General features: G+C 50.2%; 2 protein-coding genes across 6 annotated transcripts in view; both read left to right on the forward strand.

Annotated features, from left to right (window-relative positions):
• Window positions 1-3,155: 3,155 nt before the first annotated feature.
• SEZ6 (seizure related 6 homolog) lies at window positions 3,156-38,022 on the forward strand. Of its 4 annotated transcripts, none has more exons than XM_039355186.1 (16): window positions 3,156-3,796; window positions 6,500-6,636; window positions 13,608-13,800; window positions 19,478-19,663; window positions 19,761-19,929; window positions 21,193-21,359; window positions 21,887-22,081; window positions 23,319-23,457; window positions 24,290-24,486; window positions 25,900-26,094; window positions 29,035-29,226; window positions 30,123-30,320; window positions 32,131-32,169; window positions 32,439-32,547; window positions 32,668-32,770; window positions 37,477-38,022. In XM_039355186.1, exons 1-16 carry the CDS (start codon window positions 3,280-3,282, stop codon window positions 37,513-37,515), a joined length of 2,775 nt encoding a protein of 924 aa, XP_039211120.1. In that variant the 5' UTR covers window positions 3,156-3,279; the 3' UTR covers window positions 37,516-38,022. The 4 variants fall into 4 exon arrangements, with proteins under 4 accessions (XP_039211120.1, XP_039211121.1, XP_039211118.1 ...); XM_039355187.1 differs by having other exon boundaries at window positions 37,493-38,022; XM_039355184.1 differs by having other exon boundaries at window positions 3,157-3,796; window positions 32,439-32,559.
• Window positions 38,023-50,112: 12,090 nt separating this feature from the next.
• PHF12 (PHD finger protein 12) overlaps window positions 50,113-70,064 on the forward strand; it is a 66,073-nt gene continuing 46,121 nt past the window's right edge. Inside the window, exons 1-2 of one of the 2 annotated variants that reach the window (XM_039355188.1) lie at window positions 50,113-50,516; window positions 50,634-51,016. In XM_039355188.1, the coding sequence (XP_039211122.1) occupies window positions 50,451-50,516; window positions 50,634-51,016 (449 nt within the window). In that variant the 5' untranslated portion in view covers window positions 50,113-50,450. The remainder of the gene's footprint in view (window positions 50,517-50,633; window positions 51,017-70,064) is intronic. The other variant, XM_039355190.1, reaches the window with a different exon arrangement.

Below are 70,064 nucleotides of genomic sequence, written 5' to 3' on the forward strand. Positions count from 1 at the left end.
TCAAGGTGTGGGGGGGGGAAGTGTGAAGACTTGAATTTCAAAGGATAATTCACCTTTCAGATAGGGCTCTTCCAACTTGGCCCTTTGATGACTGGTGGACTTCAACTCCCAGAATTCCTGAGCCATCATGGGGGAACTATGGCCCCTTCATGACTGGTGGACTTCAACTCCCAGAATTCCTCAGCCAGCATGGGGGAATTATGGCCCCTTCATGACTTGAAGTCTCCAAGTCATCAAAGGGCCAAGAAAAATGGTCACAACTTTTCAGTGCCCTTGTAACTCCGAACGGTCACTAAACAAATGGCCATAAATTGAGGATTACCTGTGCAGGTTATTGATACAAATTAGTCTTAAAAGAAAATAAACATCTCAAGCATTTTCCTTTCTAGGCCAAGATGGGCAAGGTTTGAGGAAAGAATAGCAGAATAAGAGATTCGGAAGGGACCTTAAAGGTCATCCAGTCCAACCCCCTGCTCAGGCAGGAGACCCTACTCACCATTTCAGACAAGTGGCTGTCCGGTCTCTTCTTAAAAGCCTCCAGGGATGAAGCACCCACAATTCCCACTGATTGATTAATTAATTAACAGCATAACAGAGCTGGAAGGGGCCTTGGAGGTCATCTAGTCCAACCCCCTGCTCAGGCAGGAGATCCTACCTAGACCATTTCAGACATGTGGCTGTCCAGTTTCTTCTTAAAAGCCTCCAGGGATGAAGCACCCAAAACTCCCATTGATTAATTAGTTAACAGCATAACAGAGCTGGAAGGGGCCTTGGAGGTCATCTAGTCCAACCCCCTGCTCAGGCAGGAGATCCTACCTAGACCATTTCAGACATGTGGCCGTCCAGTTTCTTCTTAAAAGCCTCCAGGGATGAAGCACCCAAAACTCCCATTGATTAATTAATTAACAGCATAACAGAGCTGGAAGGGGCCTTGGAGGTGATCTAGTCCAACCCCCTGCTCAGGCAGGAGATCCTAGACCATTTCAGGCAAGTGGCCGTCCAGTCTCTTCTTAAAAGCCTCCAGGGATGAAGCACCCACAACTCCCACCGATTGATTAATTCATTAACAGCATAACCGACCTGAAGGGGCCTTGGAGGTCATCTAGTCCAACCCCCCTGTTCAGGAAGGAGATTTGGAAGTGGCGCGGGGGGGGGGGAGGGAATCTAAAAAGGGAGAATTAACGAGCTGAGCCAGCCCCGAGTGCGGGACAGCCCACTAATCTCCCTATTAAAACCTTAAGAGGAATCCTGGCGCCTTTCTGTATAAACTCATTAACTTTTATGGCGTAATAAATGGATCCTATTAAAGCATAATTCGCTCCATGCTGGGGGCGAGTTAACCTCTTGAAGCCTCCTCGGCAGCTGCCTGTCATCTTGCCCCCCCCCCGCTTGCGGGCACGGCACGTGAGAAAGCTTCCCCCCCCCAGCCGCCCTCGCCTCCCCCGCCCGGCATGGGTGGGGGACTTCTCTGGCCAGCTGCCTACAGTGCAGCCTCCCTCCCAGCTGGAGACCGGCGCTGCTTAGGGAGGACACCCCGGGATCATCTAGTCCAGCCCCGTGCCTGCTCCGTCCCAGCTGGGGGACCGGCGCTGCTTAGGGAGGACACCCCGAGATCATCTAGTCCAGCCCCGTGCCTGCTCCGTCCCAGCTGGGGGACCGGCGCTGCTTAGGGAGGACACCCCGAGATCAGCTAGTCCAGCCCCGTGCCTGCTCCGTCCCAGCTGGGGGACCGGCGCTGCTTAGGGAGGACACCCCGAGATCAGCTAGTCCAGCCCCGTGCCTGCTCCGTCCCAGCTGGGGGACCGGCGCTGCTTAGGGAGGACACCCCGAGATCATCTAGTGTGCTCCGTCCCAGCTGGGGACCGGCGCTGCTTAGCGAGGACACCCGAGATCATCTAGTCCAGCCACGTGCCTGCAATGAATAGAATAGAATAGAATAATATTAGAATAGAATAGAATAGAATAGAATAGAATAGAATAGAATAGAATAGAATAGAATAGAATAGAATAGAAGCTGGAAGGGACCTTGGAGGTCTTCTAGTCCAGCCCCCCCCAGCCCGCCCCCGCTCAAGCTGGAGAACCGTCCTATAATCAGACAAGTGACTGTCCAGTGATTGTCCGGGGTCCTGCCTCTTTCCACACACACACACAAAATGGGGCCATGGGGGTGCAGAAAAGCAAGGCCAGCCCCCCCCCGTGCCCACCTGCAGCAGAGCTCCACCAGAGAAGGAGGCCAGCCCCCCAGGGAGGCATTTTGGATGGCTCATTACCGGCTAATGAAAGCAGTTTAGCATTTAGCTTAACGTCTCTAAATGGTGCACGACTTAGTTGCAGATAATGTGAATTGAAGAAACGGGGGTGGGGGGGGCTGTTGTAAAACCGCTTGGCTGCAGTAGCACGTGGTAGAACATGTTTTCGGCCTGGCCTTTAAGAGGAGGCTTTGGGGCATGTGCAGAGATCATTTCTGGGGTGGCTTTTTGGAAAGAAGAGATGCTATCTTGCAAACCTTAACACCGTTTTTTCAATCCTGGCCATTTTAAGCAGGGTGGACTTCCAGAATTCTCCAGCCTGCATGCTTTAAGAGGGGAGGACTTCCACTCCCAGAATCCCCCAGGCGGCTTGTTGAAGCCCACTTCTCTTAAAGCGTTCTGGCTGGGGAATTCTGGGAAGCAGAACCACAAAGGGCCCTTTCATTCCTTCGGCTGCTTACTTTTTCAATTCATTAATTCACTTTCTACACCGCCCATCTTCACAGTCCCAGAAATCCTGTGCACCTCTAGGGCAGGGGTCTTCCAACTTGGCCCTTTGAGGACTGGTGGACTTCAACTCCCAGAATTCCTCAGCCAGGATGCTTTAAGACAGGGGTCTTCTAACTTGGCCCTTTGAGGACTTGTGGACTTCAACTCCCAGAATTCCTCAGCCAGGATGCTTTAAGACAAGGGTCTTCCGACTTGTGGACTTCAACACCCAGAATTCCTCAGCCAGGATGCTTTAAGGCGGGTCTTGCAACTTGGCCCTTTGGTGACTTGTGGACTTCAACTCCCAGAATTCCTCAGCCGGCAACACCGACTGAGGAATTCTGGGAGTTGAAGTCCACAAGTCATCAAAGTGCCGTTTGAAGACTCCTGCTTGTGGACTTATTCCCAGAATTCCTCAGCCAGTGTTCCTGGCTGAGGAATTCTGGGAGTTGACGTCCACAAGTCCTAAAAGGGCCAAGTTGGAAGACCCCTTGCTCTAGGGGCGACGGAACCCTGCTCGCGGCCCCAGAGGCTGGACTGGATGGCCTCTGGGAGGCCCCCTTCGCCTTCCCCGGCTCCGCTCACCGCCCTCTCCGTCTCCTCTTTTCCCTCCTCTGCAGGCTTCTCCCACGAGGACTTCCAGGCGGCCGGCAGCTCCGAGGCCGAACGGACGGCGCCCCCCACCCGCGACCTGCCGGCGCGCGAAGCCCCCTTCTCCACCACGGCGCCCACCCTGAAGCTGCTCAACCACCACCCGTTGCTGGAGGGCTTTTTCCCTGAGGAGCCCCCGCCCAGGGAGGGCTCGCAGCCCGCGCCCCTCCTCGCCTGGGCGCCCCCCCGCCGCCCGCCCGCCCCGGGGCCCGCCGCGACCCCCACTCCGACGGCGGCGTCTCCAACCTCGGAGCCCGCGGGCGCCGTTAACCCTCGTGACCGGCAGGCGGCGCACATCTCCCCCGGCTCCTCGGGGGTCGCGGGGGTCGCGCTCTCCAGCCCCAGGGACCGCTCCCCGGGGGCCACGTCGCGCAGGGGGCCTGAGACCACCGCTGCACCTGTGGCAGGTAAGGGAGCGGAAAGGGGGCATCCCGGAGATCCAGCGTGCGGGTGTGGAGATTCAGCAGCCATGACTCAGGTTATGGGGGGGGGGGTTTGCGGGAGCCCCCAGCCCCAGGAGGCTGCAAGGAATCTGGGTCTGCTCAAGAGGCAGGGGGTAAAAAGAGGAGGGTCCAGGTAGGCAGAGGGGGGGACTGGCAGATCTGTAGACAAAGTTCCCAAGTTCAGCTGGTGCAAAGGAATCCCGCATTGGGCGGGGGGGGGGGCTGCAGGATTGGGGAAGAATATTTCAGTATTTGAGGGGCTGCCCCAAAGAAGAGGGGGTTCCACCTATTCTCCAAAGCCCCCTGAAGGCCAGGACAAGAAGCAATGGATGGAAACCAATCCAGGAGAGAAGCAACCTGGAATTAAGGAAAAACTTCCTAACAGGGAGGACAGTTAACCAGTGGAACAGCTGGCCACCAGAAGCTGAAAGCACTGGAGGTTTTTAAGAACAGTCACTTGTCTGAAGCGGTCTAGACTGGGCAGGGATAGGCAACCTTGGCTCTTTTATGACTCGTGGACTTCAACTCCCAGAATTCCTGAGCCAGCATGGGGGAACTATGGCCCCTTCATGACTTGTGGACTTCAACTCCCAGAATTCCTGAGCCAGCATGGGGGAACTATGGCCCCCTTTATAACTTGTGGACTTCAACTCCCAGAATTCCTGAGCCAGCATGGGGGAACTATGGCCCATTCATGACTCGTGGACTTCAACTCCCAGAATTCCTGAGCCATCATGAGGGAAACTTTGGCCCCTTCATGACTGGTGGACTTCAACTCCCAGAATTCCTGAGCAGCATGGGATAAACTATGGCTCCCTTCATGACTTCTGGACTTCAACTCCCAGAATTCCTGAGCCAGCATGGGGGAACTATGGCCCCCTTCATGACTCTGGACTTCAACTCCCAGAATTCCTGAGCCAGCATAGCTCAGCATGGAAACCTCTCCCTTTCCCCTCAGCACGGCTGGCTCAGGAATTCTGGGAGTTGGTCCACATAAAAGAGCCAAGGTTGCCCACCCCTGGTCTAGGGTCTCCTGCTTGAGCAGGGGGTTGGGCTAGATGACCTCCAAGGAGCTCTTCCGATTGAAAAAAAGTTCCTGTTTCTTATTCCTGAGCAGTGAAAGATCTGGAACGGGGGCGTCCATCTTTAAGGGGTGCTGGCTGGGGAATCCTGGGAGTTGAAGTCCACAGGTCTTCCAAGTTGCCAAGGTTGGATACCCCTGCAATTTTCCCTCGGAGCAAATCCTCCTTCTAGCAGAGGGCAGAGGCCCCCTCCCCTCTTATTCCTGGAGGGTCTGCTGCTCTGAGCCCCCTCTAAAAGGGAGGCCTCCCCCCGCACCAGCCCTTGAGGGGATGTTCCGAGGGGGGGTCAATATTTTTCATTTGAGGCAGTAAAGCTGCTCAGATGGAAAATCCAATTTTGGATCCTTGGCGACATCCCCGTGGCTCTCTCTCGGTTCCACATGGAGACTCCGTCTACCGAAGAACAGTGTGCAGGCGAGGGGGAGGAAGGGGGGGGGACAAACCTGGGCCTCGGCTGCAGGGGGGAGGAAGGAAGGGAGCAGGGGGCATAGCCCCTCCCGCTCTCCACAAGTTGAGAGCGACCAATGGATGGAATAGTTTGTTTCCAGGAGATGTGGGTGCTCCACTTCAAAAACAGACTGGACAGCCATTTGATCTGAATAGTATAAAGACTCCTTCCTTGAGCAGGGGGGTGGAGTAGATGACCTCTGAGGTCCTTTCTTATCCTGTGATTCCATGATTTAGGAAGGGAGAGGAAAGGGGGGGAAGGAAGGAAGGGAGGGGGGGAGGGAGGGAGGGAACAAGAGAAGAAGGTGAAGGGAAGGATAAAGGGAGGGAGGGAGGGAGGGAGGGAGGGAGGGAGGAAGGAAGGAAGGAAGGAAGGAAGGAAGGAAAGGCGGGAAGGAGGGAGGGAGGGAAGGAAAGAAGAGGAAGGGAACAAGAGAAGAAGGGGAAGAGGAAGGATGGAGAGAAGAAGGAAGGAAGGAAAAAAAGAAAGAAAAAAAGAAAGAAAGAAAGAGAAATATGAAAGGGAGGGAAGGAGGGGGGAGGGGGAGGGAGGAAATAAGAGATTAACAGAGAGACAAGGAGACAGAGAAAGAGGGAGAGAGAAAGAAATGGAGGGAAAGAAGGAAGAGAGAGAGAGACAGAAAGAAAGAGAAAGAAAGAAAAGAAAGAAAAACAAAGAGGGAAAGAAACAAAGAAAGAAAGAAAGAAAGAGAAAGAAAGAAAGAAAGAAAGAAAGAAAGAAAGAAAGAAAGAAAGAAAGAAAGAAAAACATGGGTAGAAGCTCCTTAGAGGGAAATCCAACATGGAATTGAGGAGGAATTTCCCGACAGTGAGAACCGTCAATGGAATAGTTTGCCTGCTGGAGTTGTGGAGGCTCCATGCTCTTGGCCTTCCTTTGTCTGCGATGGCGTAAGGACTCTATGCTTTAGCCAGGGGGCTGGACTAGAAGACCTCCAAGGTCCCTTCCAGCTCTGTTCTGATTGATTGATTGATTGAAAAGCTTGATTTTCCTATGCAGCAAGGTCGATCTACGTAACATCTGTCTTAGAAGACTTCGGAGGTCCTTCCGACTCGGTTATTCCGTGAAGCTTCTAAGGGCCTCTTCCTCCCTCCCACCCTCTTGACTCCCCCCGCCCAGGGCCCTGCTGCTGGAACCTGACCGGACCTCGGGGCGCCCTGGCATCTCCGCTGCCCAGCAACACCCCCTACGAGAACGGCTGGCTGGAGTGCGCCTACACCATCTCGGTCTATCCTGGTTACGGCGTGGAGATCCGGGTGAGTGACCCCCAGCGGGAGGAAGGGCTGTGTGCCCAGCTGGCTTTGGGAGGGTGGAGCTGGCCCCCCTTGGCTCAACCTTCAGAAGGGGTCTGGGGTCGGTGGGGGGCTCCCCAGCTTTGGAGGGCTCCGGGGGGGGGGGCAGGGGCAAACTCCAGACTGGGCAAGAGCCAATCAGAGAGCACCGAGTGGGGGGGCCTTTATTAGCAACCCCCTTTGCAGGTAATCCTCGACTTTCAATCATTCCTTTGGCCACTGTTCAAATTTAGAGGAAGTCCTTGGCTTACGCCCACAACCGAGATGAGAATCTCTGTCGCTAAGCAAGGCGCCAGGTTAAATGTGCCCACTCTGACAACCACTTTTGCTACAGTTGTTCAGCAAATCCTTCCGATTGTGAAGTGAACCTAGCCCAGTGCTTATCAAGCTGAGCCACTTTAAGACAGTGGACCTCAACTCCCAGAATTCCCCAGGCAACTGGTAGCGCATGGTCAAAAGTGGAGGTGTCCAACCTTGGCTACTTTAAGACTGTGGACCTCAACTCCCAGAATTCCCCAGGCAGCCATGCCGGCTGGGGAATTCTGGGAGTTGCAGTCCACACGTCTTTACGTATCCAAGGAGGAGAAAGACTGCTCTAACCATTAGTGCAGCCTCCCCTTCCTCACATTCCAAGTCCCAGCAGTCACTACAGCCACTTCCAGGTATGTGAGGCTGTGATTGGTTGCTGTGGGTGTAAAGGGGGAGTTTCCCTTTTTTCCCGCCTTTTTTTCTTCTGAGAGCTCTGCATACTGTTAAGATTTACCTCACGATGTTCCTGCGTTCCTGACTATCTTGTCTGCCATGAATGTAGATGTGAAATATATTTATTTATATAAAACTACAAGTTTGTGTCAGTGTCTCTGACTTCATTTGGACACCTGGCTGCACCATTCCCTGACCAACTCCCAGAATTCCCAGCCAATCGGCATAGGGCAGGGGTCTTCCAACTTGGCCCTTTGATGACTTGTGGACTTCAACTCCCAGAATTCCTGGCTGGGGAATTCTGGGAGTTGCAATCCACACGTCTTAAGGTATCCAAGGAGGAGAAAGACTGCTCTAACCATTAGCGCCGCCTCCCCTTCCTCACATTCCAAGCTTGCAGATGCCCACCGCAAGGCCGGGCCCATCCGCACCCACCCGTGGGCACCGTGTTGGAGAAGGCCAGATGTTCCTTTCAGGATGTGGCCGTGCGCCTGGCATGCACTAACAAATTTGTGGTTGGCTGACAACCACCGTTGCCTTTGTTCGCCGCACGTGCCGGGAATGGCGGGCGGCAGCTTCGCAGCTCAAGGCTGTTTACGTTCCTAATGACAAGCAATGATGTGTCATTATGCCAGCGTGCAAATACACACAGAGCGAAGAAGAGGCTGAGTTTTTCTGCTCCGGAAGCTGGTGTGGGGAGGGCATCGGCGGCAGCAAAGCTGAAGGGCAAACAAACCGAGATGGGGGCAGTCAAGCCGTGCCCCTCGATACGGGTTATGGCTCCCGTTTTGCTTATTGGACGATCCCCCTTGCAAAATGTGCAGTTTGTCTGCCCTTTCTTGGGGAGAAGCTTGCTCTCTTGAGCGTTAGGATCCAGTGGTGAAAGCACGAGAAACTAGGAGACAGTGAGTTCCAGTCCCATCTTAAATAGGAAAGCTAGCTGGTTGACTCTGGACACATCACCAGGAGATGGTGAATTCTAGTTCTGCCTTAGGAATCAAAGCCGGCTGGGTGACTTTGGCCCAATCACCAGGAGATTGTGAGTTCTAGTCCTGCCTTAGGCATGAAGACCAGCTGGGTGACTTTGGCCCAATCACCAGGAGACTGGGAGTTCTAGTCCGGCCTTAGGCATGAAAGCCATCTGGGTGACTTTGGCCCAATCACCAGGAAACTGGGAGTTCTAGTCTTGCCTTAGGCATGAAACTAGCTGGGTGACTTTGGCCCAATTACCAGGAGACTGGGAGTTCTAGTCCTGCCTTAAGCATGAAAACCAGCTGGGTGACTTTGGCCCAATCACCAGAAGATTGTGAGTTCTAGTCCTGCCTTAGGCATGAAACTAGCTGGGTGACTTTGGCCCAATCACCAGGAGATTGTGAGTTCTAGTTCTGCCTTAGGCATGAAGGCCAGCTGGGTGACTTTGGGCCAATCACCAGGAGACTGGGAGTTCTAGTCCCGCCTTAGGCATGAAACTAGCTGGGTGACTTTGGCCCAATCACCAGGAGATTGTGAGTTCTAGTCCGGCCTTAGGCGTGAAAGCCAGCTAGGTGACTTTGAGCCAGTTCCTTTCCTTCACTCCAACCTACCTCATGGGGTTGTTGTTGTTGTTGTTGTGGGGAAAATCGGCGGAGGAAGGAGTTTGAACTACCTCGGTCTCCTTGAGTGATTTATAAAAAATAATCAAGCCAGGAGAAAAATGAAATAAATAAGAATAAGTACCCCAGAGAAAACAGGCAGGCTTCTGCCACGGAGATGGTAAAGCGGCAGAAGTCAAGGCGGAGGAAGACGCAGAGCCACGGGGAATGCCAGCCACGGAACGTGAGCCACGGAAAGGAGGACCTTCCTTGCTGGATTTAGACATTTTTAAGGGGTTTTCTTTTTTTTAATAGGGGCAAAATTCGAGGGTTTGGGGCTGTTCCATCGCTCAGCAGCTGAACCAGAGGCCCTTAGCGGGCGGGCGGGGGGGGGTGCTGGAGTGAGAAACAACTGGGGTGGGGGGGCGGCAGGGATGCTGGGCGCTCCGTTGCAAAGGGATGTCTTCCCAGCATCTGAATGAGAAGCTACAAAGGCAGCTTTCCAAGACGCAGCCAGGCGTGCCAGCCCCGGCAACGCAGCGAAGCAAATGTCAAATCGATTGCGATGGCATTTGGCCGACATTTCAACAATACCTGCTCCCCCTCCCAGCTGGGCTCCTGGGGCATCATTAGCTCGCCTGGAGCCGAGGAGCCCTGGGACACCCCCCCCCCCTTCCAAAGCTGCACGCCTTGCCTCTGGCCAGGGGCACCGAGGACAAAGAGGAAGGGTGTAAAATACGAGGAAACAGTCGGTGGAGGGGGGTGGGTGGAAGGAGTCCCTGGCTGAGATTTCTCGGAGTGTGTGTCCAGGGGTTTGTCAGAGGCCGAAGCAGTTAGCGGGGGGGGGGGGAGGAAGGAAGGAAGGAAGGAGAAAAAGGGACAAAGAGGAGAGGGAGTGAGAGAGGGAAGGAAGGAAGGAAATAAGGGGAGAAGGGGACAAAGAGGAGAAGGAAGGAAGGAAGGAAGGAAGGAAGGAAGGAAGGAAGGAAGGAAGGAAGGAAGGAAGAAAGAATGGAAGGAAGGAAAGGAAGGAAGGGGACAAAGGGAGGGAGGGAGAGAGGAGGGAAGGAAGGAAATAAGGGGAGAAGGGGACAAAGAGGAGAAGGAAGGAAGGAAGGAAGGAAGGAAGGAAGGAAAGGAAGGAAGGAAGGAAGGAAGGAAGGAAGGAAGGAAGGAAGGAAGGGGACAAAGGGAGGGAGGGAGAGAGGAGGGAAGGAAAGAAGGAAGGGGAGAAGGGGACAAAGGAGAAGGAAGGAAGGAGAGAAAGGATTAAAGAGGGAGGAAAGGAAGGAAGGACAAAGGAGGGGGAGGGAGGGAGAGAGGGAAGGAAGGAAGGGGAGAAGGGGACAAAAAGAAGGAAGGAGGATCAAAGAGGGAGGGAAGGAAGGAAGGAGAGGGACAAAGGAGAGGGAGGGAGGGAGAGAAAGGATCAAGGAGGGAAGGAAGGAGAGAAAGGGACAAAGGAGAGGGAGGGAAGGAAGGAAGAAAAGATGAGAGGGAAGGAAGGGAGAAAAAGGAACAAAGGAGAGGGAAGGGAGGGAGGGAGGAAGAAAAGAATGAGAGGGACAAAGGAGAAGGGAGGAAGGAAGGAAGAGAAAGGGACAAAGGAGAGGGAGGGAGAAGGAAGGAAGGGGAGAAGGGGACAGAGGAGAGGGAAGGAAGGAGAGAAAGGATCAAAGAGAGAGGGAAGGAAGGAGAGAAAGGGACAAAGGAGAGAGGGAAGGAAGGAAGGAAGAGAAGGACAAGGAAGAGGGAGGGAAGGAAGCATGAGAAAAAGGACAAAGGAGAGGGAAGGAAAGGAAAGGAAGGAGGGAGAAACGAGAGGGACAAAGGGAAGGAAGGAAGGAAGGAGAGAAGGGGACAAAAGGGAGACAGGAGAGGGAGGGAGGAAAGGGAGGAAGGAAGAGAAGGGGACAAAGAGGAGAGGGAGGGAGGAAAGGAGGAAGGAAGGAAAGGAGGAAGGAAGGAAGGAGAGAGGGACAGAGAGGAGAGGGAAGGAAGGAAGGAGAGAAAGGGACAAAGGAGAGGAAAGGAAGGAGGGAAGAGCTCCTCAGAGGGAGATCCTAGCTGGAATTTATAAGAAATTTCCTGACAGTTGAGATTACCGTAATTGTTCTCAATCAAGGGAACAGCTTCTCTCCAGACGTTCTGGGTGCTCCATCGCTGGAGGATTTCCAGAAGAGACTGGACAGCCCCTTGTCTGGAGTGGTATAAGGTCTCCTGCTGGAGCAGGGGGTTGGACTAGAAGACCTCCAAGGTCCCTTCCAGCTCTGTCGATCTATTATCCTCTCTCTTCGCTCTCCCTTGCCACCTGTCTGCCGGTTTCTCTCCCTCCCCCCCCCCAGATCTCTGGCACCTTTGATGTAATTAGGGAAAGAGGTTTGCTGCTTTGGCCGTTTATCACCAAGCCGTGCCATTTAATTACCGTAATTAATATACAATCGCTGGATTAATGAGAGACAGTCGGAGAGGCTCCTTGATCAAGATCAACTGAGCGGGAGGAATAAGGGCTTGGCTGGAGCCCAGGAGGAGGCGGAGAGGCGGCTCGGAGCTGCCTGGCAAGGCCTGCCAAGGACCCTCCCTCACAAAGCTGCACCCTTTGCTCAGACCAAAGACTTGTGTTGTGTTGCAAAGCTCTGCTGGCCCAGGGTGGGACATGCCAAGGCTCCCATTGATCACTTCTAAGTCATCTTTCGTCTGGATTGTTCTACGCTGATTCTACTCCAACTTAACAAAGTATGTTCTGTTCTATTCATTCTGAATTCTCTTCTCTTCTACTCTATTCTCCTCTCCTCTCCTCTTCTATTCTATATTCTCTTCTCTTCTATATTCTCTTCTCTTCTATATTCTCTTCTATATTCTTTTCTCTTCTCTTCTACTCTGTTCTATATTCTCTTCTCTTCTATGCTATTCTATATTCTCCTCTTCTCTTCTACTCTATTCTACATTCTCTTCTCCTCTTCTCTTCTCTTCTATTCTATTCTATATTCTCTTTTCTCTTCTATTCTATATCTCTTCTATTCTATATTCTCTTCTATATTCTCTTCTCTTCTACTCTGTTCTATATTCTCTTCTCTTCTATGCTATTCTATATTCTCCTCTCTTCTACTCTATTCTATATTCTATTCTATATTCTCTTCTCTTCTATATTCTCTTCTATTTATTCTGTTTTCTCTTCTATATTTTCTTCTATTCTATATTCTCTTCTCTTCTACTCTATTCTATATTCTCTTCTCTTCTACTCTATTCTATATTCTCTTCTCTTCTACATTCTCTTCTATTCTACTCTATTCTATATTGTCTTCTCTTCTATTCTGTATTCTCTTCTCTTCCATTCTCTTCTCTTCTCTTCTCTTCCATTCTATTCTATTCTATTCTATTCTATTCTATTCTATTCTATTCTATTCTATTGGAAGGGACCAACAGAGGCTTTCTAGTCCAGCCCCCTGCTCAAGCAGGAAACCTTATACCATTTCAGACAACTGGCTGTCCTGTCTCTTAATAAAAACCTCCAATGTTGGAGCACCCACACTTTCTGGGGGCCAGCTGTTCCACCGGTTAATTATTCCCACTCTCAGGAAATTCCTCCTTAGTTCCAGGTTGCTTCTATCCTTGATGGGTTTCCATTTGTTGCTTCTTGTCATTTTGGAGAATAGCTTGACTCCCTCTTCTTTGGGGCAGCCCCTCAGATACTGGAATACTGCTATCATGTCACCCCTCGTCCCTCTCTTCCTTAGACATTCCCCATTGGAATGTCTGGAAGGGAAGGGAAGAGAATGTAGAATAGAATAGAATAGAATAGAATAGAATAGAATAGAATAGAATAGAATAGAATAGAATAGAATAGAATAGAATAAGGAATAGAAAAGAATAGAATAGAATAGAATAGAATAGAATAGAATAGAATAGAATAGAAAATAGAATAGAATAGAATAGAATAAGGAATAGAATAGAATAGAATAGAATAGAATAGAATAGAATAGAATAGAAAATAGAATAGAATAGAATAGAATAGAGAATAGAATAGAATAGAATAGAATAAAATAGAATAAGGAATAGAATAGAATGGAATAGAATAGAATAGAATAGAAAATAGAATAGAATAGAATAGAATAGAATAGAATAGAATAGAATAAGGAATAGAATAGAATAAAATAGAATAGAATAGAATAGAATAGAATAGAATAGAATAGAATAGAATAGAATAAGGAATAGAATAAGGAATAGAATAGAATAGAATAGAATAGAATAGAATAGAATAGAATAGAATAGAATACTTTATTTGGCCAAGTGTGGTTAGACACACAAGGAATGTCTCTTTGGTGCAAAAGCTCTTAGTGTACATGTAAAACAGCAGAGTAATAATAATCATAATAATGATACTCAGAAGGTGGTGGGACAGATGAGAAGGATAATAACAATATAGCCCTACCATAAAGGCTGCCTTACTATTTTTACCTCTCGGTTGCTCTCCTCTACACTCTTTCTAGATCTGGATTGGTCGTAAGTCGAGGACTAACTGTACAGAATTCTTTCAAGGACAGAAGTAGGGAATTGGTGTTCCTGATGGGACCTGCCCTGTCCCGCTGTCTGCCCCCCTTTGCCAGTCCCCAAGTTGGAGTGGGTGCCCCATGACGCTTCTCTCTTCCCCCCCCCCCGCAGGTGCAGAACATCAGCCTTGCGGAAGGCGAGACAATCACCGTGGAGACCCTCGGCAGCCTGGAGCCCCTTCCCTTGGCCAATGAGTCCTTCCTGATGCGTGGTCAGGTGGTCCGTGGCCCCACCAATCAGGTGCTGGTCCGGTTCCAGAGCCCCTCCCCTGCCAACCCGGGGACCTTCCATTTCCACTTTGAAGGTAAGTGTCCCGCAGGGATGACGTTGAAGGACACTGGGGAGATGGAGGGCTTTTGGACAGAACTCAGGAAGGGTTGACCTTCAATCAGAACTCAGCTGGAAGGGACCTTGGAGGTCTTCCAGTCCAGCCCTCTGCTCAAACAGGAGACTCTGCACCACCCCAGACAGGTAGCTGCCAATCTCTTCTTCAAAATCTCCAGTGATGGAGCAGCCACAACGTCTGGAGGCAAGGTGTTCCACTGTATTCTGACTCTGATATAAAAACGCTTTCTTTTAAATCCAGTCAGATAGATAACTCAAAAGAAAAGATCTTATAATAAACAAAAAATATATTTATTAGAAAGATTATTTGCATTCACGCTGCGGCTGATACTCCTGGAAAATACATCCTTTGTCCATTTCTTTAGACCATTTCTTTAGGTAAAAGTATGATGCTCTTCCATGCCATCTTTATAACGGCTCAGGCTTGTGTGACCTTCCACCGCCCATGCTTCTTACAGACAAAGAGATTCCCATGTGGTTTGTGTCCAGGAAGTCTCCCAATGACCTTTTTGACTCCTCCCACTGACCCCTCAACATACCTAGCATTTAACCCAGTAACTGCCAGACACTCCAACACACTGATACCTGCTCTCTAGTTAGGGCTACACCCACGTGTCACCTATCCTCCGTGAGCTGCACTGGCTTCCTGTGGGTCTCCGGATGCAATTCAAGGTGTTGGTTATCACCTTTAAAGCCCTTCATAGCATAGGACCAGGTTACTTACAGGACCGCATACTGCCACATAGTTCCCAGAGACCGGTGAGGTCCCACAGATTGGGCCCCCTTCAGGTTCCGTCGGCCAGACGATGTCGGCCGGCGGGCCCTCGGGGACGGGCCTTTTCTGTGGTGGCTCCGACCTGGTGGAATCAACTTCCCCCCGAGATTCGAACTACTCCCACCTTGCCGGCCTTTAAGAAAGCCATTAAAACTCTCCTGTTCCAGCAGGCCTGGGGTTGATGTCCCGGGGAGGCTGGGATACAACTGGACACGCTGTATGAATGCACTTATTTTATTGTTTTATCGTTATATTTATTGTTTTAATTTTGTACGCCGCCCTGAGTCCCTAGGGATTGGGCGGCATATAAATTTTATTAATAAAATAAATAAATAAATAAATATACATTCCAGAATACACTGGTTCATTGTCCTCACTGTTGGGAAGTTTCTCCTTAATTCCAGGTTGCTTCTCTCCTTGATTAGTTTCTTGTCCTGCCTTCAGGGGCTTTGGAGAATAGTTTGACCCCCCCTCTTTTTGGGGGCAGCCCCTCAAATGCTGGAATACTGCTGTCATGTCACCCCTAGTCCTTCTTTTCTTTAGATTGTTGTTGTTGTTAGTTGCGAAGTCGTGTCCGACCCATCGCGACCCCACGGACAACGTTCCTCCAGGCCTTCCTGTCCTCTACCATCTTCTGGAGTCCATTTAAGCTCACGCCTCCTGCTTCAGTGACTCCCATCTAGCCATCTCATTCTCTGTCGTCCCGTTCTTCTATTGCCCTCAATCTTTCTTTAGACTGGCTGTACCCAATTCCTGCCACCGTTCTTCATAGGTTTTTGTCTCCAGGCCTTTGATCATCTTAGTTGCTCTTCTTTGCATTTTTTTCCCCAGAGTCTCAACATCTTTTTTACATGGTGGCGAGCAAAACTGGACTCAGTATTCCAAGTGTGGCCTTACCAAAGTCTTGTAGAGTGGTATTAACACTTCACGTGATTCTGATTCTATGCAGTCCTAGGCTGCATGAACAGAGGGATAGAATCAAGATCACGGGAAGAGTTAATACCACTTTACAAGGCCTTGATAAGGCGACACTTGGAACACGGCATCCATTTTTGGTCACCACGATGTAAGAAAAGATGTTGAGACTCTAGAAAGAGTACAGAGAAGAGCAACAAAGAGGATTAGGGGACTGGAGGCTAAAGCATAGAAGGAATACAGGGCGTCCTCAACGCACAGCTATTCATTTAGTGACCATTTGAAGTTACAACGGCACTGAAAAAGCAACCTACGACCGCGTTCAGAATTCAGACGCAAGGCACCTGACTCGTACTTACGACGATTGCAGTGTTCCAGGGTTCCTCTTTTGGGACCGTCTGACAAGCGAAGTCAGTGAGCAAGTCAGATTCACTTAACAACCGTGTGACTGGCTCAACAAGGGCAGAGATTCCCTAAGCAGCTGTGTGGCGAGGACAGTCGTAAAACGGGGCAAAATCCATCTCACGATTGTCTGGTTTAGCAACAGAAAGTTAGGACTCCGTTGTGGATGTAAGTCAAGGGCCACCGGTGGGGTCAGAGAAGGGCAGCCAAGCACATGCTTCAATGCACCGGCAGGGCCCCCAATGCTCCGTTGCCATGTGCACACACACCCCTCCCTACAACAGCAGCTATTGGGGTGCCACGATGCCAGGATTTTCCCTTGCAGCTGTAGAGCAATTAGCTAATTGGAAGCTTGCTAATCGCTGCAGGAGCTAATCGCTGACACTGCCAGGTTAAAGCGGGCACCTCTGAAGAAGCAACGTCTAATGAGGAGGTAATTGGCCCCAACAATTAACACAATTTGCACAGAGCGGGGGCGGGAAGCGGGGAGGACAGCTGTCACCGTACCTGCCTACACATAGCGTTTGCCGGAGCTTCCCTGCCATCCCATCATCCCAGGTACAGAGGCTTCCTGGTTCGCCCTGCTTGCAAAGAGAGCGGTCGAGTTCACACAATCCTAATCCTCGTGTTGGACAAGCGTGTTCGTCAAGGCCAGGATCCCCATCCTGGTGTCTTACCAGATAGGATGCATTAGAAACCCCATCCTCCCCAGCCAGCAGGGTAGATCAGTGGTCGCCTACCTATTAATACCACTTTACAAGGCCTTGGTAAGGCCACGTTGGAATGCTGCATCCAGTTTTGGTCACCACAATGTAAAAAAGATGCTGAGACTCTAGAAAGAGTACAGAGAAGAGCAACAAAGATGATTAGGGGACTGGAGGCTAAAACATATAAGGAACGGTTGCTGGAATTGGGAATGTCTAGTCTAACGAAGAGAAGGGCGAGGAGGCACATGATAGCAGTGTTCCAGTATCTCAGGGGCTGCCCCAAAGAAGAGGGAGTCAAGCTATTCCCCAAAGCGCCTGAAGGCAGGACAAGAAGCAATGGGTGGAAACCAATCAAGGAGAGAAGCAACCTGGAACTAAGGAGAAACTTCCTGACAGTGAGAACAATTAACCAGTGGAACCACCTGCCTCCAGAAACTGTGAATGCTCCAACATTGGAAGTTTTTAAGAAGAGACTGGACAGCCATTTGTCTGAAATGGTATAGCGTTTCCTGCCTGAGCAGGGGGTTGGACCAGATGACCTCCAAGATCCCTTCCAACTTTATTATTATTATTATTATTATTATTTCTAGTTTGGCGGCCTGGTAGAGGGGGAGAGAGGGGAGGGTTCCATGCCAGTGGCAGGCACATGCGCATGCACAGCTCCATTTGCACAAGAAGCAGGCGTAACACACGCTGTTCACACAAAACGGAACGGCGTGCAAGTTTAGCTGCACACGTGCACCGTGTGCCCTTGCCCACTGCTTGCATGGCTTGGTTTCTTGCTGCAGTTGTAAAGTGAATCACCGCAGAGGTTAAGGTAGTAGCACGGTCATTAAGTGGATCTGGATTCCCCCCTTGACTTTGCTCATCAGGTCGTAAAAGGGGATCATGTGAGCCCAGCATATTGTGACTGTCATAAAGACGAGCCAGTTGATAAACAACTGTACTGCGACCGTCATAAAGATGAGTCAGCTGTCAAATGTCTGTATTACGACCGTCATAAATACGAGTCAGCTGCCAAATGTCTGTACGACTGTCATAAATATGAGTCAGCTGCCAAATGTCTGTACTACGACCGTCATAAATACGAGTCAGCTGCCAAGCATCTGTACTGCGACCATCATAAATACAAGGCAGCTGATAAACATCTGTACTGCACCTGTCATAAATACGAGTCAGCTGTCAAATGTCTGTAGTACGACCGTCATAAATACGAGTCAGCTGCCAAATGTCTGTACTACAACTGTCATAAATATGAGTCAGTTGCCAAAGGTCTGTACTACGACCGTCATAAATATGAGTCAGTTGCCAAAGGTCTGTACTACGACCGTCATAAATATGAGTCAGCTGCCAAGCATCTGTACTGCGATCATCATAAATACGAGCAATCTGATAAACATCTGTACTGCACCCGTCATAAATACGAGCCAGCTGCCAAGCGTCTGAATTTTGATCACGTGACCGCAGTGATGTGCAATGGTGATAAGTGTGAAAAACGGTCAAAAGTGCCTTTTTTCACTGCTGTTGTAACTTCGAAGGTCACTAAATGAACTGACACCACCAGCTTCTGGGGGGGGGGATATTTTTGTCTGAAAAAAGAGTCTCCCACCATCACCGGCAAGCCGGGCCAATGGAAAGGCAGGATCAGAGGGGCTCCTGTGGTTGTTAAGGCAACAAGCCCCTGCAAATGGCACCGGGAGAATGGCAAAAATTGTATCATCTGGGATTATAGCTTCAAATGGGAAAATTGCAGGAAGTCCGAGGCGGCAGGCAGCAGATAAATCTCTCGACAGGCAGCAACTGCAAAGGGAAAGCCTCCTTGTGGAGTTACAGGTAGTCCTCGACGTGTGACCGCTCAAAGTTACAGTGGCCCTGGAAAAACTAACTTGGAACCACTTTCCACACAATCATTCCAGCCTCCCCGTGTCGCGTGAACCAAATTTGGAAGTTTGGGCAAACTGGCTCGCATTTACAACGGTGGCCGTGTCCTAGGGTCACGTGGTCCCCCTTTTGCGACCTGGCAGGCAAATTCACTGTCTTTAAGAAGAGACTGGACGGCCATTTGTCTGAAATGGTCTAGGGTTTCCTGCCTGAGCAGGGGGTTGGACCAGATGACCTCCAAGGTCCCTTCCAACTTTACTACTACTATTATTGTTGTTGTTGTTGTTGTTGTTGTTGTTGTTGTTGTTATTATTATTATTATTATTATTATTATTATTATTATTATTATTATCTCCCGCCCTGCCTGCCCGCAGGGCCACTGACCACCTCCAGGGCCCACTGCAGATCACCCAGGCAGCCCAGCAATGCTATGGCGGTCACGCTGTCTGCCCACACCTTGCAGCATCAGCTGTGCACAATGGAGTGTGAGGGCAGAGTCTTGTCTACGCTGCCTGGCTGCCATGTCCTTGGCTGCACTGCTCTGCGTGGGCCACGTTCAGGGGCGATTCTCCTCCAGGGGGGCTGCTGGGGAGGAGGAGGTCGCGGGGGAGGCGAGGCTGGGGCAACGGCACGTGTGCCCACGGAGAGAGCTCCGAGTGCCGCCTCTGGCACCTGTGTCACAGGTTTGCCACCGCTGCACTAAGGGAACTGACACTAAAGGGAAACAACACTAATCTTAAGTCAGTGGCCCGCAACCTTTTGAGCACCAGGGACCAGTTCCGTGGAGAGAGGACCGGAGGGGACATGGTTTTATGTGTTGCCTGCATCTCACGTATGGGGCTTTGCTTGTTTGTGCGGCCTGGTTTCTGACATGCTGTGGGCCGGTGCTGGTCCTTGACCCAGGTGTCGGGGACCCCTACAGTAAGCCACTGTCTGTATCTCTCTTCTGTGTCCAGCGTACATGCTGAGCTGTGCCTTCCCTGCGCGGCCGGCGTACGGCGACGTCTCTGTCAGCAGCACTCATCCGGGAGGCCAAGCGTGCTTCTCCTGCGTTGTGGGGTACCAGTTGGTGGGGAAGCCCTGCCTGTCATGCCTCAATGCCACCCACCCCTTCTGGAGCCGCCAGGAGCCCACCTGCGTCGGTAAGTCAGCCAGGGGTCCAGTAACAGAGCAGGGAAGGGGGCGCCACGCCGGATGTGGACCCCAACTGGCATTGCCCGTTCGGTGCTCTTCTTGCAGCGGCGTGTGGAGGGGTGATCCAGAACGCCACCACTGGGCGCGTCGTGTCGCCAGGATTCCCGGCCAACTACAGCAATAACCTCACCTGCCACTGGGTGTTGGAGGCGCCACCTGGGCAGCGGCTGCACCTGCATTTCGAAAAGGTTTCCTTAGCAGAGGATGACGACAGGTGGGTCCTCAGAGGGTGGAAGGGCAAGGATGGGGGAGCGAGGTCTTTTGTTGAGGCTGGTGAGGTTCCCCCCCCAAAAAAGAGTGTTTTGCTGGTATCTTGATTGCTTCCTCACCACAGCCCTTTGAGGGGAAAGAGAGTGCACCTTGCTAGCTGGGGAATTCTGGGAGTGGAGGTCCACCCCTCTTAAAGCAGGCTGGCTGAGGAATTCTGGGAATGGAAGCCCACCCCTCTTAAAGCATCCTGGCTGGGGGATTCTGGGAGTGGAAGTCCACTCCTCTTAAAGCAGGCTGGCTGGGGGATTCTGGGAGTGGAAACCCACCCCTCTTAAAGCAGGCTGGCTGGGGGATTCTGGGAGTGGAAGTCCACCCCTCTTAAAGCAGGATGGCTGGGGGATTCTGGGAGTGGAAGTCCACCCCTCTTAAAGCAGGAGGGCTGGGGGATTCTGGGAGTGGAAGTCCACCCCTCTTAAAGCAGGATGGGCGGGGAATTCTGGGAGCTGAACATCCATCTGAAATCTGCCAAGGTCAAGAAACCTTTTTCTAGAGGAATGGCATATCCAGTCTACAACATGGGGGTTCAACGGTCAAGACCCTCCGACAGGGCTCCTCTTTTGCCCCCTGCTGTACCCCCCCCCAGAAACAACTTTCATCCTACTCAGATTAATCCTCCCAGCACCTGATTGGGATGTCCAGAGAGGGGTGGGTAAAATAACCCGGATTTTACCCACTGCCATATACAGAGAGCCCTTGACTTACGTTTGACTTAAGCTTGTGATCGTTGGAAGTTACAAAAGCACTAAGAAAATAATAACTTACCACCTTTTCACACACTTACGACCGTTGCAGCACCCCCGTGGTCACGTGATTAACATTTGGATGCAACATCCCAGATTCAAACGATCCCTTTTTGTGACCGTCTGACTAGCCAGGTCAATGCGGAATCCAGTTTCACTTAACGACCGTGTGACGAACTTAACCACCGCAGCAATTCACTTAGTAACGGTGGCAAAAAAGATCGTAAAATTTGGGGGGAGTCACCTAAATGTCTTGCTTAGCAACGGAAATGTTGGTTTCAATTGCAGTCGTAAGTCGAGGTGTACCTTTGATCAAACTCTGCCCTGTTTTTACCGTACTGCAGCACCCGTCAAGCGAAGGGCAATCCCACGACTGGGGGGGTCCCCGTTTTGGACCCCCCCCCGTTCCCCCAAATCCTGGAGTTCTCGGGACTCCCAGAAATGAGATCTGCCCCTCTTTGTTGCAGGCTTATAATCCGTAATGGCAACAACATTGAGGCGCCTCCGGTGTACGACTCGTACGAGGTCGAGTATCTGCCTATCGAGGGGCTGGTCAGCACCAGCCGTGGTTTCTTCATCGAGTTTTCCACAGATAGTGGTGGTGTGGCCGCCGGCGTGGCCCTGCGCTATGAGGGTGAGTGGCCCAGAAGAGCTGGGGTCCCCCCCAAGGCCTTGCCAACCTGTTGCAGGGGGTTCGACTAGAACAGGGGTAGGCAACCTTGGCTGTTTTATGATTTGTGGACTTCAACTCCCAGAATTCCTGAGCCAGCCATGCTGAGGGGAAAGGGTGAGGTTTACATGCTGAGACATGCTGCCTCAGGAATTCTGGGAGTTGAAGTCTACCAGTCATGAAGGGGGCCATAGTTCCCCCATGCTGGCTCAGGAATTCTGGGAGTTGAAGTCCGCCAGTCATGAAGGGGGCCATAGTTCCCCCATGCTGGCTCAGGAATTCTGGGAGTTGAAGTCCACCAGTCATAAAAGAGCCAAGGTTGCCTAACCCTGGACTAGAAGACCTCCACGGTCCCGTCCAACTCTGTTAAACCTGTTGCCCTTCCCCGCTTCCACTGTGCTGGCTGAGGCTGATGGGAACTGTAGTCCGGGGGCCAGTCCTGCTAAAGGAAGCAGACCAAGGCCTTCTCCGCCCATTTCTGCCCTTTGCAGCCTTCCGGCCCGGCCACTGCTACGAGCCCTTCGTCAAGTACGGGAACTTCACCTCCAGCAACGGCAGCTACAAAGTGGGCACCACGGTGGAGTTTGCCTGCGAGCCCGGCTACACCCTGGAGCAAGGCTCGGTCATCATTGAGTGCGTGGACCCCGCCAACCCGCAATGGAACGAGACGGAGCCGGCCTGCCGAGGTGAGGGAGGGGGAGGGGCAGGGCTGGAGGAAGGCCCACCATTCTGGTTTGTCAGGTGCCAAAGACCCGCTGATCCGTTGCTACTCACGCCTAGGCAGGGGAGACTTCCCAACTCGTGGTCAGCACCTGCTTGGAGTTAGGAAGTGTCAGTGGAATTCAAGGATGGCTGGACTTACTTAGTTCACTTATGGCTACGCAGAGATTCTAGGCTAATGCCTCTTTTGACTCTGCCACTCCTTCTCCTACACGGCTTTCCTTCTCAATTTTTTCACTTTCACATTTTTCCTGCCTCCCTGCCTCCCTCCCATTCCTATCTTAACAAAGGGGAAGGAAAGAAGGAAGGAAAGAGGGATAGAGGGAGGGAGGAGGGTAGGAAGGAAGGGAGGGAGAGGAGAGAGGGAAGGAAGGAGGAAGGGAGGGAAGCAGGGAGGGAGTAAAGAAGGAAGGAGGGAGAGAGGGAGAAAGGTAGGAAGGGAGGGAGGGAGGGAGGGAGAGGAGTGAGAAGAGAGGGAAGGAAGGAGGGAGGGAGGGAGGGAGGGAGGGAAGGAGGGAAGGAAGGAGGGAGGAGGGAGGAAAGAAGGAAGGAAGGAGGGAGGGAGGAGGGTAGCAAGGAAGGGAGGGAGGAGAGGAAGGAGGGAAGGTGGGAAGGAGGGAGGGAGGAAAGGGTGGGAAGAAGGAAGGAAGGAGGGAGGGAGAAAGGGAGGAGGGTAGGAAGGAAGGGAGGGAGGGAGGAGAGAGGAAAGGAAGGAGGGAGGGAAGGAAGGAAGGAGGGAGAGAGGGAGGGAGGAGCGTAGGAAGGGAGGGAGAGAGAGGAGGGAGGAGAGAGGGAAGGAAGGGAAGGAAGGAGGGAGGAAGGAAAGAAGGAAGGAAGGAGGGAGAGAGGGAGGGAGGAGGGTAGGAAGGAAAGAAGGAGGGAGGGAAGGAAGGAGGGAGGGAGGAAAGAAGGAAGGAGGGAGAGAGGGAGGGAGGAGGGTAGGAAGGAAGGGAGGGAGGGAGAGAGGGATGGAAGGAGGGAGGGAGGAAAGGAAGGAAGGAAGGAAGGAAGAAAGAAAGAGAAAGAAGGAAAGGGAGGGAGGAAGGAAGGAAGGAAGGAAGGAAGGAAGGAAGGAAGGAAGGAAGGAAGGAAGGAAGGAAGGAAGGAAGGAAGGAAGGAAAGAAGGGATCGAAAAAACCAGCACTGACAAGGCTGGTAACCCAACCCAGGTGTGTGACTTGTTTCTCCCCTGTGTCCCAACAGCTGTGTGCAGTGGGGAGATCACAGATGCATCCGGAGTGGTTTTATCCCCCAACTGGCCCGAGCCGTATGGAAAAGGGCAGGACTGCATCTGGGGGGTCCACGTGGAGGAGGACAAGCGCATCATGCTGGACATACGTGTGTGAGTGGATGGCTTCTCCCTCCCCCTCTTTCGCACCCGGACCGGGCTCTCATTAAGGCGGGCAAACCAAGAGCAGGGCAGCCCAGGGCCCTCCCACACCTCAATCCTCGATTTACGACGACAACTGAGTCCAGAATTCCTCTTGCTAAGCAAGGCGGTTGTTAAGCGAGTTGCGCCTCATTTTACGACCCTATTGGCCCCGGTTGCTAAGCAAATCACTGCCGTTGTTAAGTGAATCACATCGAATAGAATAGAATAGAATAGAATTACAGAGTTGAAAAGGAGCTTGGAGGTCATCTAGTCCAACCCCCTGCTCAGGTAGGAAACACTATACCATTTCAGAGAAAGGGCTGTCCAGTTTCTTCTTAAAAACTTCCCCTGTTGGAGCAACCTCAATTTCTGGAAACAAGCTGTTCCACAGATGAATTGTTCTCATTGTCAGGAAAATATAATAATAATAGTAATAGTAATAATAATAATAATATAAAAATAAAAATAATAATAATAAAGTTGGAAGGGATCTTGAAGGTCATCTAGTCCAACCCCCTGCTCAGGCAGGAAATCCTATACCATTTCAGACAAAGGGCTGTCCAGTCTCTTTTTCAAAACTTCCAGTGTTGGAGCCTTCACAGCTTCTGGAGGCAAGGAGTTCCACTGGTTAATTGCTGGGAAAAATAGAGAATAAAATCCAACTGACAACCCAATTATCGGCGTTCCCGTGCCCGCGGTTTCCTTCTGCGCAGCTGTGAATTTGGCAGAGGGCTCCCTTGTTGACGCAGCCCCCTTTCTACCCCCTCCCCCACAAATCCCTCCCCCCCGCTTGTCCTGAAAGGTTGCGTTTGGGCAAAGGGGACACGCTGACCTTCTACGACGGGGATGACCTGACGGCCCGCATCCTGGGCCAGTATTCCGGCTCCCACCGGCCCTTCCAGCTCTTCACCTCCATGGCCGACGTCACCATCCAGTTCCAGTCGGATCCGGGAAGCAGCGCCGTCGGTTACCGGCAGGGTTTCATCGTCCATTTTGCCGGTAAGCGGAGCAGCTGCCTTCTCTTCAGACACATCCCTCCCCCTCGCCAAAAGGCCTTCTCGGCTGAGCTTCCGACATTTGGGGGGGGGTTGCGATTGCAGATCGTCCTCGATTGAGCCCCCCAAATTTCTGTCACCAAGCGAGACAGTCGTAGAGTGAGTTTCTACCCCATTTTACGACTTCTCTGGCCTCCGTTGGTAAGAGAGCCCCTGCGGTTGTGAAGTGAGTCACACGGTCGCTAAGCGAAGCTGGCTTCCCCCCATTGACTTGGCTTGCCGGAAGGTCACGTGACACTGTCCCCGGGACACGGCAACTGTCATAAGTACATGCCAGTTGCCAAGTGTCCGCATTCCGATCATGTGATCACGGGGAGGCTGCAATGGTGGCTAAGCGTGAAAAGAGATCCTAAGTTATTTTTTTCAGGGCTGCTGTAAATTCGGACAGTCACTAAACAAATGGTCGTAAGTTGAGGATTACCTTTACTGCTCCTGATGCTGGAGGCAATACCTAGCCATTCGTTTACACCTGGGGTGGGGAACTATGGCCCCTTGATGACTGGTGGACTTCAACTCCCAGAATTCCTGAGCCAGCCACAAGTTGAAATCCACAAATCTATTCTATTCTATTCTATTCTATTCTATTCTATTCTATTCTATTCTATTCTATTCTATTCTATTCCATCCCATAATTCTATACTATTCTATTTTCTATTGTATTCTATTCTATTTTTTATATTCTATTCTATTCTTTTTTCTATTCTTTTTTCTGTTCTATTTTCTATTCTATTCTTTTTTCTATTCTATTTTCTTTTCTATTCTATTCTATTCCATCCCATAATTCTATACTATTCTATTTTCTATTGTATTCTATTCTATTTTTTATATTCTATTCTATTCTTTTTTCTGTTCTATTCTATTTTCTATTCTATTCTTTTTTCTATTCTATTCTATTCTATTCCATCCCATAATTCTATTCTATTCTATTCTATTCTATTCTATTCTATTCTATTCTATTCTATTCCATCCCATAATTCTATTCCATTCTATTTTCTATTCTATTCTATTCTATTTCTATTCTATTCTATTTCTATTCCATCCCATAATTCTATTCTATTCTATTCTATTCTATTCTATTCTATTCTATTCTATTCTTTTTTTCTATTCTATTCTATTGTATTCTTTTTTCTATTCTGTTCTGTTCTATTCTATTCATTCTGGATTCTGTTCTCTTCTATTCTATTTTTATATTTCTGCGGAGATACGGTTTGTGCAACCAAGAGGAACTGACCGCCTCCCCCTACTTGCAGACTTCCCACTGGGCTGGGTGTGGGTTAAAAGAGGCTCTCCTCCCCCACCCCCCAACCAGCTTCCAAGGCATCCCTTGCCAGCCGCCTTCTCTCTTCTTCCTTGGCAGAGGTTCCACGCAATGACACTTGCCCGGAGCTGCCGGAAATTCCCAACGGCTGGAAGACCACCTCGCACCCAGAGCTGATCCACGGGGCTGTGGTTACCTACCACTGCTACCCTGGCTATGAGCTGGTGGGCACGGAGCTCCTGATGTGCCACTGGGACCTGGTGTGGAGCGGGGACTTGCCCTCCTGCCAGAAAGGTGAGGGGGTGGGGGGGTGGGGAGGAAGATCTGGGGCCGGGAGGGGTGGAGGAGGAGGAGGAGGGGAGGAGGAGGAGGAAGAGGAGGAGGAGGAGGAAAAATAATCTATGGGGTCTTCGGTGCTCTCTGAGCTTGGATGTTTTCTTGCAGACGTTTCATGACCCAACTAGAGAATGTTATCAGTGCTAGAAGGGAGTGGGGTTTATGGAGAGGAGGAGGAGGAGGAGGAGGAGGAGGAGGAGGAGGAGGAGGAGGAGGAGAACTGTGGAGTCCCTGATGCTTCACTGAACTTGGTTATTTACTTGCAGACGTTTCATTATCCCACTAGGGAACATCATCCGTGCGTTCGGGTGGGGGTTTTGTTCCCTGTTTATATAAGTAACTTGCTCTGCCAATGTGTGTGTGTGTGTGTGTTCTTTCCTCAATAGGGTTTTAATTTATTTTAAGAGGGTTTGCTGTCCACAGTCTCTTGCTGAGATGGGCAGCGTACAAATAAAAAAAAAATGCAAACACGGGAAGGAGCTTCGATCCCATGTTGGTGGCCCCCACCTTCTTGACCCCCCCCCCGCCTTCTGGATGCCCCCATTGACGGCGGCTCCTTCTGGGTCCCCACTCCATGCCCCTGCCTGGGGGAATTGTGATGGCCCTTGTTTGTGTGTGCTGTGTGTATTTGTGTGTGTGTGTGTGTGTGAGAGAGAGAGGGGGGGGGAGAGAAAGAGAGGAAGAGAGAAAGAAAGAGAGAGAAAAAGAGAGAAAGAGAGGGAGGGAGAAATAGAGAGAGGGAGAGAGAAAGGGAGAGAGAGAAAGAAAGAAAGGGAGAGAGAGAGAGAAAGAGAGAAGGGGAGGGAGAGAGAGAGGGAGGGAGAGAGAAAGAGGGAGAGAGAGAGAGAAAGAGAAAGAGAGGGAGAGAGAGAGAAAGAGAGGGAGGGAGGGAGAGAGAGAGAAAAAAAGAGAGGGAGGGAGAGAGAAAAAGAGAGATAGGGATGGAGGGAGAGAGAGAGAAAGAGAGAGGGGGGAGTGAGAGAGAGAAAAAAGAGAGAGAGAGAGAGAGAGGGAGGGAGGGAGGGAGGGAGATGGGGAATACATGGCTGATGGTTTTCGCTCCTCCTCTCTTTAGTATCCTAAACTACGAAATGGGCAAAATAAGAGTTTAAAATCCTCTGGATTTTTTTGGGGGGGGGGGTGGAGGGAACATATCATGAGTACCCCAGGAAAAAAGCTCCCACGTTTTAAAACAGCCATAAGGGATGCTGAGTCAACCTTTAGATGTTGATTGACAGCTGCTTTCCAGGAATTTAGCGCAAGGGTGTCCAACCTGGGCTGCTTTCAGACTTGTGGACTTCAACTCCCAGAATTCCCCAGCCAGCCATGGCTGGCTGGGGAATTCTGGGAGTTGAAGTCCACAAGTCTGAAAGCAGCCCAGGATTGGACAGCCCTGATTTAGAAGGCTTCCCCAGAAGCTAAACCTGGCTTAGATCCTCCCTGCAAAGAAGGAAGAGGGAGGACCCCAACGGCAGAAGGGTTTTGGGGAGGGGGTGGGACCCCAATAGTCAGGGCATCCAAGTGGGGTGGTCACATTTCCTAAAAGCTGCTCTATTGTGGTGGTAAGAACCACTTCCGGCTTTATGCTGGGTGCATCAAGAGCTCCCCCAGCTGGTCGACGAGAGGATCGCGGCCCAAAATATTACAAAACCCATTTTATGACCGCTGGGAGTTACGTCCAGGATGGTCAGGCTCTGTAACTATTGTAACCTGAGGACTATCTGTACACCTTCCTTTTTTTCCCCTGTCTCTTTCAGTGCAACAGTTCATTTAGTGACCGTTCCGAGGTATAACGGCACTGCAAAAAGTGACTTAGGACCCTTTTTCGGACTTACGACCGTTGCAGTCATGTGACTGTGGCCCAAAATTCAGAAACTTGGCCACTGACTCAGATTTACGACAGTCGCAATGTCCCGGGGTCGGGGGATCCCCTTTTCCAACCTCCTGACAAGCAAAATCAGTGGGGGGAAGCTAGATTCATTTAACGACCGTGTGACTAACCTGCAGCAATTCACTTAACAACAGTGCTAAGAAAGGTCGTAAAATGGGGCAAGTTGAGAACTGCCTGCATTTATGACAGTTGCAGAGTCCCAGGGACAGGTAGTAGTAGTAGTAGCAGCAGTAGTAGTAGTAATAATAACAGCAACAACAATAGCAACAAAACAATAATAACAATAACAACAACAACAACAAAACAATAACTATAACAACAACAAAACAACAACAACAGAGGGAGGCTCAGCCAATTTCACTGTATGCATGTTATACTTTGATAATAAAGGGTTTATTATTATTATTAACAACAACAACAACAATAATAATAATAATAATGTTGGAAGGGGCCTTGGAGGTCATCTAGCCCAACCCCCCCCCACTCAGGCTGGAAAGATCCGCTTAACAACCGTGTTCCTCACTTAACAACTGCAGCGATTCACTTAACAGTGGTAAGAAAGGTCGTAAAATGGGACAAAGCTCACTGAACGACTGTCTCGCTTAGCAACAGAAGTGTTTGGCTCAATTTTTGTGGTCGTACGTCGAGGACTACCTGTATGCGTGTGTGTGTGTTTGTGCGCGTGTGTGTGTATGTATGTGTATAATTCCACGCCCTGTTGATTATTGTCGTAACTGGAGGACTACTTGTAAAAGATGGGGTGTGGGTGCTTATGTAGCCCTGTCCAGGCCCTGCGCAAACAGCTGCTGAGTGTAGACCCCCCCTCCCCAAAATAGACACAGGCTGCCCACTCCGCCCGGGGGTCTCCCTCTGCTTTGCCTGTCGGTTCTTCCTTTGTCACACAAAAGCAGATCCCCTGTCCCAGGGACATGGCGACCGTCGTAACTAGGAGTCGGTTGCCAAGGATCCGGAATTTTGAGCACCCTCGTTGTCTTTATCTCTCACAGTGACGGCGTGTCCGGACCCCGGAGATGTGGAGCACAGCCGACGCGTGGTGTCCACCAGCAAGTTTCCAGTGGGCTCCACCATCCAGTTCCTCTGCGACGGGGGCTTCGTCCTGGCTGGTGCTGCAGAGATCGCCTGCCACGACCGGCCGGCTGGGGGTCCGAAGTGGAGTGACCGTCTGCCCAAATGCATCCGTAAGGCTTCCACCTAGACACAGGGGTAGGCGACCTGGGCCCCTTCATGACTGGTGGACTTCAACTCCCAGAATTCCTCAGCCAGCATGGGGGAACTGTGGCCCCCTTCATGACTCACGGACTTCAACTCCCAGAATTCCTGAGGCAGCATGGGGGAACTATGGCCACCTTCATGACTCAACGGACTTCAACTCCCAGAATTCCTGAGCCAGCATGGGGGAACTATGGCCACCTTCATGACTCAACGGACTTCAACTCCCAGAATTCCTGAGCCAGCATGGGGGAACTATGGCCCCTTCGTGTCTCGTGGACTTCAACTCCCAGAATTCCTGAGCCAGCATGGGGGAACTATGGCCCCTTCGTGTCTCATGGACTTCAACTCCCAGAATTCCTGAGGCAGCATGGGGGAACAATGGCCCCCTTCATGACTTGCGGACTTCAACTCCCAGAATTCCTGAGCCAACATGGGGGAGCTATGGCCCCTTCATGTCTCGTGGACTTCAACTCCCAGAATTCTTGAGCAACATGGGGGAACTATGGCCCCCTTCATGACTTGAAATCCACAAGTCATGAAAGGGCCAAGTTGGAAGACCCCTGTCTTAAAACATCCTGGCTGAGGAATTCTGGGAGTTGAAGTCCACTAGTCATCAAAGGGCCACGCTTGAAGACCCCTGACTTAACGACTTTAAGATGTGTGGACTTCAACTCCCAGCATTCCTCAGCCAGCACAGGAATTCTGGGAGTTGAAGTCCACCCATCTCCAAGTTGCAAGGAGGAGAAACGTTGTTTTAAAGGCTCCCCTGTTCCTCAAGGGGCAGACTAGAAATCTAAACACCAACGGGCAGAACCGGACTGGCAAGGAAAGGAGTTCGAATCCTGTCCTTCTCTTCTTCCAGCCGAGGTCTACGAACCCTGCCGCAACCCGGGCGGACCTGAACACAGCACTCAGCATCCCGAAAAGCGGCTCTACCAAACCGGGGCCAGCCTGCGCTTCACCTGTGCCGCCGGCTACCTGCTGCTGGGCAACGCCGTCGTCCGATGCCTACCTGGGCACCCCTCTCACTGGAGTGGCCCTCCCCCGCTTTGCAAAACTGGTCAGTTTCCGGGGTGGCGGGGGGGGGGCAAGGATGAGGGTCAGCCGCCAGCTCCGGCATCCTTTGCACGAAGTAGGCAGATCCCACTTACTAGAGGTAGTCCCCAACTTAGGATGGTTCATTTAGTGACCGTTCATAGTTACAGCGCACCGGGAAAAAGTGACTTATGACCGTTTTTCACACTTAACGACCGTTGCAGCATTCCCCAGGGTCACGGGATCAAAATTCAGATACTTAGCAACCGACTCGTATTGATGACGGTTGCAGCGTCCCGGGGGGGGGAGTCACGTGATTCAGCTTTTGCAACCTTCCGACCAGCAAAGTCAACGGGGGAAGCTGGATTCACTTAACGAGCATGTGACTCGCTTAACGACTGCCTGATTCGCTTACCAGAAAAATGGTAAAACGGAGCGAAACTCGCTGAACGAATGTTTCACTTAGCGACATCAGTATTGGGCTCCACTGTGGTGGTAACTCGAGGGCTATCTGTATTTTTTAATTGATTTAATTTTATTTCATTTTATTTGTTTAATTTTATTTATTTAGTGATAGATAGATAGATAGATAGATGGATGGATAGATGGATGGATGGATGGATGGATGGATGGATGATAGATAGATAGACAGACAGATAGACATAGACATAGACATAGACATAGACATAGACATAGACCAGAGGTAGGCAACCATGGCTCTTTTATGACTCATGGATTTCAACTCCCAGAATTCCTGAGCCAGCCATGCTGAGGGGAAAGGGAGAGGTTGAGCCATGCTGGCTCAGGAATTCTAGGAGTTGAAGTCCACGAGTCATAAAGAGCCAAGGTTGCTTGCCCCTGACATAGATAGATAGATAGATAGATAGATAGATAGATAGATAGATAGATAGATAGATAGATAGATAGATAGATAGATAGACAGACAGACAGACAGACAGACATAGACATAGACATAGACATAGACATAGACAGACAGATATAGATAGACAGACAGACAGACAGACAGACAGACAGACAGTCATAGACAGACAGATAGATATAGATATATATAGACCAGTGGTTCTCAACCTTTCTAATGCCGCGACCCCATAATACAGTTCCCCATGTTGTGGTGACCCCCAACCACTTATACATCACCGGGTGCCAGGGGCGTGGCCAAAGAAAAGGGGAAAAAAATGGCGGACAGCCTTGTTTGGCGACCCCCGTGAAATGGTCGTTCGACCCCAAATAGGGTCCCGACCCACAGGTGGAGAACCACTGATACAGAGAGAGAGAGAGAGAGATAGACAGAAAGACAGACAGACAGACATAGACAGACACACAGACAGACAGACAGATAGATATAGATATAGATATATAGAGAGATAGAGAGATAGATATATAGAGAGACAGACAGACAGACAGACAGACATAGACAGACAGACAGACAGATAGATATAGATATATAGAGAGATAGATATATAGAGAGACAGACAGACAGAGAGAGACAGACAGACAGACAGACAGACATAGACAGACAGACAGACAGACAGACAGATAGATATAGATATAGAGAGAGATAGATATATAGAGAGACAGACAGACAGTCATAGACAGACAGGCAGATATATATATATATAGAGAGAGAGAGAGACAAACAGACAGACAGGCAGACAGACAGACAGATAGCAACGCTGGTTGGGGAATTCTGGGAGTTGAAGTCCGCCCATCTTAAAGGGGCTGCGGTTGACAAATATTCTGGGATCTGAGAATCACTCTGGGAATTGCCAGCTCGCTAGGCCCCTCCGTAATGCCGCCCTCTGCTTCTCTTCCAGCCTCCAGCAATGAGTTTCATGCCAACCCGAAACTGGATGGTAAGACTGGAAGGGGGGATCCTAAAGACGGCCTTTGCCCGCCCTGCTGCTGCTTTCTTCCGCTGGGGGGGGGGAGCGTGCAGGATGGCGAAGTGCAATCAGACTCTGCCGGTGTTTGTTGACATCCAGCTGGCTGCCCCTGCCTTGCTTTTTCTGACGTGCCCCAGAGGTCAACAACCCCTTTAGGGCTGAGCTTTTGGGGTCTCGCTCTCCTCCCCTCCCTCTGCTGCCTTGCCCCCCAAAACTCACCCTCCCGCTTCTTCCTGCAGCTGTGGCCAAGGTGATGCCAGCCAGGGACCCCTGGCAAGGGTCTAGCGTGGCCTTTGCCATCTTCCTACCGGTGGCTGTCGTTGGGTTGCTTCTGGGCACCGTCTACCTGTACGTTTCCAGGTGAGCGGCGGTGGCTGGGTGGGAGAGCTGACCGGAAGGGGGGGGTACACAGCCCCCCCTCTCACGTGTCTTGACCCCAGTCTCCTTCCTTCCTCGCTGGCTGCCCAGGCATCAGGGGAAGTCATCGCTGCCGGCACCCCTGTCAACGTCACAATCCTACGACCACATCCGAGGCGGTGCGGCTTTTGACAACCCCACGTATGACACTCGAGTAAGTGGGTGCCCCTCCCTTCCCCAGCTGTGCTAGAGAGGGAAGCAAGAGGGCCAATGGAGTGGGGTAGAGGGTCTTATATTAATAATAATAATAATAATAATAATAATAATAATAATAATAATAATAATGAAAGTCATAGAAAATGATAAAATTAAACTGCTCTGGGACTTCACAATTCAAACAGACAAGCACCTGCAACATAACACCCCAGACTTAACAATTGTCGATAAGAAAGACAAAAAAGTCTGGATAGTGGACGTGGCAGTGCCTGGAGACAGCAGAATAGACGAGAAAGAACTGGAGAAGATAACAAAATACAAAGACCTACAAATAGAAATAGAAAGACTGTGGCAAAAGCAAGCAAGAGTAGTACCCATAGTCATAGGCGCCTTGGGTGCAATCCCAAAACAACTGGAGCACCACTTGAACACCATTGGCATTGACAAATTCGCCATGAGTCAATTGCAAAAGGCGGCTTTACTAGGAACTGCTTCCATCCTGCGACGATATCTGTAATACCATCAAACATCCACATCTGCCTATCCCAGGTCCTCGGTAAGGACTCAATAGGTAGACAAAATGCCAAATCCAGTCTGATTATCTGGCTGACTGTGCGATGATCCAAAATAATAATAATAATAATATAGCCAAGATATTGTAATGGAGTTTGGCTTGGACAAATGTGCCACACTTACTATCAAACAAGGAAAAATAGTGAAAACTGAAGGAATCAAGATGCCCCATGAAAATAACATTAAGAGTCTGGATGAGGAAGAGTACTACAAATACTTGGGTATCCTTCAAGCTGACAACATCAAGCACACTGAAGTCAAGAAAAAGATTAGAGGTGAATACATCAAGAGAGTGAAGAAGATCTTAAATTCCAAACTCAATGGAGGAAATACCATAAAGGCAATCAACACCTGGGCAATCCCAGTCATTAGGTACACAGCTGGAATAGTGGACTGGACTCAAGCAGAACTAAAAGCAATGGATAGGCAGACCAGAAAAATAATGACAATGAATCATGCCCTTCATCCACGCAGTGACATTGATAGACTTTATCTACCAAGGCAAATAGGTGGGCGTGGAATGCTACAAGTACATCAGATGGTTGAAGAAGAAAAAATGGCTTTGGAAGAATATCTGAAGAACAATGATGAAGATGCACTGAAATTAGTATATCAGGAAGGCTTACTAACTACTGGAGAGACCAAACTGGCCTACAAGAAAGACCAAATGAAGAACAGAATAGAGGCATGGGAACACAAAGCACTACATGGCCAATACGTGAAAAAAATAGCTGGGAAAGCAGATAATAATAAAACCTGGCAATGGCTAAGAGCAGGAAAATTGAAGAAAGAGACCGAGGGACTAATTCTGGCTGCACAAGACCAAACCTTAAGGACAAATGCATACAAAGTCAAAATTGAGAAGACAGCAACAGACAGTAAGTGCCGCCTATGCAAAGAAGCTGAAGAAACAGTGGACCACTTGGTAAGCTGTTGCAAGAAGATTGCACAGACTGACTACAAGCAGCGGCATGACAAAGTAGCAACAATGGTGCATTGGAAGATCTGCAAAAAATATCATTTGCCTGTAAGCAAAAACTGGTGGGATCATAAAATAGAGAAAGTCATAGAAAATGATAAAATTAAACTGCTTTGGGACTTCAGAATTCAAACAGACAAGCACCTGTAACATAACACCCCAGACTTAACAATTGTCGATAAGAAAGACAAAAAAGTCTGGATAGTGGACGTGGCAGTGCCTGGAGACAACAGAATAGACGAGAAAGAACTGGAGAAGATAACAAAATACAAAGACCTACAAATAGAAATAGAAAGACTGTGGCAAAAGCAAGCAAGGGTAGTACCAATAGTCATAGGCTCCTTGGGTACAATCCCAAAACAACTGGAGCACCACTTGAATACCATTGGCATTGACAAATTCGCTATTAGTCAATTGCAAAAGGCGGCCTTACTAGGAACTGCTTCCATCCTGCGACGATATCTGTAATACCATCAAACATCCACATCTGCCTATCCCGGGTCCTGGGTAAGGACTCGATAGGTAGACAAAATGCCAAATCCAGTCTGAATATCTGGCTGACTGTGCGATGATCCATAATAATAATAATAATAATAATAATAATAGTAATAGTAAAGTTGGAAGGGACCTTGGAGGTCATCTAGTCCAACCCCCTGCTCAAGCAGGAAACCCTACACCATTTCGGACAAATGGCTGTCCAGTCTCTTCTTAAAAACTTCCAGTGTTGGAGCATTCACCGCTTCTGGAGGCAGGTTGTTCCACTGGATAATTATTCTCACTGTCAGGAAGTTTCTCCTTAGTTCTAGGTTGCTTCTCTCCTTGATTAGTTGTACTATATATATGGTATATAGTATATATGGTATATATGGTATGAGATTGGACAGCCATTTGTCTGAAATGGTATATGGCTTCCTGCCTGAGCAGGGGGTTGGACTAGAAGACCTCCAAGGTCCCTTCCAATTCTATTCTATTCTATTCTGTTCTGTTCTGTTCTGTTCTGTTCTGTTCTATTCTATTCTATTCATTTTCTATTCTATTCTATTTGGTTCTGTTTTGTTCTGTTCTGTTCTATTCCTATTTTTATTTCTATTTCTATTTCTATTGGTCTAGGGTCTCCTGCTTGAGCAGGGGGTTGGACTAGAAGACCTCCAAGGTCCCTTCAAGCTCTATTCTGATTGATTGGGGAGCCGGGGAGCTAAAGCTCACCTCCTCAGACTGGTGTCCTCGGATTACAGCATCCATCAGTCCCAGCTGCCAGGCTCAACATTATCAATATTCCCCTTTTCCTCTGAAATGTTTCTTTCCGAAGGGGGTTGCGTTCACATTCTTAGTGGATCGTAATTGTTTGGCATCCTACCTCATGCAGGGACCATTTAGACCAGGGGTAGGCAACCTTGGCACTTTTATGACTCGTGGACCTCAACTCCCAGAACTCCTGAGCCAGCCGTGCTGAGGGGAAAGGGAGAGGTTTCCAAGCTGAGCCATGCTGGCTCAGGAATTCTGGGAGTTGAAGTCCACCAGTCATGAAGGGAGCCATAGTTCCCCCATGCTGGCTCAGGAATTCTGGGAGTTGAAGTCCACGAGTCATGAAGGGAGCCATAGTTCCCCCATGCTGGCTCAGGAATTCTGGGAGTTGAAGTCCACCAGTCATGAAGGGGCCAAAGTTTCCCTCATGCTGGCTCAGGAATTCTGGGAGTTGAAGTCCACCAGTCATAAAAGAGCCAAGGTTGCCTAGCCCTAACCTAGAAGGATCATGAAGGGCTTGCATTCAAAACCTCCATCTTTGGGATAGCAAGAGAAGAGGAATAGAATAGAATAGAATAGAATAGAATAGAATAGAATAGAATAGAATTGGAAGGGACCTTGGAGGTCTTCTAGTCCAGCCGCCTGCTCAAGCAGGAGAACCTATCCTATTTCAGACAAGTGACTGTCTAGCCTCTTCTTAAAAATCTCCAGTGGAGCACCCACGATTTCTGGTGTTCCAAGCTGTTCCACTGGCTGATTGCCCTCAGTGTCAGCAAGTGGATCCTTGCATCTTTAGTGAAGAGAAGGACGAGGGGGGACATGAGAGCAGCCTTCCAGTATCTCAGGGGCTGCCCCAAAGAAGAGGGAGTCAAGCTATTCTCCAAAGCGCCTGAAGCAGGACAAGAAGCAACGGATGGAAACTGACCAAGGAGAGAAGCAACCTAGAACTAAGGAGAAACTTCCTGACAGTGAGGACAATTAATCAGTGGAACTCCTTGCCTCCAGAAGCGGTGAATGCTCCAACACTGGAAGTTTTTAAGAAGAGACTGGATAGCCATTTGTCTGAAATGGTGGTAGGGTTTCAGGGGGTTGGACTAGATGACCTCCAAGGTCCCTTCCAACTTTACTACTACTACTACTACTACTACTACTACTACTACTACTACTACTACTATGGATCATCGCACAGTCAGCCAGATGTTCAGACTGGATTTGGCATTTTGTCTACCTATCGAGTCCTTACCCAGGACCTGGGATAGGCAGATGTGGATGTTTGATGGTATTACAGATATCGTCGCAGGATGGAAGCAGTTCCTAGTAAGGCCGCCTTTTGCAATTGATTAATAGTGAATTTGTCAATGCCAATGATGGTGTTCAAGTGGTGCTCTAGTTGTTTTGGGATTGCACCCAAGGCGCCTATGACTAATGGTACTACTACTGCTGCTGCTGCTGCTACTACTACTACTACTACTACTACTACTACTACTATTATTATTATTATTATTATCTGTAGACAAAATGAGTCACCTAATGAGCCCAGAGACAGCCCATCTAGTGGGACCCTCTGCTCTGCTGGGTGAGGAATTCTGGGAGATGGAGCCCACCCCTCTTTCAAGAGGATCAGATTGAGAAAGCTGCTCTGAGGTTAACGGAAGGGATCTGGTGCCCAGTAACGTGTAGATGCATTTGCTCCTAAAAGATTCTCCTGCAAACTGAAGGGGGGGGATCTAGGGGGGCCTTCAGCCTTTGGCATGCCCCTGCCCCCTTCAGAGACCGCAGGGAGCCTCTGAAGGCCACCCCAAGCTGGGAGACCCCCTACTCTGCTTTGGGGGAAGGGGCTGCCTTGCTTCCTTATTTCCCTGGGGGGGGGGCTGAAGGGCCAACCCCAAGGGCCCAACCCTCTGCAGACTTTTCTCTCTGCAGGAGATGCCGGCGGCAGCGTATGAGGTCTCCATCTAGGGCAGAGCCCACCCTCAAGGGGGGAGCCGGAGGGGCAGGCCTGACCCCCCCTGGATCACAGAGGCTCCCCACTCCTCCCCCCCCCAACACAGGACCTGTAAATACCTCCCAGCCAGACCTTCCAAGGAGAAAGACCACGCCGGGGGGGGGGGAGATGAGCTGCTGGTGGATGGTGCCTCCCCTTCCAGGACGCCCACCCCACACCCTCAGGACCCCACGGCCGCTGCAACATCAGCCCCCCCCCCAGTGCAGAATTTGCCTTCCTTCGGGAGAACTGCAGAAAGATTTCTCTTTTTTTCAAAACGAACGCCGACGACCCTTTCTCAGGCTCTGGAGTCCACCTTGCGCTGTTTCTCCAGGGAGAGATGCAGGATGCTATTTGAGCGAAGCCCTGAGGCTGTTCCCTAGTTGGGTCAGGAGACGTCTGCAAGAAAACAACGAAGCTCAAAGAGCAGCCGGGACCCCACAGTCGTCGTCTCCTCCTCCTCCTCCTCCTCCTCCTCCTCCTCCTCCTCCTCCTCCTCCTCCTCCTCCCCACTCAGCAAATCTATCTTCATTTTAGCACTGATGATGTTACGTAGTTGGGTCATGAAACATCTGCAAGAAAACAACCAAGCTCAGAGACGACCAAGGACTCCACAGTCGTTCTCCTCCTCTTCCTCCTCCTCCTCCTCCTCCTCCTCCTCCTCCCTCTCCACAAGCCCCCCTCCCTTCTAGAACTGATGATGTTACCTAGTTGGGTCATGAGACGTCTGCAAGAAAACAGCCCAGCTCAAAGAGCACCCAGGACCCCACAGTCCTCCCCCTCCTCCCTTTCTAGTACTGATGATGTTACCTAGTTGGGTAGAGAAACGTCTGCAGGAAAATCACCAAGCCTCAGAGAGCACCAGGGGCCCCGCAGTCCTCCTCTCTCCTTCTCCACTCCACAATCTCCCCTCCCTTCTAGAACTGACGATGTTACCTAGCTGGGTCATGAGACGTCTGCAAGGAAAGCGCCCAGCTCAGAGAGCACCAAGGACCCCACAGTCATTGTCCTTCTCCTTTCCACAAAACCCACTCCCTTCCAGCACTGCTGATGTTATCTAGTGGGGTCATGAAACGTCTGCAAGAAAACCACCCAGCTCAGAGCCCCAAGCACCCTACAATCCTCCTCCTCCTCCACGCCACAATCTCCCCTCCCTTCTAGTACTGATGTTGTTACCTGATTGGGTCATGAAACGTCTGCAGGAAAACCGCAGAGAGCATCAAGGACCCCACAGTCTTCTTCTTCCTCCTCCTCCTCCCCCTCCTCTCCACAAATCCTCCTCCCTTCTAGCCCTGATGATGTTCCCTAGTTGGGTCATGAAACGTCTGCAGGAAAACCGCCCAGCTCAGAGAGCACCAAGGACCCCACAGTCCCTTCCTCCTCCTCCTCCTCCTCCTCCTCCTCCTCCTCCTCCTCCTCCTCCTCCTCCTACTACTACCTACTACTACTCCTACTACTACTACTACTACTACTCCCTTCTAGCCCTGATGGTGTTCCCTAGATGGGTCATGAAACTACAAGAAAAACCAACCCAGCTCAGAGAGCACCAAGGACCCACAGTCCCTTTCTCCTCCTCCTCCTCTTCCTCCTAGCCCTGATGATGTTCCCTAGTTGGGTCATGAAACGTCTGCAGGAAAACCGCCCAGCTCAGAGAGCACCAAGGACACCCCCCCCCCAGTTCAACCTTGAGCTACAAAGATTCTCCTTTATCCGTTCTGATCCAAGCAACTAAACAGGCTGGGACCTGCTTCAGGCACGGAAAGGGGGATCGTGGGGAAATCCCAACTTGGACTGAGTTAATAAACGGATAGGAAAAGTCCCCAGGAAAACCCCGGCGGGGGGGGGCTGAGAAATTCAGGAAAATTCCCCAGCGATGACAAGAGGCAAACGGAGAAACGGGGGGCCTTGAAGCCAGCAAGAATCCACCGCCCCCCCCGTTGGGGTAGCCCCCCATCCCTCTGTGGGGAAACACACCCCAAAAGGAGACATTGCTTAACATCAATGTCCAGGAGACTCCAAGGACGCCTGCCTTGGGCAGGGGGTTGGACTAGATGACCTCTGACCTCCCTTCGAGGAAGCTGGGGATCCATTTCAGTTGGAGCAAACTGGGATGGGGCTGGGGGGGAGGGGGGAAACCCGGTGGGAGAGGAAGAAGAGGGGAGGGGGCCGTCTCTCCCTCGTACGGGCGGCCTTCTGCCTCTTTGAAATTTTGGGTGGGTATCCGTTGAGTGGCGGTCGCTGTTCGGGTTCGAACTGCCTTCGGTCTGTTTTGGAGATTTTGTACACACAACGGCAGGGGCTTCATTTGAAGGGGGGGGGGAACTGTGCTGCTGATTTGGGGATACTGGGATCGGGAAAGGGGGGGGGGAATTCCCTGGGAGCTACAACCAAAGGTCTGGGTAGCCCCCACGTAGCTTATAGGAGGCAAAGACCCACTCGGAAACCTGGAGGTAGAACAGCAGGGTGCAGAGGTGGTCCCTGGGGGTCCTGAGCCACTGGATCCTTGGGAAACTGAAGCCAGCATTTGAAGAACGCAGCGGCGGATGGCGGGGGTCCCGTTTGGAAAAGGGGAGCTGTGGGGGGGGGGGGCTGCTGGCTTCCATTGAAGCACGAAAGAGGAAAGTATAGCTCCCCGTTGTAACTCAACCTCAACTCTCCTTGCTCCAAAGTTCTTCTTAAGGCCTGGAGCAAAGAGTGGAGGGTCCCAGAAGCGAGAACCAGCGCTGGCGTTAGGCGCCCTCCCCCCCCCCCGAGTCTGGGGACAGATGCAACCCGTCGTGAAAAAGACCATCTCCCTTCCTGGAGGCTGTTCAATCCTGGAGATAGCAAGAACGCTTAGACTTATATACCGCTTCATGGTGCTTTACAGCCCTCTCTAAGAAGTTTTACAGAGTCAGCATTTTGCCCCCAACAATCTGGGTCCTCTTTTTACCGACCTCAGAAGGACGGAAGGCTGAGTCAACCTGGAGCCGGTCAGGATTGAACTGCTGGCAGTGGGCAGAGTCAGCCTGCAATGCTAACCATTCTAATCATTATGCCACCACGGTAGGAAAGAAAGAAAGAGAGGAAAGGAGGGAGGGAGGGAGCAAAGAAAGAAAGAAAAAGAAAAAAAGGGAAAAGGGAGGAAGGAAGGAGAAAAGAGAAGGAAGGAAGGCAGGAAGGGAGGGAGAGAAGGAAGGGAGGGAGAGAAGGAGGGAAGGGAAAAGGGAGGGAAGGAAGGAAAGAGAAAAGGGAGGGAGAGAAGGGGGAAGGGAAAAGGGAGGGAAGGATGGAAGGAGAAAAGGGAGGGAGAGAAGGAAGGAAAGAGAAAAGGGAGAGAAGGGGGGAAGGGAAAAGGGAGGGAAGGAAGGAAGGAGAAAAGGGAGGGAGAGGGGAGGAAGGAAGGAGAAAAGGGAGGGAAGGAGGGAAGGGGAAAGGAGGGAGAGAAGGAAGGAAGGGGAAAAGGGAGGGAAGGAAAGCAGGGAGAGAAGGAAGGAAGGGGAAAAGGGAAGGAAGGAAGGAGAAAAGGGAGGGAGAGAAGGAGGGGAGGAAGGAAGGAGAAAAGAGAGAAGGAGGGAAGGAGAAAAGGGAGGGAAGGAAGGAAGGAGAAAAGGGAGAGGGAGAAGGAAGGAAGGGGAAAAGGGAGGGAAGGAAGGAAGGAGAAAAGGGAGAGGGAGAAGGAAGGAAGGGGAAAAGGGAGGGAAGGAAGGCATGGAGAGAAGGAAGGAAGGGGAAAAGGGAAGGAAGGAAGGAGAAAAGAGGGAGAGAAGGAAGGAGAAAATGGAGGGAGAGAAGGAGGGAAGGGGAAAAGGGAGGGAAGGAAGGAAGGAGAAAAGGGAGAGGGAGAAGGAAGGAAGGGGAAAAGGGAGGGAAGGAAGGAAGGAGAAAAGAGGGAGAGAAGGAAGGAGAAAAGGGAGGGAGAGAAGGAGGGAAGGGGAAAAGGGAGGGAAGGGAGGGGGAGAAGAGAAGGACTACTTGTAGGTATCTATCGATGTGGGGGTTCCTGGGGGGGGGACACCTGAGAGCGGTCAGCATCATAGCGGCTACTAAGTGGTTCTCCCAGGTTTAACGTAAAGGCAGCTTTCTCACCGTGAGCATCTGGGCAGCCCACTAAAGATCTTGAGGAGGGGCTCCAGGTCTCCCCACAAATTGGGAGGAAAGCTGTTCTCCCCCAATCCTGTGGGGTGGAAGCTTCAGCATGGGGGGGGACCCAGAAAAAGGCCCTGGAATAGGAGTAGAGTGGAGTGGAGTGAAGTGAAATGGAATGCAACAGAGAATAGAATAGAATAGAATAGAATAGAATAGAATAGAATAGAATAGAATAGAATAGAGTATAGAGTAGAATAGAATAGGAGTAGAATAGAGTAGAATAGAATTAAATTAAGAATAGAATAGAATAAGGAATGGAATAGAACAGAAAATAAAAGAAAACAAAAGAAAAAATGAATAGAATAGAATAGAATAGGAATGGAAGAGAAGAATAAGGAATATAGAATTATGGGATAGAAGAGAATTATGGTATGGAAGAGAAGAATAAGGAATAGAATAGAAGAGTGGAATGGAATAGAATAGAATAGAATTAAAATAAGAATAGAATAAGGAATGGAATAGAACAGAACAGAAAATAAAACAGAAAAGAAAAAATGAATAGAATAGGATAGGAATGGAAGAGAAAAAAAGGAATAGAATAGAATTATGGGATGGAATAGAATTATGGGATGGAAGAGAAGAATAAGGAATAGAATAGAATTAAATTATAGGATAGGATAGAATGGAAAGGAATGGAATAGAATGGAATAGAATAGAAAAGAAAATATGGAATGGAATAGAGATGGAAGGGACCTTGGAGGTCTTCTAGTCCAGCCCCCTGCTCAAGCAGGAGAACCTATTCCATCTCAGACAAGTGACTGTCCAGTCGCTTCTTTAAAACCTCCAGTGATGGAGCGCCCACGATTTCTGGTGGCAAGTAGTTCCACTGGTTGATTGTCCTCCCTTTTAGGAAGTTTCTCCATAATTCCAGGTTGCTTCTCTCCTTGATCAGTTTCCAACCATTGTTTCTTGTCCTGCCCTCAGCTGCTTTGGAGAAGTAGCTTGATTCCCTCTTCTTTGGGGCAGCCTCTGAGATATTGGAAGACTGCTAGAAGTTGAGCAGATTGAAGGTGATAACCAGCATTTTGGTGGCTTCCACATTGCGTTCAGAGGCAGCCCTATCTTGAGCACACCGCAGTAGTCTAGCCACATGGGGAGGAGGGCCTGGGTCACGGCCAACAGGGCCTCCAGGTGAGGTAGGCCCACCCTTGGTGGCATCGGATAAAACCAGCCTCCGCTCCCAGCAAGATGTTCTCCAGGAGAAATGTGACCCAGGCAGTCCTCTACTTACGACCGCAACCGTGCCCAATGTTTGTGTTGATAAGTGAGATGGTTGTTATTGTCTCCCTTTTGCCCCGTTTTGCGACCATCTTGCTTGCCACGGTGGCTAAGCGAATCCAGCTTCCCCCAGTGACTTTGCTAGTCGGAAGGATGCAAAAGGGGGGATCGCGTGATGACCCTCCCCCCTGGACACTGCAACTGTCGTAAATATGAGTCAGTCGACAGGCGTCTGAATTTTGTTGCTCGCATGACCACGGGAACGCTGCAACGGTCGTCTGTGTGAAGAACAGTCATAAGTCATTTTTCCCCCAGTTCTGTTGTAACTAAAGGAAATTCAAGGACTGCTTGCGCCATCCTGAGCCAATACTTTAGCCAGGATCAAGCCAGATCTTGGAGGGATTAAATATAAGCTTGCTTTGATCCAGCTAAGGTCTTGCCAGGGTGGCTAGGACACCCATAATCTGATCTTGGGCTCGTGATGTGCAACAGGTCGTATCCCAAAAGTGCTTTTTTTCAACTAAATTTTCTTCCTTTGAAGATGGTCCCATCCTCCAGTTCTCAACAAGGATCTCCAGAAAGAATTGGCCATCTAGGAATAGGCAGATCCTCTCCAAGACGTGGCCTCCAATCTTAGGTGGGATCCCTTAAGAAGGATCCCTTGGTCACCAAAAGGAATGGTCCCATCCTCTGGTTCTCAACAAGGATCTCCAGCAAGAATTGGCCACCTAGGAACAGGCAGATCCTCTCCAAGACATGGCCTCCAATCTTAGGAGGGATCCAGAAGGATCCCTTGGTCACCAAGAGGAATGGTCCCATCCTCCAGGTCTGAACAAGGATCTCTAGAAAGAATTGGCCACCTAAGAACAGGCCAAGATCCTCTCCAAGACGTGGCCTCCAATCTTAGGTGGGATCCCTCCAGAAGGATCCATCGGTCACCAAGAGGAATGGTCCCATCCTCCAGGTCTGAACAAGGATCTCCACCTAGGAACAGGCAGATCCTCTCCAAGACGTGGCCTCCAACCGTAGGTGGGATCCCTTCAGAAGGATCTCTGGGTCACCAAGAGGAATCGCCCCTCCCTCCAGATCTCAACAAAAGGGCACGGAGCAGGTGTCCACCCTCTTTCAGACCCACACCTGGAGAAGGTCCAGGAAACCCGTAGCATCTAAGACCCCTCTGGCTGAATCCCCACCCCTCCTAGATCTTCCCTGCAAATGAATGGACGGATCCATTGGATCCCAGATTGCTTCTCTCCAGCCCGTTCCCGTTGTCGTGGACTTCCCCCTCCCTCTGAGGTAGGAGAAGGATTAGCAGGAGCTTCTCTCGTGGGTCCTGCCCCCCACTTCCTCCAACATCTGCCCCGCCTTCTCTATGAGAAGGATGGACTGTTTGGGGAAGACCAGGGTGGTCTTGAGGGGGGGGAGAGCTGGGTGCCCCTGGGTCTGGAGGGAAGCTTTTTATCATTTGGTGTCTAACCACAGAGCTCGTCTCCCCCCCCCTTTGCAAGCGGGGGTGGGGGTAACTTGGGGGGGAGGGGAAGGAAGGGCCAACTTTTTGGACTGTTTCATGAATAAACCAGTGTTTTAGAAAAAAGGTGGCTTGCTTCGTGACTGGTTTTTCTGGAAAGCATCCAGGATCTGAACAGGAATCGGAGGCTGTAAAAGCCAATGTGCCGACTGGGGGATTCTGGGAGCTGCATTTGGCCCAGAGGGCGCCCTGTTGGGGAATCCGGGGGCGAGGGGGGGCCATTTGGATTTTCCACAGAGAAAGTCTTCGACTCCCAGCTACAACCGAGTCCCCATTGCTAAGCAAGAGACTTTTGCCCCGCTTTACAACCTTTCTTGCCCCCGTTGTTAAGCGAGTCGCCACCATTGTTAAGCTAGTCCAGGGGTAGGCCACCTTGGCTCTTTTATGACTCGTGGACTTCAACTCCCAGAATTCCTGAGCCAGCCATGCTGAGGGGAAAGGGAGAGGTTTCCAAGCTGAGCCATGATGGCTCAGGAATTCTGGGAGTTGAAGTCCACCAGTCATGAGGGGGCCATAGTTCCCCCATGCTGGCTCAGGAATTCTGGGAGTTGAAGTCCACCAGTCATGAAGGGGCCATAGTTCCCTCATGCTGGCTCAGGAATTCTGGGAGTTGAAGTCCACGAGTCATGAAGGGGCCATAATTCCCCCATGCTGGCTCAGGAATTCTGGGAGTTGAAGTCCACGAGTCACAAAAGAGCCAAGGTTGCCTATCCCTGAGCTAGTCATACGGTCGTTAAGTGAATCCCCATTGATTTGGCTTCTCAGAAGGTCGCAGAAGGGGACCCTGTAACCCCGGGAACGCTGCAACCGTCATAAACACGAGTCTGTGGCCAAGCGTCTGAATTTTGGTCACGTGCCCAGGAGGGTGCTACAATGATTGTTAAGTGTGGGAAAAGATCACAGTTTATTTTTTTTTCAGCGCTCTTGTAGCTTTGAATAGTCGCTAAACAAAGTGGCGTAAATGGAGGACATTGAGCATTTCTCAACAAAAAAAACAAAAACGTCCTTTTCGAGGGTCCCTGAATATATTTCGTGGCCAGGAATATATTTGCACAGCCAGGACAATGAGCCGTGGACTACACACACACACACACACACACACACACACAAATGGAGAAAAAAAGACTGTGAGAGTCACGCATCAGCTGGACCCCTCTGCAAGGCCCCCAAAAGTGGACGTCCTTGTCTGCCAAAACAGGCAAAGATATCTGGATCCTCTCCTGCCTTGGTCCACCTGAGAAGGCCAGGGTAGAAAGGGTGAGGCCCAGTTCCACAGAGGGCGAAGTCCCTGCCCCACGGAGCCTACAAGTGGAGCAGTGTGGGATTGCTCGGGGCACCCTCTGTGCGAAATTCACCCCCCCTGGTCTGGATGGGAAAAGTGTGGAGGGGGGAGAGTGACGGGGGGGGAAGCTGCCCCCACCCAAGTGCCAACAGGAGAAAGGAGTTGAGGATCAGCTGTTCCTCAGGTGCCAGGTGAGCAGAGAAGAGGCGCTGATGATGTTTCCTGCAGGAAAAGGCTTCATAATCATCGCCCTCCTCCTCCTCCTCCTCCCCCCTGCAAACCCTGCTCCCTTCTAACACTGATGATGTTACCTACCTGGGTAATAAAACTTCTGAAAGAAAACAGCTCAGCTCAGAGAGCACTCAGGACCCCCACAGTCCTCCTCCTCTCCTCTCCTTTCTCCTTCCTTCCTCCCTCCCTCCCTCTTTTCCACTATTCCTCCTCCTCCTCCTCCTCCTTTCCCCTCCTCTTTCCCTTCTCTCCACAAATACCCTCTCCCTTATACCATTGATGATGTTCCCCAGTTGGGTCATGAAATGTCTGCAAGGAAACCGCCCAGCTCAGAGGGCACCAGGGACCCCACAGTTTGACGTCCTCCCCCTCCCCCTTCTATTTCTCTCCACAACCCCCCCCCTCCCTTCTAACACTGATGATGTTCCCTAGTTGGGTCATGAAAGGTCTACAAGAGAACAACCAAGCTCAGAGAGCACTCAGGACCCCACAATCGTCGTCCCCCTCCTTCTCCTCTCCCCTTTCTCCTTTTCCACACCACTAACCCCCCCCCCCGCTTCTAGTACTGATGGGTCATGGAACATCTGCAAGAAAACAACCGAACTCAGCACCAAGGACCCCATAGTTCTCCTTCCTCCCTCCCTTCCCTCTCTCCTTCCTTCCTTCTTCCTTCCTCCCTCTCTCCCTTCCCTCTCTCCTTCCTTCCTTCTTCCTTCCCTTCCTTCCTCCTTCTCTCCCTTCCCTTTCCTTCTTCCCTCTCCTCCCTTCCTTCTTCCTTCCCTTCCTTCTTCCCTCCCTCTCCTTCCTTCCTTCCTCTCCCTTCCCTTTCCTTCCTCTCTCCCTTCCCTTCCTCCCTCTCTCCCTCCCCTTCCTTCCTCCTTCCCTTCCTCCCTCTTCTCTCCTTCCTTCTTCCTCCCTCCCTCCCTCCTTCCTTCTTCCCTCCCTCTCCTTCCTTCCTTCCTTCCTTCCTCCTTTCATTCCTCCCTCTCCCTTCCCTCTTTCCTTCCTCTCCTTCCTTCCTTCCCTTTCCTCCTTCCTTCTTCCCTCTATCACTCCTTCCTTCCTTCCTTTCCTCTCTCCTTCCTTCCTCTTTTCCTCTCTCCCTTCCCTTCCCTTCCTCCCTCTCCCTCTCTCCTCCCTCCCTCCCTTCCCTCTCTCCCTTCCTCCTTCCCTTTCTCCCTCTCTCCCTTCCTTCCTTCCTTCCTTCCTTCCTTCCTTCCTTCCTTCCTTCCTTCCTTCCTCCCTCCTTCCTTCCTTCCTGAATCATAGAATCATTGTAGGGCTGGAAGGCAGCTTTTAAGGTCATCTAGTCCAACCCCCTGCTCAAGCAGGAGACCCTACCATCCTGGACAAATGGCCGTCCAATCTGTTCTTGAAAATCTCTAGTGATGGGACACCCACAAGTTCTGGAGCCTTGTATCCTATTGACCCAGATGGGCCACACCGTAAACCACAGTTTGCAAGACCCAACGGCCGCATGCAACTACACACTTGGGAGCGTGGCTTACGGCACCGTAGGAACGAGCCTTGTGGGGGATGGAGGCTTGATCCCAAACCTGGCACTGTTCCTGGCAGCGGGCAGATGGGCAGATCCTTATCCTGGCATTGTCAGCTCACTTGAGATCGCCCTAGATTTTAATTCTCGTAATCACCAGCCGGCTTAAAAGCTCCTGCTGGGAAAGACAAGATTGATTCAACCCCAGAGGATCTACCAGGATTCTTCTTCTTTGCATATCATTCCAAATTTCTGGGATGGATGAATGGATAGACAGAGATGATAGATAAGAGATGATAAATGATATAGATGAAATAAATCATAGAGGATAGGTAGGTAGGTAGATAGATGATAGACAGATAGAAGATAGATTAGATAGATGAGCTAGATAGAAGATAATGATAATTAGATAGATAGATAGATAGATAGATAGACGAGCTAGATAGATGATACAGATAGATGACAGACAGATCAATGACAGATATAGTTAAGTGATAGATAAACCGATTGATAGATGATATAGATCAGGGGGGTCAAACTGCCGACCCATGGGCCGGACGCGTCATGGGGAAACCGCATCCACCCCATTGCTGGCAATGGAAAAAAAGTTGCGAGACGTTGCAACATGTCACGTGACATTGCGAGTTTGACACCCGCTATAGATGAAGATGATATAGATAGATAAAATGATAGAGATGATACAGATAGATAGATAGATGATAAGATTAGATAGATGATACAGCTATAGATAGGTAGGTGATACAGGAGAAACGGACTGCATAGCCATTCAATAGATGATGGATAGAGATATAAATATAGATGGATGGATGGATAGGCAGAGATGATAGATAGATAGATAAGAGATTATAAATGATATAGATGATATAAATCATAGAGGATAGGTAGGTAGATGATAGATAGATCGATAGATAGATCGATAGATAGATTGATAGATAGGTAGGTAGGTAGGTGGGTGGGTGGGTGGGTGATAGAGATAGATAGATAGGTAGGTAGGTAGGTAGGTAGGTAGGTAGGTGGATGGATGGATGGATGGATGGGTGGGTGGGTGGGTGGGTGGGTGGGTGATAGAGATAGATAGATAGATAGATAGATAGATAGATAGATAGATAGATAGATAGATAGATGGGTGGGTGGGTGGGTGGGTGATAGTTAGATGGATGGACGGGTGGATGGGTGGTGGATGGATGATAGAGATAGATAGATAGATAGGTAGGTAGGTAGGTAGGTAGGTGGGTGGGTGGATGGATGGATGATAGAGATGATAGATGGATGGATAGATAGATAGATAGATAGATAGATAGCCCCAAGTAAGAGCTCGCTCAGCCAGGCTGGGAGCCAGGAGGGATCGCGCAGACCTCTCCTCCTCCGCCGCCGCCGGGGAAGCGCGAAGGCGAGCAGGGGGCGCTGGGCAAAGCTGTGCGAACCTGGCCGTCTCGAAGACCCCCGTCTAGCGCTTTTCCCGGGGTCTGAGCTTGGGGTCGCTGCGTCGGGGACTCAGACCCCCGGATGGACCCTTCGGCAGCTGCAAAAGGCCTGGGCTTCCCCCGCCCCCCCCGGTCATGAGCGAGGACCCCCTCCCCAATTCCAACCTGCGACCCCAGAGGACTAGGCTGCCTTACGGGACGGGCATTATCATTTCCCCGGAGACCTTCTTATCCGTGTTCACACGAACAAATCTACCCGTGTAGGAGGTCCAGCCCAGCGGTTGCGTCTGTCTTCCCTCCCCCCAGCCTCGCCCCTCTCCATGGCGATCCGCAAGCCCCCTCCTCATAAGGCTCCTGCGCGCCCCGCCCTCTTCTTTGTGGCCAAAAGATGCTCTCGTCCATTCTCAGGCTATATAATGGGAGAACCCTTGGACGACACTGCGAGGTTGTCGTAGCCCCGCTCCGCTGCTGCAAAGAAGAGCCCTTTGCAGAGCCTCGAAAAGAGCCGGCATAGTCGGCGTGCGAACAAAAGAACTGCTTCCCTTTCCCTTCGCCCTCCTGCTCGCCGGCAGTGCGCAGACTCGCATCCTGGCCCTTTCTGCGCATGTGCACGGAGCCTACCTCCCAATTACTCCGAGCTCCTGCCCGCCTGGAACGCAGGTCTGCGCATGCGCCACAAAGCACCTGCCGCCAGGAAAACTAGGGAACAAATAAAATACTCCTTGCGCACTTATCAGACCGCATCATTTATTAAAACGTCCCTTTAAGTCACGACTACATACGGGGTTTGAACATTTGAAATTAAACCTTTTTCTTCTGCAATCAAAGGTCAGCCCGCGCCGGCGCAGACCGAGACCTTAGCTCGTGAGAACGGCGCTTGCGCAAAACAACGGGAAAGGAAAGAATGGGGTGTGGGGAGGGAAAAAAAAAGATCTGCACTTGCGCACAAAGAGCCTGGGGGGGGCAAACCTACAAAAAAACAAAACCCATAGCCACGCGTGCGCAGAAAAGGCCTCCTGGGCGCCTGCGCAAAGAGCAGGAGCCGAACGGGAGCGGAGGAAGGGAGGGTGACGAAAGGAGGGGGGGGGTTGTACGGCCGCGCACGCGCAGCGTGGAGGACCTCGAGCGCGCTGCCTTTCCCCCCGAGCGAACCCGAAGCGTCGTGGTTTTTTTTTTTCTTTTTTTCCGGCTTTCCCGCGCCTGCGCGGCAGAGGGCCGCCGCCGCGCGCATGCTCCCGGGGCGGCGGGGAGGTGGCGGTGCGCCTGCGCGACGAGCGCTGTGGCAGCGGCGGCAGCGGCGGGGCCCTGCGTGTGAGGCGGCGGCGGCGGCGGCGGCGGGCGACCTTCCCCTCAGCGGCGAGGCAGGCAGCGCGGGCCCCGCCCCCTGTCATGGCAGCCGTCCCCTCAGCCCAGCCGCGGCCTGTCCGGGCGGCGGCGGCGGCGGCGGGGGGCTCCCCCAGGCCCGTCGGGTAGGCCGAGGCGGCGGCGGCGAGTCCCCCGCGGCCCCGCGACGCGCCTCCCCCGCCGGGCCGGCCTGAGCGGCGCGCTGCGGCCCTGCCCGCGCCCTTGGATGTGGGAGAGGATGGAGGCCAAGACGGTGGTCTACGACCTGGACACCACGGGCGGCCTCATGGAGGTGAGGGGGGGTCCCGGTGGGGGGAGGGGAGGGGGAGGAGGGGGGAGGGTCCCGTCCGGCGCCCGCCTGACCGATGCTTCCCCCCTCCCTCCTCCCCCTCCTCCTCCCCCCCCGCAGCAAATCCAGGCGCTGCTGGCCCCTCCGCGGAGCGACGGCGGCGGCGGGAGCGAGAAGCGGAGCCGGCGGCCGGAGCGAGGCGGCGACGGGCACCCCGCGCACCACTTCCACCAGCAGCAGCAGCAGCAGCACCCGGCGGCGCCGCCCCTCCCGCAGCCCGGCGGCGGGCCCCCGCACGGCCTCCCCCCGGCGGCGGCGGCGGCGGCGCCCTCCCCGGCGGGAGGCCTCCCCGGCGCGCCCCACCAGCACCACCCGGCCTCGGCCGCCGCCGCCCAACGCCGCAGCGGGCGCGCCACGAACCACGACAGCTGCGACAGCTGCAAGGAGGGCGGCGACCTGCTCTGCTGCGACCACTGCCCGGCTGCCTTCCACCTCCAGTGCTGGTGAGTGAGAGGGCGAGGGGGCGAGGGGCCCTGCCTCCCCTTCCTTCCTTCCCTTCCTTCCTCAAATTCCCTTCCTCCCTCTCTCCTTCCTTCCTTCCTTCCTTCCTTCCTTCCTTCCTTCCTTCCTTCCTTCCTTCCTTCCTTCCTTCCCACTTTCTTTCCTTCTTCCCTCCCCACTTTCTTTCCTCCTTCCTTCTTTCCTGCCTCCCCTTCTTTCCTCCCCACTTTCTTTCCTTCTTCCCTCCCCACTTTCTTTCCTCCTTCCTTCTTTCCTGCCTCCCCTTCTTTCCTCCCCACTTTCTTCTTCCCTTCCTTCCTTCCCTCCTTTTTCCCTTCCTCTGTCTTTCTCTTCCAACTTCCCCCCTTTCTTGCCATCTTCTCTCCCTCCTTCTCCTCCCCTCCCTCATTCCACCACCACCTTTCCCTCCTTCTCCTTTCCTTCCATCCATCTTTCCCTCTTCCCTTGCTTTTCCCTGCCTTCTCTCCCTTCTATTCATCCACCTTCCTTCCTTCCTTCCCTTCCTTCCTCTTTTCTTTCCTTCCCCTCCCTCCTCCCTCCTTACTCTCCTTCCTTCCTTCCTTCGCTGCCTGCCTGTTATCCCAGCCACTTCCCCGTTATCCCAGCCACTTCCTGTCCCCGCCGGGCGCCGGCAACATGGCAACCCGCCTGGGATTGCTGCCTTTTCCTCCAGCGCCATTTTGCCCATCGGGCTCCTCCTGGTGTGTCTCCCCCCCCCAGCCAGGCAGCAGGGCTAAGCCCCCTTCCCCCATCAGCCTCCGAGGCCCAGCCAAGCCGCTCATCCAGGCAGGGAAGGTAGGAGGCTGGGCTGGTGGGGCCTTCCTGGCCTGGGGGAGCAGGATGGGAAAGACGAGGAGGGCGCTGGCTACTCTTGAGGAGACCCAGGCAGGCTGGGGCTGCTTCCTCCCTCACTCCGCTCTTTTGTTTATAGCCCGGAGGTGTTTTGGCTCCTCCTCCTCCTCTTTCTCTTTCAGCCGCGAAATCCGGCTGCAGGTTTCCCAGCCCATTGTTTGCGCTCGCACCCCAATGTTGTGCCTCGATGTCGTCGGCCTGGGGATCAGGGAGCCTGGTCGGAAAGAAAGTGCCTCTGCCCGCTGGGCAGGCAGGCAGGCAGGCAAGCAAGCTGGGTGGTGTAGGCCTCTGGAGCTGGCCTGAGTGCAGGAGAGAGGCGGCAGCAGCCATAAAAGGAAGGCAAAAAAGAAAAAAAGAAGGAAGGCGCTAGGACGGGCCAAGGTGTCCTCGCCTGCCGCCTCCGGATCGGGAGGGTCAGCGGGGAAGGCAGCCGTTGGTGGCTTTTGTGCCCTGTCTGGAGCCCTCCTGCTCCACCCGCCTGGGAATCCGGGCCACACTCTGCACCGGCTTGGCCGAAAGTTTTTGAGCTGGTCAGCAGGAAAGAGGCGGTGACCCTCCCCCCCTTCCCCCAGCAAAGTGTCTGGTGTGATGTGAGGCTTTGGAAGGACACACCCCGCCCTGGAAGGGAAGGAGGCTTGGAGTAGCAGAGGAGGAAAACAGTAGCCTGAATTCGGTGGCCTTCGGACAGTTACACCCCTGACCTGTGCTGGACGCCAGCCCTGCCACCTCCCAGCCATTGTCTGGGTTGAGAGTTACGCCCCAGTGCATCTAGGAGCCGTCTCCCCCCACGGGGCTCTGGGCCTCGGGGGGGGGCTCCTGGCAGCTCCTGGTGGAATGCCTAAGATCCTCCGTGGCAAACCCCCGCGGAGGAGGCAGCTGTTCTCATTGGCGGAACCGGGACTTGCCTCCCCTTGGCTTCTGCAGGGCCCACCGCTGCTGCTGCTGCTGCTTGTGTCTCAGCCAACCATTTTGCCTCCCAGCGGCGGGTGAGGAGCTGGGGGGGGGGCGAGAGTGAGAAGGGTTCCTGCCTCCATCTCTGTTTTCTAACACGGTCACTCGGTCACTCACTCCGTGCCTCTTTTTAAGACGGCCCTGAGCTATGTTGGGCGGAAGGCAAAGAGGGCTGTTTAATTGAAGGTGGCATTTATTTCTTTCTCTCTCTCTCTCTCTCTCCCCCCCCCTCCCAGCATTTGTTTTTTGTTTAAATTACATAAACTGGCAGCGCCGCCCAGAGCCAAGGCTCCCTCTTTCTGCATTTTGTTTAACTTGGGCCTCGCTTTCTATGGCGCTGGGCTGGCTGTATTGTTTACACAGTTGCAAATAAAATTTTGCTTTTTCTCGCCGCCCGCCCGCCCGCCCTTGGTTGCCGTAGGCGTTTTCTTGTCGGGAAGCCGAGGGTAAGCTGGACGTTTTAAGAGTCTGGCTTATATTGGGGAAGGGGAGGCAGTCTGGGAAAAGAAAATGGCAGAAAGTAGCCATTACGAGCGGCTCGCCTGATCCTGCCTTGCTTCTCTGTTTGGGGAGCGCTTGGATTGTAAAGGCCGGGCTTTGGGGCCCTGGCATCGGGACGGTCCTGCCTCCCAGCTCTTAAAAATTAAGCGTTATTTACTCGTGAGGAAAGGAGAGAAGCTGTTCAGCATGAGAAAGCCGAGGGACTCTTGCTGGGAAATGGGTAGGGGGCAGAATTTCGGGGAAACTGTCCTGAAAAAGAAGGCCATTTTTCATCGTAGGAGCCATCTTCCCTCTGTATGTGATAGGCCGCGTTGTTTCTGAACTGTCCCTCCTCAAAACTTGCCTGTCAAACAAAGAAAGGCCTGTCTCTCTTAGATGTATTCTGGCTGGGGCTGACCTGGCCGCTTCCCTTGTGATTTCATGCAACTGGGATGCAGGCTGTGGATAGTCAGCGGAGGATTAATTTGTATTAAAAGGATTACAGTTAGGAGCAAGCCCCGTTTAGAGGCCTGCCTTTTGGTCCGGCGAGAATCCTGCGTGTGCGAGACATGTGTAGCTTCCTTTTAAAGATATCAAAAGATAGCGATCGATCGTTGCCGTCACATTGTTCAGAAAATACGTCGGGAACTCTTAAAAAGGAGTTTTGCAAAATCTCTGTCGACCGCCTGGTAAAAGAGATCCGTTAAATGGAGTATCCCGTTTGCTTTTGTGTTTCTTGAGAATTCGCCCATGCTTCTATGCCCAGGGTCTGTCTTTCCTCTGGGGATATGCTGTATTGAATGGAGATGAGTGAGAAAGTTTTTGTGTGTTTGAAAAACTTTACTTCTGTACAGTGCAGGCTGATTCTTTCTGCTGTAGCCGGCATGCTGACATTAGCACAGTGGTTCTCAACCTGTGGGTCGGGACCCCATTTGGGGTCGAACGACCATTTCACGGGGGTCGCCAAACAACGCAATCCGCCATTTTTTCCCCCTTTTCCTTAGCTGTTTTACTCCCTTTTATTCTATTGGCTTTTGAATAGAGTCTAATTCTATTGGATTTCAAAAGCCCATAGGAATTGTCCAGGCTGTCTCTGCCCTGCTGAGCCCGCCAAAAGTCCCATTCTGCAAACGGTACTGCGCCAGTTGAGTAGTCCTCGACTTACAACTGGTTGAGTAGTCCTCGACTTACAACCGGTTGGGGGGTCACAGCATTAAAAAGGTTGAGAACCACTGCACTAGCACAACTGATTCTTTGGACAGCTTTTGTGAATAAAAAATAAAAAATAGCTAGGAGACCCTTGACTGTTTAATTTTCTTTCACCCTTTACCCCAATCTGATGCCTTCGTATATGATGTACTACACTTACCAGAATGGCCAGCCTTCATAATCAATGGCCACATTGGCTGGGAATTTGGGAAGTGGCCCTCTTAACGCGTTTGAAAACATCAGACTGGGGGAACTTAACAATACTGTATGCACCTAGCTGTAAATGATCTTCATTCCTTCCCCTTTTTAATATGCATATAAATATACCTTCACTTTTGCTGGCCCTTCCCAAAGTAGATTTAATCGCGTTATGGGTGAACTTTCCTTTACAAACGACAGATATTTTCCAAGCTGTTAAGATTTAGAAGATTACCAGCTTCAGAATGACTGGGCAAGCTGAGATGGAAAATAGATAAACAATTAAAAAAAATAGATGACTCTAAACATCCCCTCAGATTACATCCCAGGGCTCCACAAACACCCTACCCCCTCCCCCCCCAAGGCCTGGGAGAGCAGCCAGGTTTATAAAGACTTCCGGAACGTCGTCAGGATGGTTGCTAAAGAGAACCTCTGTAATTAAAGGAATTTCACCAAGGGAAAAAGCGCAGCTTTGTTTGGCAGGTAACTAGGAAATAAGCGGATCGTGGCCGAGAGTGAGCGGAATTGGTTCCCCTGTTGTGAAAGTGTTCTCCCAGCGTAGTGAAATCTGGGTTAACTCCCACTGGTAACTCTCAAGTACTCAAATCTTTGAAACCAGCACAATTGACTCAGCCTTCCATCCTTCCGGGGTAGGTAAAATGAGGACCCAGATTGTTGGGGGCAATGTAAATATATATATATATATATATATATATATATATATATATATATATATACACACACACACACACACACACACACACACACACACACACACATATACATACATACATACATACATTGCTTACTGGTGTACACCGCTTAGAGAGTGCTTATACTTAAAGCGGTATATAAGTCTCATAAATAAATAAAGTTTCCCCCTGAAAAAGATCATGGCCCTCTATAAGGAACTTGTTTGTTTAAAGCAGGGGTCTTCAAACTTGGCCCTTTGATGACTGGTGGACTTCAACTCCCAGAATTCCTCAGCCAGGCACGCAGTTTGAAGACCCCTGCTTTAAGTCTTTAAGAAGAGACTGGACAGCCATTTGTCTGAAAATGGTATAGGGTTTCCTGCCTGAGCAGGGGGTTGGACTAGATGACCTCCAAGATCCCTTCCAACTTTATTATTAATGTTATTATTATTATTATTAATCATCACACAGTCAGCCAGATGTTCAGACTGGATTTGGCATTTTTGTCTATCAAGTCCTTCCCAAGGACGTGAAATAGGCAGATGTGGATGTCTGATGGTATTACAGATCTCGTCGCAGCTGCCAAAAAAGCCAACACACTGCCGGGCTGCATTAACAGAGGGAAAGAATCAAGATCTCGTGAAGTGTTAATACCACTTTACAATGCCTTGGTGAGGCCACACTTGGAATACGGCATCCAGTTTTGGTCACCACGATGCAAAAAAGATGCTGAGACTCTAGAAAGAGTACAGAGAAGAGCAACAAAGATGATCAGGGGACTGGAGGCTAAAACTTTTAAGGAACGGTTGCTGGAATTGAGTATGTCTAGTTTAACGAAGAAAAGGATGAGGGGGGACATGATAGCAGCCTTCCAGTATCTCGGGCTGCCACAAAGAAGAGGCAGTCAAGCTGTTCTCCAAAGCGCCTGAAGGCAGGACAAGAAGCAACCTAGAACCACGGAGAAACTTCCTGACAGTTAGAACAATTAACCAGTGGAACAACCTGCCTCCAGAAGCTGTGGATGCTCCAACACTGGAAGTTTTTAAGAAGAAACTGGACAGCCATTTGTCTGAAATGGTATAGGGTTTCCTGCCTGAGCAGGGGGTTGGACTAGATGACCTCCAAGATACCCTCCAACTTATTACTACTACTGCTATTACTACTACTACTACTATTGTTGTTGTTATTATTGTTATTATTGTCTATGGAGATTCTCAGTCATCCAGGTCACGGCTGTCCCAAAGGTGCTTTTTTTTCCAAAAGGCAACTGGACTTTTGTGTTTAATGAAGCTTCTTGGAGGAGAAGCGAAATGTCGTCAAGGAAAAAAAGCAAACCAAAAGTCCGGTTGTCTTTGAAGAAGAAAAAAAAAAGCATCTTTGGGACTGGAATGTCCACTTGACGCCCTTTCAAAGCGCTTCTCACTACTTCCTCCCTTCGTATTATTTTTTGTGAATTTTCTTCCGGGAGGCTACATCCTAGCTGCTCAGCTCTGTACCTTTAAGGAACTGACTTTGTTTCCTGTATGGTTTTTTTTTTGGCTGGGCCGCTCTCAATATAGGTCAGCCACTTGGAGACCTGTTGTGAGAGGGCTTGAAAAGAAATTCTAGAGATTGGTCTGCCTTGATTAGGAGTTCCACTTTCTTCCTGGGTGCTTGCTGTTTGTCTTCTAAGTGGGTATATAGTAGTAGTAGTAGTAGTAGTAGTAGTAGTGGTAGTAGTAGTAGTAGTAGTAATAATAATAATTGATACTACCCTTGCTTGCTTTTGCCACAGTCTACAAATAGAAATAGAAAGACTGTGGCAAAAGCAAGCAAGGGTAGTACCAATAGTCATAGGCGCCTTGGGTGCAATCCCAAAACAACTGGAGCACCATTTGAACACCATTGGCATTGACAAATTCGCTATTAGTCAATTGCAAAAGGCAGCCTTACTAGGAACTGCTTCCATCCTGCGATGATATCTGTAATACCATCAAACATCACATCTGCCTATCCCAGGTCCTGGGTAAGGACTCGATAGGTAGACAAAATGCCAAATCCAGTCTGAACATCTGGCTGACTGTGCGATGATCCATAATAATAATAATGATGATGATGATGATGTTGGAAGGGACATTGGAAGTCATCTAGTCCAACCCTCTGCTCAGGCAGGAAACCCTACCATTTTGGCCAAATGGCTGTCCAGTCTCTTCTTAAAAACTTCCAGTTTTTGGAGCATTCACACCTTCTCCTTAGTTCTAGGTTGCTGCCCTCCTTGGTTAGTTTCCATCCTTTGCTTCTTGTCCTGCCTTCAGGCGCTTTGGAGAATAGCTTGACTCCCTCTTCTTTGGGGCAGTCCCTGAGATACTGCAGTGCTGCTATCCTGTCCCCCCTCATCCTTCTCTTCTGTTCATCTGAATGCATTTGTTAGTCTTGACTCCAGCCTGCTGCAGTCTCCCACTTCTGATATTTATCCCACATTTACAAATGGTCTTTGTGGATGGTTGGTTTCTTCCACCTATGTCGAAAGTTCCCGTAAAGGAGAATATTTGTGGGCCAGCCAAGGTTGAACTGTGGGGTCCTTTTGGTGCTTTCTGAGGTTGACAGTTTTACTGCAGACGGTTCATTACCCAACTAGTGAACAACTTCAGTGCTAAAAGAGGGGGGGGGGTTGCAGAGAAGAGAATAATGAGGGGGGGGAGGACAAGGAGGATGTTAGTAGGGGAGGGGGTTTGCAGAGGGGGAAGAGGAGGAGAACTGTGGGGTCCCTGTTGCTCTCTGAGCTTGGTGGTTTTTAGGGAACATCACCAGTAATGCTGTAACAGTACAGTAATCAATAACGCTGGTAGCACTGACGGTGTTCCCTAGTGGGGTAATGAAACGTCCGCAAGAAAACAGCCAAGGTCAGAGAACCACCAAGGAGGTCATCTAGTCCAACCCCCTGCTGAGGCAGGAAACCCTAGACCATTTCAGACAAATGGCTGTCCAGTCTCTTCTTAAAAACTTCCAGTGTTGGAGCATTCACCGCTTCTGGAGGCAGGTTGTTCCACTGGTTAATTGTTCTTGTTCTCAGGAAGTTTCTCCTTAGTTCCAGGTTGCTTCTCTCCTGGATTCGTTTCCATCCGTTACTCCTTGTCCTGCCTTCAGGCGCTTTGGAGAAGAGCTTGACTCCCTCTTCTTTGGGGCAGCCCCTGAGATACTGGAAGGCTGCTATCATGTCCCCCCTCGTCCTTCTCTTCATTAAACTAGACATCTCCTAAATGGGGTCCTTTCCAGCTTTACCCCAGGTGCTACTGAGCACTGACCTTGCTATCTGCCACCTGCCAGGTAGTCCCCCGCTGTTTATGGAGCCCTTATTTCCTTTTATGATTGTTCAGATAAGGTTACTTAGCAGCACGAAGGTGAAATTAACTTGATAACACATTGGTTTGACTCTTTGGTAGCTGGGCTGGGAGTCCTTCCCGAGATTGTGTGAAGAAGAAACATTTTAAATATGCAGAAATAAGTCAGTCCCACCAGGTACATATGTGTGGTGGGAAGTATATTAAATCTGCACGTTGCCTATGTGCCCCTCTTTGATTTAGCTGCCCCTCAGTGGTTGGCTGTGTGGGTGTGAGGAGAGGATTTCTAGAATAAAGGTGAGCTTAAGGACAGATCCTAAAAGCTCCAGTCCTTAAGACAGGGGTCTTCCAACTTCGCCCTTTGATGACTTGTGGACTTCAACTCCCAGAATTCTGGGAGCTGAAGTCCACAAGTCATCAAAGGGCCAAGTTGGAAGACCCCTGCCTTAAGAGATCAGCTTTTGGGACACCTGGATTATAACCTGCTGCAGATTACAAGGAAGGACAGGATAACAGAACAGAGATGGAAGGGACCTGTAGTAATAGTAGTAAAGTTGGAAGGGACCTTGGAGGTCATCTAGTCCAACCCCCTGCTCAGGCAGGAAACCCTACACCATTTCGGACAAATGGCTGTCCAGTCTCTTCTTAAAAACTTCCAGTGTTGGAGCATTCACTGCTTCTGGAGGCAGGTTGTTCCACTGGTTAATTGTTCTCACTGTCAGGAAGTTTCTCCGTAGTTCTAGGTTGCTTCTCTCCTTGATTAGTTTCCACCCGTTGCTTCTTGTCCTGCCTTCAGGTGCTTTGGAAAATAGCTTGACTGCCTCTTCTTTATGGCAGCCCCTGAGATATTGGAATACTGCTATCCTGTCCCCCTTTGTCCTTCTCTTCGTTAAAATTAGACATACCCAATTCCAGCAACCGTTCCTTATATGTTTTAGCCTCCAGTCCCCTGATCATCTTTGTTGCTCTTCTCTGCACTCTTTCTAGAGTCTCAACATCTTTTTTACATCGTGGTGACCAAAACTGGATGCCATATTCCAAGTGTGGCCTTACAAGGCCTTGTAAAGCGGTACTAACACTTCACATGATCTTGATTCTCTCCCTCTGTTAATGCAGCCTAGCACTGTGTTGGCCTTTTTGGCAGTTGCAGCACACGGCTGGCTCCTATTTAGGTGATCGTCCACTAGGACTCCGAGGTCCCTCTCACCTTGAAGATCTTCTAATCCAGTGGTTCTTAACCTTTTTGAACGAATCGCCCCCTTGAGACAGTGAGGAAGTTGTCATCGCCCCCCTCCCCCAACGCAACCTCTCAATCACAACATAGGAAATAATTCTTCAATTTATGCAAACCCTTTTTTTGTTTTCTTAAAAATTGTCATCAGGACATATCCATACAACTAATTTATTTCCAGTCTTTTTCCCATATCTCACATATTCTGGCCAATGGCGCGCCACTGTATGGGTAGAGGCTGCTGCGCAATGCGCATGAAGATAAGTAATGCATCTTCACATATGTACGGCGTTCTGTACTGAAGCTAGCTGGAGGAACCTTTGAAAACACAATTCAATCCACTAATAGCCAGCGATCTGATATTTTTTACGATAGATATGCAGTGATTCACTGTACGAAAAAGTCTCAAAAGTGTCCCCAAAACTTCTCGCTCCATCGCCCCCTATCACCCCCTTTTCATTCCTTCGCCCCCATGTCGCCCCTTTTCATTCCATCGCCCCCCTGAAAAATGAAATCGCCCCCCTGGGGGGCAATATCGCCCAGGTTAAGAACCACTGTTGTAATCCACCCCCCTGTGCAAGCAGGATACCCTGCACTAGGGATGTCCAACCATGGAACTTTAAGACTTGTGGACTTCAACTCCCGGACTTCCCCAGCCAGCCATGGGGAATTCTGGGAGTTGAAATTCACATGTCTCAAAGTTCCCAAGGTTGGACACCCTTACCCATCACCATTCCAGAGAAATGGCTGTCCAGTCTCTTCTTAAAAACCTCCAGCGATGGAGCATCCACCACTTCTGGAGGCAGATTGTCTCACTGGTTAGTTAATTGTTCCCACAGTCAGGAAATGTCATTCTAGGTTGCATCTCTCCTTAGTTCGTTTCTATCCGTTGCTTCTTAGCCTGCCTTCAGGTGCTTTGGAGAACAGATTCACCCCCTTTTCTTTATGGCAGCCCCTCAAATATTGGAACTCTGCTATCATGTCATCCCTGGTCCTTCTTTTCATTAAACTAGACATACCCCAAATCCTGCAACGATTCTTCATGTGTTTTAGCCTCCAGTCCCCTGATCATCTTTGTTGCTCTTCTCTGGATGCCTAGCGGTAGAAGGCCCCAGATGTTTCTCCAGCGGTAGGAGATGGCACCACTGAAAAGTCACCCCATTTCTGCCTGGGAGAGCTGCTGCCCGCAGGAATAAGTACGTCTGGGCCGTGGTGATAGGCTTTGAAATCTTCATAGGATTTTTGTAATTGTTAGTTGCGAAGTCGTGTCCAACCCATCACGACTCCATGGACAACCTTCCTCCAGGCCTTCCTGTCCTTTACCATCTTCTGGAGTCCATTGAAGCTCAGGCCTATTGCTTCGGACTCCATCCAGCCACCTCCTTCTCTGTCGTCCCCTTCTTCTCTTGCCCTCCATCTTTCCCAGCATCAGGCTCTTCTCCAGTGAGTCCTTCCTTCTCATCAGGTGGCCAAAGTCCTTGAGTTTCAGCTTCAGGATCTGGCCTTCTAAAGAGCAGTCGGGGTTGATCTCCTCTAGGACTGACCGGTTGGATCGCCTTGCAGTAATAACAACATGCTATACAGGAGATATAGCATTGGATGGACTGAACAGCACGACAACATGTTGTTACAGGAGAAAGACTCTTAGATGAAGCAGTGAGGCTGCCGTTCCCCAAAATCCTGGGCCTCCTTAGTTGAGGGGTCCTTGACACAAATTATAATAATAATAATCTCCTTGGGTGCAATCCCAAAACAACTGGAGCACCACTTGAACACCATCGGCATTGACACATTCACTATTAGTCAATTGCAAAAGGCGGCCTTATTAGGAACTGCTTCCATCCTGCGACGATACCTGTAATACCATCAAACATCCACATCTGCCTATCCCAGGTCCTGGGTAAGGACTCGAGAGGTAGACAAAATGCCAAATCCAGTCTGAACACCTGGCTGACTGTGTGATGATCCATAATAATAATAATAATAATAATAATAATAATAATAATAATAATAATAATAATATAAAAAAATAATAAAATTCAGAAGGGACCTTGGAGGTCTTCTAGTCCAGCCCCCCACTCAGGCAGGAGAACCTATACCATCTCAGACAAGTGACTGTCCGGTCTCTTCTTAAAAATCTCCAGTGATGGAGTGCCCACGATTTCTAGTGGCAAGCTGTTCCACTGATTAATTATCCTCACTGTCAGGAAGTTTCTCCTTAATTCCAGGTTGCTTCTCTCCTTGATGAGTTTCCATCCATTGCCCTTCCTTCCTTCCTTCCATCCATCCATCCATCCATCCATCCATCCAACCAACCATCCATGGAATAATAGAATAACAGTTGGAAGGGACTTTGGAGGTCTTCTAGTCCAGCCCCCTGCTCAGACAGGAGAACCTATACCAGGGGTAGGCAACCTCGGCTCTTTTATGACTCATGGACTTCAACTCCCAGCTGACTCAGGAATTCTGGGAGTTGAAGTCCACGAGTCATAAGAGAGGCGAGGTTGCCTACCCCTGACCTGTACCATCTCAAACAAGTGACTGTCTATCCCAGGGGTAGGCAACCTCAGCTCTTTTATGACTCGTAGACTTCAACTCCCAGAATTCCTGAGCCAGCCCTGCTGAGGGGAAAGGGAGAGTTTCCAAGCTGAGCCATGCTGGCTCAGGAATTCTGGGAGTTGAAGTCCACGAGTCATGAAAGAGCCAAGGTTGCCTACCCCTGGGCTAGCCTCTTCTTAAAAACCTCCAGGGATGGAGCGCCCACAATTTCTGGAGGCCAGCTATTCCACTGGTGAATTCTCCACTGGAGAGTAAGGTAGAGGAGGAGGAGGAGGACGACAGAAACAGAATTCTAGAGCTGGAAGGGACCTTGGAGGTCTTCTAGTCCAGCCCCCTGCTCAATATTTCTGGATAAGAAGTAAGACCCTGATCTCAACTGGAAATCAAAGTTCCGTCAGTTCAGCTCACGTGGTCCAGGAGGGGAACCGGAAAGCCAGCGGATTACCAGATGAATATCCGCCAGATCTTTTCTACGCTCCCTTCCACAAGAGCCCAACTGGGGTATTCAAATCATGGCAGGGAACTGACAACTCATCTGCAGGCAAGTCCTCAGCTTATGACCACAACGGAGCCTACATTTACCGATCGCAAGTCGTGCTGGTTGTTAAGCAGGCCCACGTGTGGCCACATCTGAATTTTTTAAATTTTTCTTTTCGTGCACAGGCAGTAGTTACGCAAGCTCCTTGTCTGCTGTGAGACTTTTTCTTTTTTTTTTGCTGGAAACCAGAAGTAAACACCACAACAGCAAGAACATCACAACCTGTGGTCGGGCGACCGCAGGATGCTGTAAACGTTGGCCGGTTGCCAAGCGCCAGAAGATGTGGGTCCCGTGACCACAGGGGTGGGGGAGGCCCAGCAATCTGAATCTGGGGGTCCTAAGGAGCTGTTTCGGGGTCCGTCGTAACTCGAGAGAGTTGCTAAGCAACTGGTTATAAGTCCAGGACTACCTGTAGTCAGTGGTGGGATTCAAACAGGCGAACCACCGGTTCTCTGTGTGAATGCTGCTTCCGGAAGCCCGTTCTGGGCCTGGGCCACAAAAAATTAGCTTCCAGTTCTACCGAACTGGTGCAAACTGGCTGAATCCCACCACTGTATCTATATCTATCTATCTATCTATCTATCTATCTATCTATCTATCTATCTATCTATCTATCGTCTATCTATCATCTATATCTATCCATTCATCCATCCAGTAGTGGGATTCAAATATGTGAACAACTGGTTCTCTGTGTGGATGCCGCTTCCGGAAGCCCGTTCTGGGCCCAGGCCACAAAAAATTAGCTACCAGTTCTACCAAACTGGTGCAAACTGGCTGAATCCCACCACTGGATCTGATAGAGATAGATAGATAGATAGATAGATAGATAGATAGATAGATAGATAGATAGATAGATAGATAGATAGGGTAGATAGATAGATATGGTAGATAGATAGATATGGTAGATAGATATGGTAGATATGGTAGGTAGGTAGATAGGTTGATAGATATGGTAGATAGATAGATGGATAAATGGATAGATGGATAGATATATATATAGAGAGAGAGACAGACAGAGGTAAGTAGGTAGATGATATGATATGATATGATCAGTGGCGGGATTCAAATATATGAACAACCGGTTCTCTGTGCGGATGCCGCTTCCGGAAGGGCCACAAAAAAAATTAGCTACCGGTTGTGCCGAACTGGTGCAAACCGGCTGAATCCCACACTGTCTGTAGTTCAACTCCAGGGAGGGAGGAGCTGCTTCAGTCATTATAACCAAAATGATCCTAATGTTCCACTGGGTGTTCTCCCCCCCCCCTTCCAATTTGAGAATTATTTTTAAATTTTTAATTTTACATGTATCTCTTTTCTGGGGAAATAAAACAGAGTTTTACTTTGCGTCTTATAACAATTAAGGTCGACCCATTATTTCAGCAAGGGAAATCTGGCTGGTGGGATGGATGCAAAGGTGGCTTCCTTGCATTTTTAAACTGCCAGGGAGAAACAGCCACAAATCACCCCCCCCCCTTTTACACTGAACTCGCATTACCCCCTCGTTTTTCCCCCGTAATTCTTGCCAGGGGCAGCATAATGCAGTGATAAATCAAATGTTTTCAGAGGTATTCCACCAAGTACAGCATAGGTGGCACCATGCTCAATAGTAGTAACTGTGAGAGGGACCTTGGAGTCCTAGTGGACAATCACCTAAATAGGAGCCAGCTGTGTCCTGTAGCTGCCAAAAAAGCCAATAAAGTGCTAGGCTGCATTAACAGAGGGAGAGAATCAAGATCACGTGAAGTATTAATGCCACTCTTCAATGCCTTGGTAAGGCCACACTTGGAATACTGCATCCAGTTTTGGTCACCACGATGTAAAAAAGATGTTGAGACTCTAGAAAGAGTACAGAGAAGAGCAACAAAGATGATTAGGGGACCGGAGGCTAAAACATATAAGGAACGGTTGCTAGAATTGGGTATGTCTAGTTTAACGAAGAGAAGGACAAGGGGGGATATGATAGCAGTATTCCAATATCTCAGGGGCTGCCATAAAGAAGAGGGAATTAAGCTATTTTCCAAAGCACCTGAAGGCAGGACAAGAAGCAACGGGTGGAAACTAATCAAGGATAGAAGCAACCTAGAACTAAGGAGAAACTTCCTGACAGTGAGAACAATTAATCAGTGGAACAACCTGCCTCCAGAAACAGTAAATGCTCCAACACTGGAAGTTTTTAAGAAGAGACTGGACAGCCATTTGTCCGAAATGGTGTAGGGTTTCCTGCCTGAGCAGGGGGTTGGACTAGATGACCTCCAAGGTCCCTTCCAACTTTACTACTATTACTATTATATATACCTCTGGCCTAGCACGTCGTGAGTACATGGGTGAGCCGTTCCTTGATTGAAAAAAAGCTTCTGGGACAGGAAATGAGAAATATTTTTGGGCGCGACAGAGAAATAAGTTTGCTGATTTTTTTATTTTTTTTTAAGCGTGAGTCAGGTACATAATATGACTGTTGCCCTTTGCGAGATTCTGTAATCTTTTCTCAAAATTCCCCAAAGCAGCTCTGTGCTTTTTGTAACCATTGGGAGTTATTAAAGCTTTGGCCTTCAGAACAGTCCCCGACTCCACGGCCGTGACGGAGACCAAAATTTCTGTCGCTGAGCGAGGCAGGTGTTCGGTGAGATTTGCTTCCTTTTATGACCTTTCCCGCCTCTGTTGTTAAGTGAAGCACTGCGGTACCTAAGTAACACGGTCGATAAGTGAATTTGGATTTCCCCATAAACTTTGCTTGTCTGTCAGAAGGTGGCAAAAGGGGATCCCAGTGACCGTGGGACACTGCGACCGTCGTAAATGTGAGTCGGTTGCCAAGTGTCTGAAATTCTGATTGTGTGATCATGGGGAGGCTGCAACGGTGGTGTGAAAATTGGTCATAAGTCACTTTTTTCAGTGCCGTTGTAACTTTGAACGGTCTAAATGAACTGTTGTGAATTAAGGTCTCCCTGTAGTGCAATATCTGTAACGTACCAAGATTCTGTAGTTTCAAATAGTTCAGAAATAATAGAATAGAATAGAAAATAGAATAAGGAATAGAATAGAATAAGGAATAATAGAACAGTGGTTCTCAACCTGTGGGTCGGGACCCCATTGGGGGTCGAACGACCATTTCACGGGGGTCGCCAAACAATGCAGTCCGCCATTTTCCCCTCCTTTTCCTTAGCTGTGCTACTCCCTTTTATTCTCTTGGCTTTTGAAAGCCAATAGAAGAGACTCTCTTGAATAGAGTCTAATTCTATTGGCTTTCAAAAGCCAATAGGAATTGTCCAGGCTGTCTCTGCCCTGCTGAGCCCGCCAAAAGTCCCATTCTGCAAACGGGGCTACACCAGTGGAGTAGTCCTCGACTTACGACCGGTTGAGTAGTCCTCGACTTAGGACAGGTTGGGGGTCACGGCATTAAAAAGGTTGAGAACCACTGGAATAGAATAAGGAATAGAATAGAAAGTAGAGTAGAATAGAATAGAATAGAATAGAATAGAATAGAATAGAATAGAATAGAATAGAATAGAATAGAATAAGGAATAGAATAAGGAATAGAAAAGAATAGAATAAGGAATAGAATAGAATAGAATAGAATAGAATAGAATAGAATAGAATTACAGGATAGAATAGAATAGAATATAGAATAGAATAGAATAGAATTTGGAATAGAATAGAATAGGATTAAAACAGAATAATAGAATAGAGTAGAGTAGAGTAGAATAGAGCTGGAAGGGACCTTGGAGGTCTTCTAGTCCAGCCCCCTGCTAAAGCAGGATACCCTCTGCCATCTCAGACAGGTGGCTGTCCAGCCTCTTCTTAAAAACCTCTACTGATGGAGCGCCCACAATTTCTAGTGGCAAGCTGTTCCACTGGTTAATTGTCCTCACTGTTAGGAAGTTTCTCCTTAATTCCAGGTTGCTTCTCTCCTTGATCAGTTTCCAACTGACCAAGAGTTAAGAGGCGGGTTTTTCTCCCCCCTCCCTTTATTTTTGCCTTTGATGGAAAGAAAGCCAACAAAGGACAACTTACATCATTCAGGTGTAACTTCAGAACCCCTTTGCAGGGTTCTGTCCAAGCGGTAGTTTTCACAAAAGCCTCCCTTCTGTGACTGGGGCTGTCCTGGAGGCGCCACCGTGCGCTTTGGGTCTGTGGGAACGAGTGGTTGCAATTAAGAATCCAGTTGTTGTAACTTGAACCCGGCTTTCTCTGAACTCCATCCCTTTTCATCCTGGGGTCCCTAATTCTCCTATAGCAGTGGTTCTCAACCTTTTTAATGCCGCGACCCCCAACCGGTCATAAGTTGAGGACTACTCAACCGGTCGTAAGTCGAGGACTACTCAACTAGTGCAGCACCGTTTGCAGAATGGGACTTTTGGCGGGCTCACAGGGCAGAGACAGCCTGGGCAATTCCTACGGGCTTTTGAAAGCCAATAGAATTAGACTCTATTCAAGAGAGTCTATTCTATTGGCTTTCAAAAGCCAATAGAATAAAAGGGAATAGCACAGCTAAGGGAAAGGGGGGAAAAAATGGCGGACTGCGTTGTTTGGCGGCCCCCGTGAAATGGTCGTTCGACCCCCAATGGGGTCCCGACCCACAGGTGGAGAACCACCGTCCTATAGCTTTGGATTGTTTTACGGGTTTCTCTGGCAGATTTTGAAAAGTTCCCCCGAAATGAGATTAAGGCGAAGGAAAGCAGTCGCTTAGCAGTGGCTAAGATCCTAGAACAGTGGTGGCGAACCTATGGCCCGGGTGCCAGAGGCGGCACTCAGAGCCCTCTCTGTGGGCACGCACGCCGTCGCCCCAGTCCTAGACCTTCAGCTGGGTTTTATAAAACCTTTTCGCTTTAGGCCTCTGCCACCAGGTGCAAAAAAAAAAAAAAAGGTTCAATCGATCAGTCAATTTCAACTTCTCGCAGGAAAAAAAAAGATCTTGCAAAGTTGGAATTGATTGACTGAACTTTTTAGTCCCACCCAGTCTGCTGTTACTACCACGGCCACGCCCACCCAATGGGCCACGCCCACTTGGCACCCGACGATGCATAAGTGGGTTTTGGGTTGCACTTTGGGCACTCGGTCTCTAAAAGGTTCGCCATCGCTGTCCTAGAAAGGGGCACTGCCACAGTGAGACTGACTTACTCTCCAAAGCACATAAGGGCAGGGTGAGAAGCAACGCGTAGAACCAGGCTACAAATAAGGGGGAACGTTCTGACCGTGAGAACAATTTAATCAATGGAACGGCTTCCTTCCTGGAGTTGTGACTGCTCCGTCACTGGAGGTTGTCCAAAATAGTCTGGGCAACCGTTTGACCAGGATAGTCTGCCTTGAGTAGGGGGTGGGACTAGAACTGTGGCCCCAAACCTTTTGGGCACCAGGGACCGGTTCCATGGAGAAAGAATTATCCTTGCACTGGAGGGGGCACGGTTTTGCGTTCTGCCTGCATCCCGCAGATGGAGCTTCATTGAATAATAGTAATAATAAAGTTGGAAGGGGCCTTGGAGGTCATCTAGGCCAACCCCCTGCCTCAGGCAGGAAACCCTATGCCAGGGGTAGGGAACCCAAAACACTCAAAGAGCCACTTGGACCCGTTTCCCACCAAAAATAAAACACCGGGAGCCGCAAAACCCTTTTGATATCTAAAATGAAGATAACACTGCATATATCCTTTTTTACCTTTATTATAGGTGTGTGTGTGTGTGTGTGTGTGTGTGTATAAATACATACATACATGCATACATACACACACACACATTAAAAATAAAAGTAAAAATATCACTCTTGGGAACATCCATACTATTAAAACAATGATCACCAAGAGAATGCTTTAAGAGAATAAAATTACATACACACAAAGGTAAAAAAAGGATATATGCAGTGTTATCTTCATTTTAGATGTCAAAAGGGTCTCTCTCTCTATCTCTCTCCCTCCTTCCCTCTCTATCTGCCCTTGGTCTGCCACTCCTCTTCCACCACTCTCTTTCTTTCTCTCTCTCTCTTTCCTCTCTCTCTCTGCCTCCCCCCCCCCCTCTCTCTCTCTCTCTCTCTCTCTCTCTCTCTCTCTCTTTCTCTCCCCCCCTCCCTCCTATCTGCTGCTCACCTGGCAAGCTGGCTTCAAGCTGTTCTCCAACAAGCTCAGGGGTAGGCAACCTCGGCTCTTTTATGACTCATGGACTTCAACTCCCAGAATTCCTAGCTGGGCTAGCTAGCTCTCTCCTGCCCTTCCTGCTTCCTGCTGAGACACAGCAAAGGGAGGAGCTCCGCCCAGTAAGCTTTTCAGCTCCTCGGAGAACACTGAGTGCACTCTCTTTTACACACATACATACACACAGAGAGAGAGAGAGAGAGAGAGAGAGAGAGAGAGAGAGAGAGAGAGAGAGAGAGAGAGAGAGAGAGAGAGAGACGGGGGGGGGGGCAGGGAAGTGCAATTGCCTGTCTCTGTCTCTCTCTGCAAAGGCAGAGGAGGCTGGGAGCCACAGGGAAAGGCTCAAAGAGCTGCATGCTACTCCGGAGCCGCAGGTTGCCGACCTGTGCCCTATGCCCTATACTTGTTTGCACGGACCGGTTGCTGGCATGCCTTGGACTGGTGGGGGCCCTTGGACTGGAAAATCTCCTTTCCAGCCCTATGATTCTGCGTTCTGCTCTCTCAAAAAGTTCTATGCTTCGCCCTAGCATCTGTGAGTAAAAAACCTGGGGCAGAAATCTTGAGATAGACACCATGGAGTAAAATCAGGAGCGTGCAACCACTGCCCTTCTAGATCCTGGAGAATCCTGGCCTGTTCAAAGCCACGTTGCCCACAACTGCTCTTAGAACAAGGATGCAGAGCCCATGGAGAAATCAGAGGACTGCATCCCCCCCCCCCAACACACACACACATACACGCACTTTGTCACCTGCAGAGGCTCTCGCTTGGTGGGGAAGAAAAGGAAGGATGATGGTTTATGCTTTTTTGATTACATCTTTCCTATTTTATTTTAAACCTGGGAAGTAGAAGGTCTTGGGGATAACTGCCAGAAAGAGAGCGA

The sequence above is a fragment of the Crotalus tigris genome, unplaced genomic scaffold (assembly GCF_016545835.1).
Source record: "Crotalus tigris isolate CLP2741 ecotype Arizona unplaced genomic scaffold, ASM1654583v1 scf7180000018618.293821, whole genome shotgun sequence".
NCBI lineage: Eukaryota > Metazoa > Chordata > Lepidosauria > Squamata > Viperidae > Crotalus > Crotalus tigris.

What these genes read in the sequence shown, in the direction of transcription:
- SEZ6 (XM_039355184.1), top strand. Translation starts at nt 3,280, where the DNA reads ATGGCCTCTGGGAGGCCCCCTTCGCCTTCCCCGGCTCCGCTCACCGCC. An exon ending in TTAGCAGAGGATGACGACAG is followed by an intron (nt 19,930 to 21,192) that starts GTGGGTCCTCAG and finishes TCTTTGTTGCAG; the next exon opens with GCTTATAATCCGTAATGGCA. An exon ending in TGCCAACCCGAAACTGGATG is followed by an intron (nt 32,170 to 32,438) that starts GTAAGACTGGAA and finishes TTCTTCCTGCAG; the next exon opens with CTGTGGCCAAGGTGATGCCA.